The 72089-nt window shown below is 42.4% G+C and overlaps 1 protein-coding gene across 2 annotated transcripts; it reads left to right on the forward strand.

The window, feature by feature from the left end:
* Positions 1-30005: 30005 nt before the first annotated feature.
* LOC147889649 (cysteine-rich receptor-like protein kinase 10) lies at positions 30006-34077 on the forward strand. 2 transcript variants are annotated; one of them, XM_087391170.1, is made up of 8 exons: positions 30006-30217; positions 30329-30993; positions 31369-31503; positions 31580-31755; positions 31913-32123; positions 32259-32487; positions 32761-32908; positions 33629-34077. In XM_087391170.1, exons 1-8 carry the CDS (start codon positions 30210-30212, stop codon positions 34001-34003), a joined length of 1947 nt encoding a protein of 648 aa, XP_087247296.1. In that variant the 5' UTR covers positions 30006-30209; the 3' UTR covers positions 34004-34077. The 2 variants fall into 2 exon arrangements, with proteins under 2 accessions (XP_087247296.1, XP_087247295.1); XM_087391169.1 differs by having other exon boundaries at positions 30006-30993.
* The last annotated feature ends 38012 nt before the right edge of the window (positions 34078-72089 follow it).

Below are 72089 nucleotides of genomic sequence, written 5' to 3' on the forward strand. Positions count from 1 at the left end.
TACTCTAATTATAAAAAGTACCTAGAAGTTAGATACCTTGTAGAATGCAAACACAAATGTGAAGAGAATTACCATGCCCACATGGACACTCGCTACAACCCCCAAAAAGGTCATGCTAGAAACTAAGATATTCATGGATGTACTGAGCCCCTAATTTTTCCCTCTTCTAGAAACTTCTATAATTACACCATCCAAATCCCCCAATTGAGAAGCGATCAAACCATAGAATATCCATGAGATTGGGTTCACCCAGTAATACCATCTCCACTAAACAAAAATTCATTGAATTCATACCACCACAATATAACTTAGAAATCAAATTCCCTGCATAGCTCTCAACAGTATTGCAATTATTTTGCTGGTGTGACTAGTTCCATATTCTAGTGCAACTTTGAACATATCTTAGAGAATGAATTTCCAACATAGCTCTTGACAATATTGCGCCTATCTTCTCAATGGAGCTAGTTCTATATTTCTAGTGCAACTTTGGAGGGGTAAACTTATTGTTCGCAGGAGCAAGAAGGTAGCAAAGAGGTTCCAAAGTTTATAGAAGGCCGATGAAACTATCGCAACAAAGGAATGGTTGGACATGATTGTTGCAACGATCATCATGCCATGTAAAGGTGAAGTACACGAAAGAATAGAACACAAAGATGAGAAATTGAAATAATTTCAACATGGAGTACACTATCAACCCATATATGAGAGTTTGAATTAAGCTATAAGGGATTTCACTACTAGACCCACATGACTGCACACACAAAAGACATGGATGATATATGCAGCATCCGATGAAATAACATGTGAATCCAACTAATGTGTCGATGCAACTAACATGTGAATGTAGAAAAATTGAGAATGTATGTTGTGATCATTTTGGAAGACCACACTAGCCAAAGAAACTACTGCATTACCTCATAGATCAACCACCTAGGGTAGGCCCCCAGTCTTCCATTTCCTCAACCACTACAAGCACAATATGCACAATTATCAGCCTCTAACAAAAGGTCTGTTACAAGACCTTGTTGCCCTCAAGCTTGCCCAATAAATAAGAGAGTGCAGTCTTGAAGCAGCATTAAAAATTTTCTAGCTAATGGTCTATGGGATCAATAGAGATAAGACACAAAATTTTGTATGAAAGGCTAGTTATGCAAGGAGATCATAATCCCCTCCTATGGTTAGCCTCCTTCACCTATAGCGAGAGTCTAAGTAGGTAGTGCACAAACTAGTGGGACACATGAGTACAAAAATGACCAAACGCCCTTGTTGCCTAGAACCCATTGATCTTATTTTCTTCCACCCCCTTGTTGCCCATAACCCATTTTGGCTCCCTTGCCCTCCATTTTCCCCCTCTTGGCTAGGCCCTTCCACTCCTTTACTACCACTAGCCACTTCTTATCACTTGGATAAAGCGTACTATCAAATTTTGGAATAAACACACCCCTTATGTTAGTTTGATAGGGCTACAAATTCTAACCCCTCCTATATTTACAAATCTACAAGTCCAACCAGTTAAATAACCCCTCTTTTTGAATGCATGTGGTACATTAACGCATTGTAGGGTGCACCCCCTGAGTGCTAGGAAATATCCATTGTAAGCCATGCAAATGACATTAGATGGTCATGACACTTTGCACAAGCCTTGAAATCACCTATTTTAAGGCTTGTCCAAAGTGTCATGCCCATAAAATACTAGTTGCATGGGTAGAAGCACATCAATGCATGCTTTCAATCCTCATGCATGATGCATGGTGAAAATCTAGGAAATATCCATTCCAATCCATGCAAATGACATTAGATGGCTATGATACTTTGCATAGGTCATTAAAATCACCTAGTTTAAGGCTTGTGCAAAGTATCTTGCTTATAAAATGTCATTTGCATGGCTAGAAGTTGACATATGCATGTTTTTCAATGCTCGTACATGATGTGTGGTGAGAAACTAGAAAATATCTTATCCAAGACATGCAAATAACATCGAATGGCCATGATTATTTGCGTAGGGATTTAACTCACCTTGTTTGAGTATTATGCAAAGTACCATGCATATTGAATACCATATGCATTGCTAGAAGTACAACAATGTGGTAAAAAGGAGCTACGATAAAAAAAGTCAGCATGCACCCTAAAACAAGGCCTCCTAGCTCCAAGATATTGTAATCCAATACGAGTCACCAATTTTTAAACTTAATCAAGAACTAGAAGTGAGAGAAGTACAAAAATTTTTACGAAATGCAAAAAAAATGGAAAACTTTGTTTTCATCTCGGTATAGGTGCTAGTATATACATTTGCCTATACCAACTCTGATAAACTTTCAAAAAGCTTATCCAAATGCTTCTATTTTTTCTGTGCCTCTCTTGTTTCAACTCTTGCCGGCTTTTTTCCTCTTTCTCATGACCTTGCCACCATCTCCCTACCCTCCCCTACCATCCAAAAGTCGACATATGAGTCCAAAATTAATGAAATAAGTGTTATGTGTCCTGTCTTCCAATAGCTAACTGCAACACTCTTTCTCAACCATGGTCTCCTGAGTATGGCTGGGTAACTCTTGCCTGTATCTTCAATTTCCACTACATAGAAATTAACAGTGGTGGTCAAGCCATTGACAGTGATGGGCAAATCCTCAATGACTCCCAGGGTGGTGAGTCGTTGACCATCTACTACCTTGATTCGAGTGGAGGAACGCCTTGTACATTTCAAATTCAATTTCTTCATGATTCTGGGCACCATGATATTACATGTAGCTCCCCCATCAACACACACACTTTTGACATGGCAATTATCTGTGATGATATCTACTGTATGTGGGTGCCGATCAATTTCTTCAAAGATAGAAGAGACCTCTCGTACCTTTCCCTTTTTCTTGCTCCTCCTTGTTGAGAGCCCTTGCTACAGCTCACGTCTCACCTTAGGGCTTAATGCTATTAGTTGAGGGAGCGTGATGCTCAAAGACCGATGAGCAAGGTCTTGAATGACCGAATAGTCCTCTTGCCCTGAGCCGATGGGAAAATCCGAGGGCGACCACTTTCTCCTGCGAGATCTTTTAGTCTTCTCTGTTGGTGGGTATGCCATCTCAACATCTGAGGGCTCTAAGAAGGACACCTTCTTTCTGGGGTGGCCCGGTCCACGGTTCAGAGAGGGGTCCAAGGTGGTACGACTTCTTTTCCGAAGGTCAAGGCTCTCTATGTTAGAATCCTCAGTGCCTGATTCACTTAGAAGATTCACCCTTGGAATATTGGGACATTCCGTGTGATAATGACCCTTCTGGTGGCACTCGTAGCACACAACATTGGCATGTTCTCTTGGAGGGTGATTGGATTGATTTCTGATGCCCACCATCTCAAGCCGAAGAATTCAGGGCCTTGGCTAGGTCATTGACTCTAGGTTCTTTAGCAAGAGGGGCCTCTTTAGTTGGAGGGGCCGAGGGAGTAGAAAGGAGGGGGGCTCGTGGGCGAGGCTGGGGAAATCTTTTAGGCGGAGGGTGATGATATACACCTTGTTGAGGGTAAGCATCTAAGGGAGGACCATACATTTGAGGTGGAGGTAGTGGATACATCCTTGATGGGGGGTGGGAGTATGCCCCTAGCGTGGACCCCCCACATTGTTGTTGCTAGAGCGGAGGGGTTTGCGGGGGGTCAGGCTGAACTTTATCAAACTTTTGAGCAATCCCATGTGCTAGCACCATAGTTTTTGGATTCTCCCATTTAAGCTTGAGGCGAAATTCATCACTTGCTCCTGCTACAAGGTAGCCCACCACATGTTGAGTCATTCTAGCTCGAAATCTGACATTATCCTCCTATGGCAATTAAATGGTCCGGGAGCACAGCCGCTCGATCCACATATCGACGCACCGTCTCACCTTCTGACTGCTTCAAGTTTGCCACCTACAAGTACACATTCTCCGACTCCTCTTCTTTGTTGCTGAAATACTCAATCATCACTGTTGTTAACCTTGGCCAACTTTGGCGAACGTCGTCGGCCTGCTTCTCATACCACACTTGAGCCAAACCCTCTAGAAATGTGGGAAGAACCAATAGCCATCTATCTTCAGTAAGAAAGTTGAGAGAAACACAACGGCGCTTGAAGGCCACAAGATACTCATTTGGATTCTCTTCAACCCATCCACAGAACACGGGAATGTCAGCCATGCTTGGAAAATGGAAAAGAGAGAGACAAAATGAGGCTTATCTATGAGCAAACAATGGAAAGAGGTAGCTTGAACTGAAAATCAAGTGAAGATACATCCACAAAGCACACATAGGTAGGGTAGGGTGTGACTAGTGTATTGTGAAATACTACACGGGAAGAATCTTCAGTATAGAATAGCTCATAGACAATCTTAAAAGGACCAACCCTCATGATATCACATGCATCTTTACAAGCGAGGGTTTGAGACACGGTGCTGCATGAGGTTGTTCATCAAAGCAAACAAGAATGCCATGACAAATGTCAATAGTTGGAGAGCTTGCACATCACCTTTAGCTTCTTCCAGTTCTTATAATCACCATGCTATTTCTTCAAGGGGTGTGCGGTCTGGCATCCTTCTTTTGAGCAACGTCCTTGAGGACCTTTCTGATGATCTTCCAAAGTCGGTAAACTCGTATCAAATATGCCCAACACTTAGTTTCATGATGACCACATCCTTTGCATTCCTTACAAATGATCACCCTCCTTCATGGCTTGTGGCTTTGTTGGGGCGGTTCTTCCACTCGCGTCATGCGTGATTGAAGTAGAAGCTTCACGTGCCAAGAAATCAGCAACTAGATTTTGAGCTCAAGGGATATGCTGAATTTTTACCTCTTCAAATTGGTTGCAAAGTTCCAATGCTTGTTGATGTCCATTAGGAAAAAAGGGAGCTCATTTTGGGGCCTTTTACGGTTTGGAAAAATAAGCTCTCAACCAATCAATAGAAGGCCAACGTAACGTTGAAAATTCACGAAAATAAGAGAAAATAGAAAAAAGAAACAATACTTTATGTAAGTACAAGCGTGCTACATTAATGAGGAGATTGGTTTTTTATTCGTAGAAGATCTTTGGACAAGAAGATAGAATCTAAACTGACATTTTATCTGACAAGATCCTTCCCGCTTCCACCTTCCTTTGAATTTTCAAATATTGTGCCGCCTTTCGTGCGAAAGGTCTACCATTCTACACCATTGCCTCATTGTGCAACTGCCTTCCTTTTCCAAAACTGCTCCCTTGATCCTGTTTGGCGTAGAGTAAGATGTTTCTCGTCTACTGTCTGTTTGCCCACTTTCTCTTTCTTGAAACTTCAAATTGTTATCTTAGTTACATTACTTTGCTATTGTTACAGATTCAGAAAATCTCCATGGTGAACCAAAACCACGGCCGTTCTTGTGCAAGACGCTCTGTGGATGATAATGCTACGAAGGCAGAATTATACCAAACATCCTTACCCCGTCGACCTGCTTCTTCTATTTCGTCGGTAGAGAATTCAAGTACAGTCAAAACAGAAGGAACTTGGAAAAGGTTTAGTGTTTCGAAAGGAGCATGGGTGCTCATGCAACCTAGCAAAAGAAAAAGACCCCAGACAAAAAACATTTTCTTGGCATCGTGGAAGGGAAGAGTACGAGATTTTAAAATCACCAAAGGGAAGATATCCGTGAAAGAAGTTTTGATTCAGCACGTGTATATGCATAAAGAACTTGTCTTGCGAGACTATCCAAAAAATCTTCCGCAACACAGGCCTAATTGTATATTTTTCTATTCTGGTTTTTTCCTTCATGAGGTGTATGGATTTTTAAGATGAAGCTTTCTCTCTTAACTTATTGACATTCTTGTGTTGTTTTATTTCAGATTTATATCCTTCATCGTATGAGACATGGCAAAACATCGATTGTATTCTGGGATTTATAGATGTTCTGCATGGATCGATAGGAGAACAACAATACCAAGGTCGATGTGCAACAGAGCTAGCTCAGTCGGGTATATTTTTTACTGATCATTTTTATCAGTTGCTGGACAAAGCTAACACACATGGTGTATTAATAAAACAAGACCTTCCGGCGTGGAATTCGGTGGATTGGCCTCACCCACATTCTAGTGTTACAGAGGCATATAGGGCGAAGCTTTTTACAGAAGTACAGAAAGCTCTGAGGCCCAATATTGCCACTAGGATAGTAAAAATTTCTTTGTGCATGCCTCTCACAGTTTTTGTAGACTTGTTTAATACCTTTCCAGTAAAGGTTTCAAAAACAATGCTCACAGTTAAAGCAACAAATTCGGCATGCATGCCACAATTTTTGGATAAAGGTTGGGATAAGAAGACATGTAGTTCAGTGTTTTGTGAGGTGGTCCAACCTTCTATGCAACTGAAGTACATGGTTGCATCACAAAATTTTATTTTCTCTTTTTATTACAAGCGCAGTCGAATGCTAGGTTCAAAGCTTGTCCCAATGGACCAAGATGAAGAGTCGTTTGGTGCACAAAATAAACTTATTGATATTGATGTTATTGAGAATGGTGATGTGGTAGCCAGTATCTCGTTAAGAGAATGTTGCTCCCTAGCTCAATTACGCAGTGACATTCTGTTTGAGACTGAAGGTTCTATCTCAAACGACTTTTTATTTATCTACAAGAACAGAAAGGTACACCATCTGATTTATCCTAGTCTCTATAAGCATTGCTATTAGTTTTATTTACCACTCTAATTCATATTGCTTTTTTGCAGTTACTCAGAAGAAGAGAGAGCTCAGTTAAATGCAAAGACATAGAAAATTTTAAAATTGAGATCACACATACTCCATAAAGAAAGGTTTTGTATTCAATCAAGTAAGATTTTGTACAGAATTGTTTAGCTGAATCTGTAGAACATATTTCTAACATCCATTTTCTATTTATGTACAGTTTCATCCAGAGGCTGCTCTACATTTTCTAGAGGATCTTCTCTCTGCTGCTCCATCCTGTCCGTGCTCCATCCTGTCTCCTCCACTGCCCCAGAAGCCTCTCTTTGCTGCTTCTCCACCTTCTCCTCAACATCAGCAGCAGGTCTTTGCTCCTGTGTCTGCTCCTCCTCAGCACTCTGTGATTGCTCCTGTGGCTTCTGGTCCTCAACATCAGGTGCTTCATATGTGGGATCAAGGTGTATGACACCTTCATGTACTTTAGAGCTTTCACCCAGCTCCACAGTAGCTGCTACAATAGGTCTGGGGGAGGCATAGCTCAAAAACCTCAAAATTGTATGAGCTCTAAAATTATGTACATAGTTGGGGCTGAAGCTATCCTCTTTCATCTGCAATGGCAGAGGATAATTTAGAACACTTTGTATCATGAATTATATTCAAGCTAAATGAAAAGTATTTTTCCTTACCAGATCTGGCTGTTCCTTTTCAAAGTAGCTTGAAAGTATATATTTTGCATTGATCAGCACCCTCCATCCACAACTACTTGAATCATTTTGTTGTGGTGTCTGGACAGTTAGAAAAAAATGTTAGAAACTGTGAGCATCAGCACAAAACAAAATTATTCAATAAGTTCAAAGACATAGCATTTAATAGACTTTTTACCTCTAGACTTAATGGCTCTATTGAATCCAACAGAGAGACATTTGGAGGACAATGATCCAATGCATCTAATAGCCTTCTAATACAACTGCAATATGTATAATTTAGTTAGTATGGTATCAAAATAATAAAGTTTTGAGTTCAAAAAGCACACACAGTACTTACAATTTCAGCTCTCTGTGTGTGTTTTTTAGAGAGTTGAATAGAAAGCACTGCTTCTGCTGGATGTCAATAGACACAAAACTCCAGTGGTCACTGCATAAGGAAAAAAGCATAAGCAAATGAAAGGCTACAAGAGTTCCCAATATTAAAGAAGAATCTTAAAAGAAGTAGTCACCCACATACCTGCTATGATATGGAAGTAGCAAAATGTCAATTACTTCAAAATTGCAGTGTTTGAACCAGCTGGAAATACTCATGGGAGTCTCTTTTGCATCTCTTAATCTAGAAGAAATGGCTGGATCAACAATATGGACTGTATGTTGTACAGAGGGATGAAGCCAGCTTCTCATCATGCTGCATAGGATCAGAACATAATTAGGGTAGGTTATAAAAGAGTTACAAGGAGGATTGATTTGCAAAAAATGTAAAATTTAAAGAGACTTACTAGAGCATTGCAAGAATGAGAGTATCTGAGCAATACTCATTCTTGTTAGCCAATGCTGCTAAGCATTGTTTTGTCAAATCAAAATCATTGACTGAAACTTCATCCTCAATATGTACAACTACATCAGGGCCCAGCTCCTTCAACCTTCTATGTATGTGTAGCTCCTTCTTTCCAGTTTCCACATCTATCACAGATTTTGTTTCTTTTACTTGCTGCTTCAGTGAGTCCTCATAAGCAGCCTTCCCTCTGGTGTTCTTTGAGTGTGTTACCTCAACAACCTTTACCTCATCAACCTTGACCTTCCTTGTGGGTGGAATTAGCAATATATCTCTCATTTTGATGTCCTGCCATTCCACAGGATGAACCAGCTTGTCATATCTCCATCTCACTCTGGACAAAGTGTTGAAATCTTTGGCCATCAAAGTCACCCTGTGAGCATGGGCTGCTACAAGCATTGCATCCTCAAAATATTTCTCCAGGTAATCCTCTGCCATTTCCTGCAAGGAAAGAATGGCAGTTCTATTCCACCTGAACCCAAGGTTCCAACTGTCACAAATTTCTCTCACCAGTCTTTGAAAGGGTGCTTTGGGTATTGCAAAACCTATGGCTTTCTGTTGCCTCCTTATTTCCCTAAGCACACTTGCACCCTTATTCAATCTTTTGGCCTTTTGCTTGAGCAAGCTCATTGGCTTACCCTTCCTGCCATGTGAAGCTCTTCCCTTTGGAGGCACACTAAACTTCTTGGAACCTGTCCCAGCTGCTGTTGCTGCAAGACCTGGTCCTTTGCCAACTTGCCTTGCAGTTGATTTGGTCCTTGCCATCACTCTGAAAAACTGCATACAAAGGATTGGAAAGAGATCAAAGACATGAAGAACATGTTCTAACAAAGAAAAGGCAATCACAGGGGTGGTAGAAGCCAAATAGAGAAATTTGCAATAAAATGCGATATGAGCAGTTTGGAATTTCAAACAGGTCCACATCGCATTTTGCTGCAAATTTTTTAAATGAAATGCTGATGCACTCCTACAGTGATTTCTATGTTTCTCCAACCAAATACAGTATGAATGGAGGTCATCCAAGAAGATCACATGCAAATATCACACTTGAAAATCTGCATTCCTCCAGTGATTTCTCTGTCTTGGTTTGAGCCTATGCATTTCCATACAGGATGTAATTTTTCTATTTTAGGCAAGAAGATTGCAGAGACTAAGGGGAGTCACACAACCAGACATGTTCTCATGAAGAAAAGGCAATCACAGAGGTGGAAGAAGCCAAATACACAAATTTGCAATAAAATGCGATATGAGCAGTTTGGAATTTCAAACAGGTCCACATCGCATTTTGCAGCAAATTTCTGAAATGACATGCTGGTGAACTTCTACAGTGATTTCTTTGTCTCTCCAGCCAAAAACAATATGAATGGAGTTTATGCAAGAAGACTACAGCTATGGAAGTCAAAAAACCAGAACATGTTCTCACAAAGAAGGCAATCACAGGGGTGGAAGAAGCTAAATAGAGAAATTTGCAATAAAATGCGATATGAGCAGTTTGGAATTTCAAACAGGTCCACATCGCATTTTGCTGCAAATTTTCTAAATGACATGCTGGTGCACTCCTGCAGTGATTTCTATGTTTCTCCATTCAAATACAGTATGAATGGAGGTTATGCAAGAAGATCACATGCAAATATCACACTTGAAGATCTGCTTTCCTACAGTGATTTCTTTGTCTTGGTTTGAGTCTATGCATTTCCATACAGTATGTATTTTGATTATTTTAAGCAAAAAGATTGCAGAGACTAAGGGGAGAACCCATTGTTCCTGACCTGGAGTCTATCTGTGGATGTGCTGTGCTGCTGAGGAGTAATTTGTGCTGAGGATGATTCTGTGCTGCTGGACAAGATGCTGATGCTGCAGAGGCAAGAGAGCAGAGACTGGAGGGCAAGAGTTCTAAAACAGGATACCACAAAGAAGTGCAAATAGAATTAAAGAATCACTAAATCCCACACGTGTGGAATCTAGTCGTTTTTCACACGTGTGGATGGGACCCAGATCTCTTGGAGTTTGAAATCTGGCACGTGTGAAAGTACACTTTATTCCTTGGAACTTGTGCCATTCATTATTTCATCATGAATACCACAACCACTTTTCCCTCCCCTGGATTCCAATCTCTCATCCCTGCCACGACTCTCTCCTGATCCTTTCTCTCTGATTCTCTCCTACCCAGTACACTGCATCTAGACTGCAACCTGCCTCAGATCTCCAGGTTACCTAGAGTGCAAGGTTCAAGCTAGAGAAAGAGCAGGAGATTTACCAGTGCAACTCATTCAGCATGGAAAAGGAAAAAAAAGGTCAGAGTTCTAGTTTGGTTTCAATGTTTTTCAACATTTATTTCTTCCATCCATTGGATTTTTTATGTCCCAATGTCTTCACTCAGCTCCATCCTTCTTCCACAATGTGGTAAATCACCCAGAAATTAGATTGTAGGTTGATATGAACAGAACCAAGAAATTTGCAACAAAATGCGAGGAGAGTGGTTTGGAATTCTCTAAACAGCCCATCTCGCATTTTGCTGCAAATTCCTCTTGTGGACTCCTTGCTCATGAAAATTTTCATTCATTCCATTTTTTCTCTTGCATATGAGAGCATAGTGTCCAGGAATCACTGAAATGATCCAAGTGCTTGATTTGACATGCACATGAACAGAACTTGAGAATTTGCAACAAAATGCGAGGAGAGTGGTTTATAGTTCTCTAAACAGCCCATATCGCATTTTGCTGCAAATTCCTGTTGTTGACACATTCTTCATGAATAGTATCACTCATTCCATTATTTCTCTTGTATATGAGATCATAGTGTCCAGGAATCACTGAGATGAACTAAATTCTTGATTTGACATGCACATGACCAGAATTTGAGAATTTGCAACAAAATGCGAGGAGGGTGGTTTACAATTCTCTAAATAGCCCATATCGCATTTTGCTGCAAATTCCTGTGTATTATTTGTTTCTCACTTCTACCTCATTAATTTGCTACCTTTAGCCCTGTGGAGATCTTCTTTGATGATGAGAAATGTTTTTGTTTTGGAACAGCTGGCTCCCAGGCCCCACCTTTCAAGAGGAAGCTGGACTTTTCTGCTGCTATAATAAAACCTCAGCAATCACCAGGTGAGTAATGAGATGTCATGAAGGAATTATCTGGTGATATACAATGCATTCACTGATTGCTTATGTCAGCATATAGAATTCATAGTATATAAGTTTTTGAACAGGAAAAAAGAAGAGGCTGGAGCAGAGTGCTGATTCTTCCAGCAAAAAACAAATGGAACCAGAAGAGGACAGTTCTCCAGATTTGCTCCTATTTGAGTTTCTTCACAAATGCAAGGCTCAGAGTAACTTCCATTTATACCACAGTATTTTCAACATGGAGTTCTCAATGAGCTCTGTACTGGAGCAACACAAAGATTTTCTTTCAGACTATTGGGATGCCTTCAAAGAACTGACAGAGGCAGGAAGAATTGTGGGAGGTGAAAAGGTTTTTGTGCACATTAATCATATTGTCTCCAATGACAGGCTGAGGTACCATGTGAGCAGAAGATTTGACAGCCTGCCTGATCACTTTAAATTCAACTGTACTTTGCACACCAGAAAGTGCAGAGTGCTGGAGGAGAGCATGGCATTTCTCATGTACATTGTCTTCAGTCAGGAGTCTTTGGATGAACAAGGGCAGGAAACAGAAGAAGAAGACACATCTGAAGCTTCTGAAAAGGAGGATGTTTCTTTGGGCTCTGAAATGGCAGAGCAAGAAGAAGATATCAACCTTCAGGATGAGGGGCTGCAAGTGGCTGCTCTTGACCTTGTTCAACTGAGGAATAAAACTCTGAGGGGAGCAGAGCCAGTTGAAGATTTTGATGTTCAAAGCAGCAACTATGCAGTGCCCATGCTTCCAGGTGTGTTGATTGGTGGAAAGGATTATGTTTTCCTCCATGATATAGAGTATATGTTTGATTTGAGGGAGGACTATGCCATTTCCCTTATTGCCCAGGCTTCAAGGCTTGACAAGGAGGTTGGCATAGAGGATGACCAATCACTTCTGGCTTTGGAAACAATGTTTGATCCTGTAGAGGCCCTTTCATTTTGTTTCAAAGAGGCTGAAAAGTTCCAAGAGCCAGATGAAGCTGCCTTCCAGCTCACACAGGAAGCTATGAATCTCCCAGCTCTATACACAGAAAAGACTAGAGAAGAGGCTGTACAAGAAGGGAGAGGGATAAATCTTTGGAAAGATGAACTGCTTGTTGCTGATGAAAATGAGAAGGTACTTCAAATCATATACTTTGACTTCTGCTTAACTTTAGTTTTGTAGGTTGTGTATTGTCTCACTCCAATCCTTTGATATGTTGCAGCTACAAATTGAGGATGACACATTCCTCCAGAGATCAAGTGGAAGCAGGCAGGTTGGGTTTCGCAAAATGTCAGGCCTAGCTCATTATATTCATGATCTAGGCAGTGCCAAGATCTTGATTTACCATAGGCAGTTGAGCACCAATGGAGAAGCCATTGTTTACTTCCTAAAATGTTTGTCCAGGGCTTTAGGTGGACATGCTCTTTCATGGCAAAAGGAAAAGATCATTTTGATAGAGAGGTTGTCTGCCATAGATATATTTGGAGATTATGTGAATAAGCAGGCCTCTAGGGCCGCTTACTTTTTGTCTTACACTTCTTATGCATTAGCATGTGGTGTTAAGGACCCCAAATATCTGGAGGGCTATGGAAAACACCAGCTTGTAAGGTTTCGAGAGCCACCCATGATTGCATCAGGCCACACAATCCAAGAAGAGGAACAGGTGGAGAGAGCTGAAGAAAAGGATAAAGAGACAGTCAACATCAAGCCAATAAAGAAGAAAAAGACTCCAATCAAGATCAAAAAGAGAGTTCCGATGAACAGGCCCTGGGAGAAATAGGATTTAGTCATCGAATATAGCACAAACATTATATTAAATTTGAACTGATTTGTATAAAGTCTTTGATATCTGGTCTGATCTTGTATAAATGATTAATAAGTTGATGATGAAATGATTTGTATATTTACATAGAGTGGTGTCGTTAAATATTAAATGAAGAATATATTGAAATTGTAAACAAATTGTATTAAGTTCAGATCATATGTTTCACATTGAAATTTTTTTCATGCATAACACCAAGAGTCACTTGTTCCACTAAAAAAATTTATATTGAATGAGTTTGAAAACATGTGGACATAACCCCAATATGTTACAAATGAGTCCTATTCATGTTTACTTGTCCATTTATGGTTTCTAAATATCTTCGATTCCCTCCACTGTCTATGTCTCTCTGCTGCAATTGAATTGTCTAGAGCTTGTCTTCGTCTTTGCTTTTGGGCTAGAAGAAAAGCAAGCTTGATTTTGGAGCTAGCAACTTTTCTTTTAGCATGCAGCCTTTGTAGTATGCCTCGGTAAAACCATTGGAAGACTTCCTTCAGACTATTCGCCTTCTGACTCCCTCCATAGTGTTGTGTGTGTCTAAAAAATGCATTACGTGCCATGTAGTGAGACTTCTCCATGCCTTGGGTAGACCAAATAGCTGGGCATCCATACTTTTTGACAAAATAGGGAAGGTGGTTGTATATGATATGCTGTAAGACATAAGAATGCATAGTAAGTAATAAAAAAAAGAGGATCACACTTAAGTAAAAGAAAAAGACAGAACCTTACCATGTAGTGAGTTATATTGCAGGCTGTCCACGCGTCTTTCATTGACTTCCCAAAATGTTTAATTGCCTCCTCAAAGTTCTTGTAATCACTCTTTGTCCATGTTACTTTGTCACAGAACATGAAGAGTTGATCAAGAGACCTCCACACCTCTGCCTTCCTATTTCGTGCTTCCCCATCAGCCTCATGATCTTTCACAGCATTATGGACTTGCTTCCACAATCCATAATTAATCTTTGAAACTGCTCTACCTTGCCTTACTTGCTTAATGTGTTTGGGTCGAGACAAGAATCTTCTTGCCTTAACACCACCAATAGAGGGCTTGATTGGTACCTCCTTGCCATTGGTAGACTTTTTAAAATCCTTTGTGATTTGAACATCTCCTCCATGCAGACCTATATCGGATAACACTTTTTCCAATGCTTGAAGAGCATCCTTTCTATTTTTTTCGGGACGGAGTTTCCAAGCAAATCCAATATATAAAAATACCAATTTCTCAATAATTCGACATAGACCATGCAATGTGCAGATGTGAACATTACATAGTGGAATGTCCAGAATGGCCTTGAAGTCAGGGTCAACTTTATCTCTATTAGGTGCTCTCTTCCACCATTTTGAATCCATTACTTGAGCTGATTCTTTGCAGTAAAGACAAGGAGACTTTGAGTTGCCTCCTTTACTAATGTTATACATGCACTTAAGTGTTTTAAGATCCCCGGCCATGTGCCACTCGACTTGAAAATCACCTTTTCCTGCAACATGGAGATTCTCGCCTTGCACTTGTCTTTTGATTATTGTTGGTATTTCCGTGTGATGAAACACCCAATCTAGTGTTTCATGGTCTTCGGTCTTCACCTGCGAGATTATAGAAAACAAAAGTATTACTATATCAGATTTGAAAACAATGATCAAAATCAAGTATAAAACAGCCCATGATCATACCTGGAACGAGCCTAACCACCATATGTGTTTCTCTGACTGCACACTAAAATACTTCGAACTCGCTTCAGTCAATGATGTATCAATCGCTCCATTCATCAATGTAATAGTAACTCTTTCCATTTTCTTTTCCTTTACAACCTCACACTCATCCAGTTTGATAACAAATTTCAAAATGCCTTTGCACTCCTCAAATGTTATTCCATAAAACTCGACCATTCTTTTTTGAAGTTGTTGCAGATCTAAAAATATATTGTTCCAAGGATCATACACAGTGGTTCCTTTAACACCATGAAATATTTCTTCAATGGATATACTGCCCAATAAATTCATCTATACTTTCATTCAAATGACCTCTTATCCTCCACACGGTTGCTGGATTTGGCAGTAAAACTCGTTTAATCCTTTGATCTTTCAAAGTTGAGGATATCGCATGGAAAATCGAACTATATCCCTTCCTGCTAACTCCACTAACATCAAGAGCCTCTTGGATTATAGTGCCATCAACTTGATTATTGGATACAAAGTCCTCTACAACATTGCGTTTGACTGTTTTGTATTTTTTTTCCTCAATCAAACCTTTTGCTACACCGCAAGAAAGCAATCCTTTCATTTGTTTAACAGGAAGAAGGTTCGGGTCCATATTTTCTTTTGCAGGCTCCAATAATTTCCTGTAATAACAACATTATATGACTATATTATTCAGCACCTCCATTCTTATTTTGCGACAATCAACGAAATAGATATAGTCTGGAAGAGAGCCTTTTTGAGTATACAAAATGATAAATTTCAATCTAACCTTGCTTCCTGAATTCGTCGCTTGCATCCACCAGTCCCAGCCTTCAAATTTGCAATGTTTTTAATCTTCCGGCTACGTTGTCTGTCTCCAAGCACGGTTCTCTTCTTTCTTGCTCTTGTCAATTCTTTTTTACTCTTTGAATGCTCCTCGATTTCATTCTGCAACTGCTGCTCCAATTTTGCACGAATGGCTATCTCCTCCATCTTGGCCCCCTTTTCTTGTAGGTACATCATTTTATACGTTTCCGCAAATGCAGATTGCGCTGAAATATAACCAAGAAGTCCATTTTGTCCATCGCCGGCAAACCTCAGTAATGTGGTGGGATTGACAAATGGAGGTGTAGAGTTTTTTACTTGACATTTTGGATATATGCTTCCGTCGCACCATAAGTCAATATGTTGAAGCCCTTCTCTTCTCATATTTTCCCGCTGTTGAGCATTCAGCACCGTATCCTTTCGTCTTTTTTGTGCTGGAGCATATTGTTCTTCCAAGTCGATGTGAAGATGGTGTAATCGCTTCTTCTGAGATAGTGACTCACTAGTATCGGCCATTTTTTGTGCTCCTGAGGTTGCGAAGTTTGTTTTTCAATCTCATAGTCGTTTTGTAACATGAATCGTGGAAGTGTGGCGGTATCCATGTGAATATTTTGAAAACTTGCAATCACTAAGTTCAGTGATGGACTCTTAATGAAAGACCTGCACACGTCGGCCAAAGAGATGCGGAATCTTTGGTAAACAAAAAAAAATCTAAGAGGATATTTAATACAAAATCGTGTTAGTCAGACAAAAGATTATCTTATTCCTTTTTGAATTGACAGTTCTGTAGTCCTTACTGACAAATCTGAGCCACGTTTCCGTATTTTACTATTTTTGAGGTCTTTTAGGAGAGAAATAAATCAAAAAATAGTGAATTTCTTACAGGGCCCCAAAATGAGTTCCCTTTTTCCCTAATGATAGAACCAAGCCTTTGCTCCGCACCTTCCACCTTCCACTAACTTTTTCACACACTAGTTGAGAATCTCCTTACACCTCAATTTGCTTGATGCGATGTTCTTGTGCCTTTTGTAGCCCAAAAATGAGTGCCGAGTACTCAGGTTGGTTGCAAGTACTTGCAGGTGCAGACTTGCTATAACAATACTCCTCACCACCCAGTGAAGTGAGCTTCACACCCATGCCAGCAGCCTTGGTCGAAGGTTTGTAAGCTCCATCAAATTGAAGGATCCAAGATGTCATCACACCAAGACTAAAATCCAAACATCCCAAGTTTCTTGGTAGTCCAAGATAGGTAGAAGGAGAGGGTGGGGAGAATTCAATACTTGAGCCAAACGTTTAGCACCAAATAAACTTGCAATCCTTTGTTGATAGTTTATCTTTAGACCAGGAAAGAATTACAACTTGAAGCTCAAAATGAGGCACAAAGGTTTGATTAGGTACAAAGGGATTCCTTGGTCGAAACATTACCAACCATAGCCGAGCCCTAGAAACCTTTGTAGTGAGATTGAGAATAAACCATTCAAGATGAGCTTATCCACAGGAATTAATAAGCAGATGTGCCAAATCTCCCCCCAAGCTTGGGGAGCATCCGACCTTTCGAAGAAGGAAACCCTTTTAATTATCTCCAAAGCAGCAAGTAGCTCGATCACCACACAATGAGTAGAATTGAAATCAAAGTCCTCCCAGCGTATCACTAGTTCTTCACCTTGAACCATCCACGGTGTATCATCCCACCCATCGTCTCCTTGAGCAATGCACTGTACAATCAGTTGTTGAAGATCGACATGAAGATCAAGAAAGAGATCTCGCCCATTGGTAGCCGTAAGATGCAGAGGACCAGGTACCAAATCCTTGAAGTCATCGAGAAATGACATAAATATCCACCCTCCTCGTGTGGCGTGCATCCAAGGAGTGAACTTGAAAAATTTCCGAATCTGCGATCTAGTAGGAGATGTGAATAGAGCACATGAAATGAAATACTTTTGCTTTTTACAGCAAGAGGAAACTCCTCGCGGTTAGAGAGTTACAGTTCCAGAGAATTCAATAAATAAGCAAAATCATTACATTTTCATCACTTCCTATTTGTTGGCCCAATGATAAGTCTCCCTAGCCCAGGAAACTATCACGATCTATCCGTGACGCACGTGGGTGTACACAGTAGACACGCAAATTCACGCGCAGGGATTCAGAGGGAGCACAAATGTTACAGTTTTGTAGATGCGACTGGTACGAGCAGAAGATTCGCCAGTCAGAATACATGTAGGAACCGTGAGCAGAAAGCAGGCAGACTGGAAGCACAGAAGCAGGGAGGTTTTGTAGCCGAAGAGACAGGGAAGGCACATAGTTTGGAGGTGCAAAAGTAGAGAACTGCACACGGAAGAGGCCACACCCAGTCATAGGAGTAACAGATTTTACACCACTAGCCGTGGAGATTTCGATCCCAGTAGCCATACCATTTTTGTTACCTAGAAAAGAAATCAAGACAAGAGGCTAGACACTAAGCATGGCGACGCTCAAGGGCCATAGAGAAAAGGAGAACGTGAGGGCGAAACGTTATCATGGGTGGGAAAAAGGGATTAGAAGGAGAGGGAATGAAGAGGGAGACTATGGCACAAGGGAAAAGGGAGAGGGGAAAGAGAAGCATGTACATGATGGGAGGAGGAATGTAAAGATGGAGACATTAAGGGAAGAGGGCCATGCTTTATTTGAAAGGAAGGGGGAAATCAATTACAAGAATGAGCATGTCCCCTCAAGGAATAGCCCCCTCCTTTTATAGCCAAGAGAGGGGGTCTCTCCCAATAAATGCATCCTCCCAGATGCATGGTGTGTGTGGAAGAGTCTCCCATGTGGGCTAGGTGGTTACGCACTCTCAATTGTGTGCAATAATGCTTGGCTACATTTTTCCACATATATCAACTCCCATATCCCAAGTCTATGATACTCCCTTGGTCTCTTCCCAATTTTGTAATACGTTCAAACATCTAGGAGGACAAGTGGAGGGTTGGCACAAGGAATCTTGCCACCTCATCCTACTTTCCCCATTATTTAACTTGCATTCTTGGACCTTCTATACCTCCCCCACATGGGCCTATCCTATATGGAGGGAATAACCCAATACAATATCCATCTCCACCTATTTTATATTACTTCTCCTAATATAGACTTTGGGCCATATCTCACTAAATGCAGGCATGGGACTGCCTAGGTGGAGGGGTGGGACATGGAGAAACCATGCCACCTTACATTTTATAATATTACTACCATGGATTATGTACATTATACCTTATGGGTCATCTTATGTGGAAGGGTGGCACATGGTCATGCCCTGCCACCAACCCTGGGCCCTATGCACATCATATTTTATTATACTATTGCCACACATACAAATACACACACATATTAATGCCTTTTTCCTTAGACAAATTTATCCATAAAAGTGGGCACACCCTTGAGTTCGGTGCCAGCACTCATGATGATACTAATTTTTGGGCACACCATTGGATTATCCTGCACAACCTGGACCATGGAGGTACTAGCCATCTTCCCCATTGTATTTTACTCCACTCATTGGAAATCTCAATCTTGAGATTCCGAGCATTCATTCTCCCAATGTCCCTTCCCCAAACAGAACATACAATTTTTTGATTGATTTAGCCCACGACCTCCACTACCATGTCTGCAACCATCGCCACCACCTCTTGGCATAGTAGATTGTGGATGCTCCTGATTTCCTTGTGTCTGAACATAGGATGCTCCCGAATCTTGCTCCCCAAAAGCTAGCCACTGTGGTTGACCTCTCGTGCGTTGTCCGTGCCCATTATAGTGGCAGCTTGCTATGTTGTTGGTGTTGGTCATGCATATCACACACCATTTCTCATTGAGCATGCACTCCATTGGTAGCTGAGTGCCATTGATTACAATAGTGCATGCACCATAGTCCTTTCAAGGATTTATCGGTCGAGCTGTCATCAGAAGCCCCTAGAGGGACCTTTCCTCTTTTAGAGGATTTTTGGGTCTTCTTTGCCACTTCCGAATCAAACTCCTCACTGCTGGCTTCCTCAGAACTCTCTTCAGAATTATCATTCTTTGAATCTTGATCATTGTCATCTGACTTCTTGACTTTCACCAATTTCTCCTTGGATTTTGCTTTCAAGGACTTGCGATTCTTAGCCACTCGGCCATGCCTCTCCCGCTCACACCACTTGCTCCACAATTGCTGTGAGCCCTGTAGTGACCCAATCCACTATAGCCAATGCTATCTGCAACTCATGGGACAAGCCCAAAATGAAGTATTCATTCAGCACTCCCTAGGTAGGCCATTGCATCAGAGGAACACATTGTAGAAGCAGTTGAAAGTGGGCCACATAATCCTCCACATCTTGATCTCCCTGCTCAATCGCCACAATCCTTCCAGAGTCTGTGGTATCATTTTCTCTTTACAAAACCATCTCAAGAACACAGTGTGGATGAGATCATATGTGGTGAAATGGTCCACTGCATACTCTGCAAGCCACCTTCATGCCTTGCCCACCAAGGTTGATTCAAAGACTACCTCTTGTTGTAGTGGCACCACAAGTGGTGGGTTGTTGACTGCATATACCTTTTTGAATTGACAGACATGAGCATCAGGGTCATCGCTTTTCTTCCCCAAAAACTTTGTGTACTTAACTTGGGCTGCCATCTGTCTGTAGAATCCCGTAGGATAGAATAGATGCATCTTGCAAGAGGTGTGAGAGCACAATCAAAGAAAGATGGTAGATCTCTATTATGATTGTAAGAGAGAGGACTCTCTCTTATAGAGAAGGTAATACCTTCCCTACATAGTGGCAATCAGCCCCTACATCAGTGGGATTGCCTTTGTCTTACATCATCACTTAAGTCACACACTAGACACATCATAGCACTTGATGTGCCTTTACAACACACACAAACACACATGTGACTCCCCTAGATGCACACATGCACCATAGAGCAAGCCCTTGATCATACTTACCCCAACATACCCCCCCTCAAGGGGTTGCCTCTTGCAGTGTCAAGGATACATCTAGTCTCATAGTTTCTCATGCCATCTCACGGTGGTCAAGGATTAATCTATGGCTAGGATCTCATGCTAGCAAGGGTTCCCAAGGGTGTGAGGTTCACAGAAATGCGATAGTCAAAACACATATCACATGGCCTACATCATATGGTGACCAGAGGTGATTTACATAACATATTCTTTTTGGAGTACTACTCCAGGCAGAGAACCTCAAAATTTGACCAAGTGATGATAAACAAAAAAGACAAAGTGCCTAAAAAGCATAGTCCATCTTGTGGAGACTCATCAAATGAAAGTAGATTGGTAGTTTCTGACTTTATAGTTTCTTTCTTTTTGGCTTTACAATACTTTTCATGGTGATTGTTTTTGCCACAATGTTTGCATCGATTGATCTTGAAGCAATCTTTTGAGAGGTGATTAGTCTTCCCACAATGTTTGCAAGGTGAAAACTTGCCCTTTTGAATTTTTATGGCATAGGCTGTGTCATTGCCTTTCCAGAGTTCCATGTGCCTTTCTTCTTCTTGAAGAGCAGTAATAAGACCTTCAAGAGTAGGATTAGGAATACTTTTCAAAGTGGTAACAACATGATCATAATCTTCAGGCATACTTTTGAGCAACACTGCCATTGCATCATCTGTAGTGATTGGAGAGTTGATAGAAGCAAGTTGAGTCATGAGACTCCGCATATGATTGACATGGGCAGCCAAAGGAGTGCCACTAGCCATCTTCAATTCAAAGAAAGCAATCTTAAGTGATAATTTTGAGATGTGAGAGCTAACACCAAAAATAATATCAAGCTTCTGCCAAGCTTCAGAAGGAGACTCTAAATCAGAAATGTGATGAATATAGTCATCTCCTAAGCCAAGAGCAATGATGCCATAGGCTTTCTCCTCTCTAGCAGGATCTCTTGCCGGCTATGTCAAAGTTAAGGATTCTCCAACATTAGAGGCTGTTGAAGAAGAAGTTGAAGCAGGTTTGACAAGCCCCCAGAGGTTTTCCCTCATCAATGCAAACTTAATATTCATCTGCCATGTGTGAAAGCCTTTACCATTGAACTTATCCATATTCAGAAGGTAGCCATGAGAGGGTCTAACCCAAAATGGGCAGTGTCTACTCTCTTACAAGGCTAGAAAGAGTTGAAGAGCTTCAAAATACAAGCATTTAGAGTAGCAAAGGCTTGCAACCAAATTCCATACTACAAATCATAATGGAAATTATGCTTTCACTTGCATGCTTCATAGAGGTGGCTAAATGAAAGTATTCCAAGCAAATCCAGGTATAGAAACTTAAAGCAAAGCTGTAGCCATAGTTGTACTGATGCTATTCAACACTTTAAAACATCAGAAATGCTAAAGTAGCATCTAATGTAGCATCAAACTCACAACATTGTCAAAACTATCCAAAACAGAGATGAACTTGGAGGGTGCAATTCTCATAGCTGATAGCTCTATTCAAGGGGATTTTTATGTAGGAAGAAAGGCCTTATACCAAAGAAGAGCTACCAACAAGGAGGGGCACAATGTTGTGCCAGGTCGCCATAGCCAGGCTTGAGAAGACAGACTGGTTTTTCATTGTTTTCTCCTCCATCTCTTGTCCAAATGAGCTCAGATTTTAGCAACAGCTTGCCCTCAGTGTCTTCCAACACAGGCTCAGAGGAATTTGCAGATAGATAAGTACAAAAGCAGAATTACGCGAAAGTTCATCAAGGAGTGTGAGTGTTGGCGTTGCGCGTACAGACGAAATTTCCCTAAATGCTTGCAGCTGGAAGTTTTCCCATACATGAGGAGTTTGCAACTCAAAGGGTTTGGGCAATGGTCATTTGTAGGCAAAGAACAGAGCTCTCAAAGATTTGGGGAAGAAGGAGGAAAATGGAGAAGATGAGAAACTAGTGGTTTATGCTAGAGATAGCATCTAATGCTAGGCTATAGGCTAGATCTAGAACCTAATGCTCTGATACCATTTGTAGAATCCCGTAGGATAGAATAGATGCATCTTGCAAGAGGTGTGAGAGCACAATGAAAGAAAGATGTTAGATCTCTATTATGATTGTAAGAGAGAGGACTCTCTCTTATATAAAGGGGGAGAAGGTAATACCTTCCCTACATAGTGGCAATCAGCCCCTACATCAGTGGGAATCAATCCCTACATCAGTGGGATTGCCTTTGTCTTACATCATCACTTAGGTCACACACTAGACACATCATAGCACTTGATGTGCCTTTACAACACACACAAACACACATGTGACTCCCCTAGATGCACACATGCACCATAGAGCAAGCCCTTGATCATACTTACACCAACAATGTCTCCCTCTTGCGAGTTGAACCACTAATCCACCCGCTCTCAGTGTCGCTACACCCCCTACTAGGAGGGGTGTCGGGATACGAGGTCCAAATAAATTGTGTGTGGCTGCTGCCAAGACTGCTATGGGTGAGGATAACGACTCAACACTCGGCATCCATCCAACAAGACCCACACACAAACTTGAGAACATACAAGGTGGTTCTTATTTCTCACTCTAAACCCCCCTCCCTGACCCCCCACCCAACCCTTTGGGTATTTTCTACTTCATCATCGAGATTTCTCCTCCTACAATGTATCCATGTCATTGGTGTCAAGGGATTAGGAGGACCTTGTGAACATGTTTGCATGCATGCCTACTATGTGGACAACAAGTGCGGAATCCGCTCCCAGGACCACCGAATGAGGTTGGTCACAACAGTCTCTACTCTTACCTCACCATAAGCAAGGTGTCGCGGCTCTGTTTGCATCTGATGGAGCTTGTCTTGAAATTCCCGAATGTGACATCTCACTGTTCTAATATCCTATTGAACCTCTGCATTAGTGCGTGTTGTTGCCTGAAAACTACCATGCAACATTCCTCCGCAATTGCAATAGGGAAAGGATGACATGGTAACCGAAAACACCCTAAAGAAGATGGACCACTTGCCAAAGTGCAACTTTCCTTGCGTGCGTAGTAAGAATGTGCATCGTGATCGCCAATGTCTAGCATCACTATACCGCACAGACACTACGGGGTATACAAGATGAACACACAGCGTATCATCTATGGAAAACACAGAGAACAAGGAAGAAAATAGATCACCATAACACTACGTAATGCATATCTCTCATATCAAGAATGGAGTCGGAATGCTAGTAATAGCATGCATACAAGACAATGGTTGGAAATTGTTTGAGAACCCTTGGCAGTTGTGTCTAACCTAGCCATGCACATCCCTCACAGTCACTGTTGTTGCTGGTAACCCACATAGTGTTGTAACTCGCATGGTTATGCAATAACAATGTATGTATATATGTATGTATGTATGCATGCATGTATTTATGTATGTATGTATCCAATATTAAAATATTTCCAAAGTGATTGAAGTGATGTTTTGATGTCATGTGAATTTTTTACAAAGCTCATTCAAGGTTGCATGCCTAGTAATACAAACCAATGAAGGCATAGAGAGATCATAACTGTAGACTCACTTTAGTCACTGGGTTTGTCATACATGAGATTAATCACGTGGAGGATGAACTTAGTGTTCCACAACTTAGACCCAATATTGGACCATTCGCAAGATGGATCGATTTTAGGATGAGTTGTTTGAAGGCCTTCAATATTATAGGAACCCATAGGTTGCAAAGTATGTTGCTGAAGGCTCCCACTGTGCTCTATGTCGAGCCCATGTCCTAGAAGCCTTGCGTACATCACAATTTCTTTGGATATCTTGAACTTCATCTCTTGGAATTTCGGCTACTCTAATTTTTTGTATTCACCTATCCTTTTTTATATTGGACTCAACCTCAGAATCACTTTTTTATTATGACTTAAACCAATTCAAAATGTATAAGAGTACATCTTGGATATATATTACCTGGGTCTTTTTTGGAGGCTGACTACCCCTGTAATACATTCAACTTTTCAATATAACTTGAGTTTTCAATAATGAGTTGTCTTTGCATTTATCCATCCTTAAATATGATGCTTGTCTTTTTTCTAAATATCGAAGAATAAAACTTCGATGTATACTACCCAGGCATGGAATGCAAAAGTTTCTAGTTTTGCACACAAAACGTACTCCCAAACTCATGTGACACCCTTGTAGGACTTATTTGTAGACTTGCATCCTTTTGAATGGCCATCCACCATACAAATATCACAAGCACATTGACATACACATCCATGTAATCCAAAATCAAGACTCCTCATGTGATTCAAGGCATCCTTTAAAAATGACATCTAAACATGTGCAATGTAGCGATCCTTGTGCTTACACATAAAATAAGCTTCAAGTTCTCAAATGCCCATTGTCAAATCTTAATCTTTGGGTGTATTTCCTTGAGCAAGAGAACACCGAGCTTTCTTCATAATAAAGATTTTGATTGTAAGTTCTTCAGGAGGAGATATTAAGCTGAGCTTTCTTGTATCAACAAAATAACATTTTAAGTTCTCCAGGAGGACATATTAAGCCTAAGATTTCTTGTATTTATAGAATAACATTTTGTAACACCTTTTTGTATATGTCCCCCTAGAGAAACTTTTAATGGAAATTCAATAAATTAGATCCCTCTCCTTGTTCACAAATCAATGAGCATAAATGTCCCCCCAGAAAAAGTTTAATGAAAAGTCAATTCATTAGATCCATCCTCTTCTTCATGAATCAATGAGGTTAAGCTATGTTATGACAACTAGATTGAATCTCAGGGGGTGCACTACTAAGAAACCCTAGGTATCACGTGCATTCAAAAACTATTAAAAAAACCCCTCAACTAACATTTTTTCCCTAATACGCCTCTTTACTTATGAACTAGCAATTTTTTTCTAAATTTGAATTAAAAAACCCCTCCTGTTATTGTAAATCTGTTAAAATTTTTCCAAAAGTTCAATTAAAATTCCCCTCCTTTTGAATGCATGTGGTATACTAAAATTTTGTGAGGTGAACCCCCCGAGGATTGAATTAACCTAAGTGCATGCAAAAATGAAGGCATGCAAAAAATTAAGGCTTTCCTATCACTTTCCCTAAAAATCTAGGTGGCCTAAAAATTTGGGTCCTTCTAGCTCCTTCTAAACTTGCCTCCTTGCACTCCTTTATCTCCCTTTCTTACATACTTTCCCCTTTTCATGAAACATTCTTTGCCCAATGCTCATTCCATTTCATTCTCCCATGATTGACGCGGAGGTAGTGAGACTCCTATCCGAGAGGACCTCCACCATTCTCTCTCTTACACCCCTCAGGGTAGATCACGGACATCGATGGCTCTACCTACTTAACAGTTGTTCCCTATAGCCCCTTTCAAGGGATCATCACCTTTCGAGGGATCATCACCTGGGTGTACCGATCGTAGGTCCAGAAAGAGTAGTAAGGGTCAACACTGTTGTGGTGGCACGGGAGATGTAGACAAGTCTGCACACTCCCACGACTCTAGGTCTCCCTTATATCATGAGACATAGTTCCAGTATGGTCCCTTGCCCTCTCCACTAATAGGCCGTAGCACCCTAGAGACCACTCACTCCCCTACTCCTCACTGCTCACTCCACCCCTCGCTCTAGCTCTACTACTCCATCCACCACGTATCCTTAGGACTTTGTTTTGCCCAAGGACCTATCTCACAGAGTGAACAACATTGGGGAGGTTATACAGGACAATGACGGGAAGGTGGTCATAAGATACATGAGGAGTTTGGTGAGCACCCACTTCGCCAAAGATATATTCAAACCTTGGAACCAACATGACAATAGAGACAAGGAGGCCATCATATATTCCCTCAAGAGACAATTTCCAAATCCTAAAGGGTATGAGTTTGATCAAAATGCCATGCTTACACACATGGGGGAGCTCCTTAAGTCTCGTAGATACAAATTAAGGGAGGCTGTTAAGGAGGGTGAGCACAAGCCAGGGTGGGTGGACCCGAAAGATTGGAAGAGAGAGAAGAAGGAGCACAAGGAGAATCTAGATGCATTTGAGTCTCAACACAGGGTGGCGAGGATATTCTTGGAGATCGTAGATCGTTCGCACCTCAAGAGTAGTGGTAGACTTGGCAACGAGGCATGGGTGGTAAGTATATATTTCTCTTTTACTGAATTTCTAATATGTTCAATCGTTCAAATGTTTTGTCATTCATATATAACTAATTGAATTGGATCCACAGGAAGGCCTCTAGACAACAAGGAGTATAGAAGGGCATTCACGATTAGAGACAAGGCATGGTTTAAGGAGAAGGAGAAAGAAGGAGTCTACATTGATTGGGAAAGGGTGACGGTGCATCATGTGAGTATATCCTATTCCTCTTCGTTATCATTTTGACTATTACCGTTGTCTTACAGTCGACGCTCTTAGTTTCTCTAACTTGTTTCAATCTTAAGGAGTACGTTTGACCCATTCGGAGATCCGAACGGACAGACTAGATCTAAAGAAGAAGTGGTTAGGCTCATAAAAGAGGAGAGCGAGCAATCAGGTGCACACAAAGAGATCGAGGATGAGGAGGACAAGGAGGGTGCACGCAAAGAGACCGAGGGTGAGGAGGAGGACAAGGAGCAATCGTAGGATAGGGCATTTAGTTGTTTAGTATTTCGGCACTTCTACCCTTTTGTACTGCATTACTTCGGTGGATTTTCCATTTTGGAATTCGAAACTTTTGCTATTTTGTAGCGCATTAGCGCATTACTTCGACAGATTAGCCATTTTGGAGTTTGGCACTTTTGCCATTTTGGAGTTTGGCACTTTTGCCATTTTGTAGCGCATTACTTCGACATATTTGCCATTACTTTGTAAACCTTGTTTGCGAAATTGTCACATGTGCACCTCCTCTTTTGTAACATTTAATCATGATTCTAATGAAAAAACAAATTATGTGGGGCGGCGGGATGGGACTGAAAGAAGCCCCATCCTGCCCCACAAATTTTTTTAAAAACTTTTGTAAAGACATCAATATATACCAGCGCCTGTACCAACATTGTAGTGTCGCTATATATCGATGACTATACCGATGCCCACACCGACACTGGCAGCCATATGTTACTGATGATGACACCGACTCCCACATCGACAATTTCTTTGCGACGTCCACACCGATGGAAATTTTGACACTTTTCACTTGTTTTTAAAAAAATTCTTTGTATTTAGCGTTGGTATCGATGTCGAAAAGCGGCCCGTGACTTGTAGTTCACGACTCAAACACATTATAGTCAAAAAGCAACAATAAATTCTTACATCTAATAATTGGCAATTTAAAAGAAAATGCTCATGGATTGTGTCCTTTTATCATAGGGCATTATAAGTCTAGCATGCCATATCAATAACAGTATGGCAATGCATTGCATTCAATAGATTGCAACAAACACAATCATAATCATCATGGTAATTGACCAAAAAAATGATTCATAAGAGAACTAATATGCAAAAACTCTTTGGGAAAGTTAAAATTGATTACAACGGTTTATTTGAAATAATTGCCACATCAAATTCCTTTATTTTGATAAGCTTAGGAACATCTTACATAATTATGAGAAAATCTCCATATATAGATATATCCATATATAAGTCCATGTAAATATTTGTAAGAGAATCTATAAGTCCACATAAATAACAATCCATAAATATTTGACCATGTATCTTAGTCCATCTATATATATGAATATAGACTAAACCATATATAAACCTATGTATTTATATACATGAATACATAAGGCCATGTGTACATATAGGTCCATCTATATATTTATAATAACATCTGTAAGTGCATATAATTAAGAGTCCATAAATATGTGACCATATTTCTTAGATCAGTTTGTATGAGTCAATGTATAGTCCATGGAAACATCAACATTAATGTATACCAGACCACTTATAAAATACATCTATATATGGACCAAAACCTAAGTCCATGTATATATAAATCCATTTATATTTTAGTGCATCTATAAGTCCATGTAAAAACATGGACTATACGTAATGCAAGTCCATATAAGTCCATGTATATATGACCCCCTATCAGTCCATGTGAACAAGAGTCCATAAATATTTACCATGTATATTAGATCATATGCATTAAACCATATATTATGCTATATGTAAGCCCATTTACAAAACTATTTAAATTATAGCATTTATAAGACCATGTATATATAGGAGTGAGTTTAGGGGAGTTAATTAGGGGGCGGTGTGTGCGAGGCGGGGGCATTAATGAGGGGATTAAAAAAGAGGGACCAACGTGGTGGTAAAAACATTAATTTCTTAGTAGTTCCAACAAGATATGAGGATATGGGAATTATCATGCCTCATCACACTCTGACAAACTTTATTTTCTCGTCAAGCTTTCTCTTACCATTCTACTCTTGGTTTATCCCTTCCTTCCAGCTGTTGTTCTTCCATCCTTGGCTTTGGGATAATGGACTTCTCCCTACTAGAATCCAATGCTCACTTGCAAGCTCTAGCACCAAGCCTCCTTTGTTTTAGCGATGGTCTGACCTCTAGTTGTACTATACCGATGACTATACCGATGCCCACACCGACACTGGCATCTACTTTCAAATGCAACCCATGGCTTTGGGTCTATTGACTAGTAAGAATCTCCATTAGAAGTTGTGGCTACATTTTTTCAAGTAACATGCATGTGCACATCCCACATCTACAAGCCATTAGAAGTTGTGGTAGCCTTGGATATAATCTACCCAATGGTAGTTCTTGGGGTGGAAGTAAGGAAAACATGAGTGTAAATAAGTAGCCTTGAACAATGAGCTTGATTGACTAGCACATTGAGAGTATTAAGGCGATTGTTTAGAGCCTGTTTAGAGTCTACACCAAATGTCTCTCATAAGGACTAGGGTTGAGGAGAAGAGAGCCTACAAATTGGTTGGTTGGATTGCTACTCAATAGAAAACCAACCTATTACAATTGTTGACTTTTTAGTCATATTGCAAGTGAATATTCTATCAAAATTTTAAACTTACCATTTAATTGCCATTGGAGAGGCAAAGGGGGGGGGAATTGCCATTGATTCAGAGGAAACTACTTATTTAAGCTCCCCCCACCCCAAAAATAAAAACCTACCCATGAAATTGTAAAGGCAAGAGGGTGAAACGAGAGAAGTGTGGTGGTGACTTAGGTAAAGGGCGAAAGGGAAAGGTGGAAAAATTGACATTTTTTTCTAAGGGGTAGGTACAAACTTTTGGGCAATCAAACTTTTTTTCTAAGGGTACGTACAAACTTTTTGAAATGTGGTAGTGACTCGTACACCAAATGGTCCAAAAAGGGGTACAAACTTTTTGAAATGTGGTGGTAATGGTCCAAAAAGGGGGTACAAACTTTTTGAAATGTGGTGGTGAGCCTGGGCGACTAAACTAATCAAAAGATGTTTTCAATTTAGCAAAATTCATCCCATCCATGATCCACATCCACCCATCTAGCTATCGATTTTGTTGCCTTCAATTGCTTGAACATTGCAATTCATCAGCTTCAATTGCTTCAATGGCTTCAATTCCTAGCAGCTTCAATTGCTTCAATGATTTCGATTCCTAGCATTGCTTGAACCTTGCAATTGCAAATTCATCACTTCAGCTAACTGTCGAAAATGATCACGTTCGTTAATGGCTTCGCCTTGCTTCTTCTCTTTCCCTTGCCTTGCATCTCCTCTGCTGTTGCTCAGATTCCCACCACTAACCTACGTTACTTCTTTTGCAATGGCTACAGCTTTCACAACAATAGCCTTTTCCAACAGAACTTGCGTACCGTCCTCGGCAGCCTGCACAACCAATCTTCCTTTTCCCTCTACAACGTCACGTCTTCCGGCACCGGTGTCAACCGAGTTTATGGAATGTTTCAATGTCGCGGCGACCTTAGCTTGCCTGACTGCTCTGACTGTTTATCGCACCTTGTGAGCACTGATATCCCAGAGAATTGTCCGAGTGGAATGGGCTTGCGGATCTGGTTAGATGGATGCTACTTACGGTATGAGAACTTCACTTTAATCTCAGATGTGCCCGATTTTACTTTGGTTTGGCACCTTCCGACCTCCGAGAACAATACCGATGAGACATTCAGACAGAATCGGGACTCCGTGTTGAACACGGTTATACAGGCAGCTCCTATCAATAATGGCTACAATTCCTCGTCCGCAGGGACGAATGTTTCTAATAGAGTGTATGCTCTTGCCCAGTGTTATGGTTATCTTTCCCAATCGGACTGTGCTCAATGTCTCGGCCGTGTTATCGGTGATGCTAAGCGTCTAATGAATCTCAATAACGGAGGGGAACTGACCTATGCGAGTTGTTACTCTCGTTATGAAGTCTATGATTTCATCGTACCTCCACCTCCACCTCCACCTCCACCTCCTCCACCTCCACTTCCACAACAAGGTATCATTTGAACCTTTTTTACGCACTCTTGCTGTCTTGAGCGCTGGTATTTCTGAAGGCCTAGTCGTATGTTTGCTGCTTCAAACGAACATGGGTGATTTGTCTTGTCATTAATGTGCACCTTTAACTTGAGATTAGGTCGGCTTCACAAATGAGCACATTAGGCTCAAAGGCAGTAGAGCGCTTGACAACTATTGCATCACGCTTGGAATGTCTATACAGATCGTAGGATAGAAAAGTGAAGTCTGGCTGATAGCCTTTCTTCACATGCGAAGGGAATATTGGAGTTTGTGGACCGTACCACCAAGAGTAGAGAGTCGAAGACTAATATTTTCTTTCGTGCCTTGCTTTTCCATCAATGTGGAGAGGTATCAGATCATAAAAAAGGAAACGAAACTTTAGTAGTGATTGGAGCTGTATTGGGTTGTTTGATGGCTATCTTCTTTGTGGCATTGACATGTCTAATTTGGATACGACGTCGGATACATTCGAAGAAGAGTCAGAGAAGAGGTATGTACCGTTTGTTCAAACGTAGGGTTGATATGCTGCTAAATTCCATGAACATTCTAACACTTTGACCTGACAGCCCACCAGACCGTGGGAGATAACCCACAAAACGAAGAAGCTGGTATAGTGCAGGAAATAGAAGCTGGCCTCCATAGAGGGCCTCGCTTATTTTCTTTCCACGAACTGAACAGAGCCACAAATGACTTTCATCATGTAAACAAACTTGGAGAGGGGGGGTTTGGCCCTGTTTACAAGGTAATGATGTGAATAAATCTTTGCAACGTTGCGTTAGAGTTTTCTGTTGGTGGATACTTTAGGCAGTACGGTTAAGCACTAGTAATTTCATCTATGCGCAAGCTCTTTCATCAGTTCCCTCTCAAATTCTCAATCATTAGCTTTGATCTGTCTGTAGGGAACATTGGAAGATGGGACAGATGTTGCGATAAAGAAGCTTTCATCTACAAGCCGCCAGGGAACACGACAGTTCTTAAATGAGGTCAGGCTCATTAGCACAGTACAGCATCGCAATCTCGTACAACTGTTGGGATGCTGTGCTGAGGGATCTGAGAGGCTACTTGTATACGAGTACTTGCCAAGGAAAAGTTTGGATAAACATCTGTTCGGTGAGACAGACTTACAAACTGCTGCAATGTTAAGCTAGTTCAGGTGCCTTGCATTAACAATCAGGTTCATATACATAGTTTTTTTTTAATGGACGAAAATAACTCATTTGTTTCGGTTATGTTGGGAAAGCTCAGGCTCTTCTATGATTCTGGATTGGAATACTCGGCGAGAGATCCTTGTGGGCACAGCCAAAGGGCTTGCGTATTTGCATGAGGGCTCTAAAGTCCGCATAGTGCACAGAGACATCAAAGCTAGCAACATCCTCTTAGATAATGAGATGAACCCAAAGATTGCAGATTTCGGTTTGGCAAGGCTATTGGGCGAAGATATTTCGCATGTCACCACAGGAGTTGGAGGGACAATGTGAGTTATTAGTATGGAGTGATGTATATGTGCAAATTAGAATTTTTATTTGTGTGATTAGCAACGAATGATGTATATGTACAAATTAGCATTCTTATTTGTGTGATATGAAACTATGCAACTATATGCCATTAACTTGTTTTCATATGGACTTGAACGGGCTCCCTTACACCTGTATGCCATACATGGACACTCAACAGCTAGCATTCATATTTGTATGATGTGAAACCATGCCACTTTTTGCCACTAACAGGTTTTCATATGGTGTTGAAGGGGCTATGTTGCACCTGAGTATGCCGTACATGGAAAATTAACAGACAAGGCAGACACTTTCAGCTTTGGCCTACTTGCCCTTGAAATTGTGAGTGGACGCAAAAACACTGATCCCCAGCTTCCAGAAGAGCAACTCCTCCTCCAATGGGTAAGCATACATGTAAACCTTCTTTTCCATATGACATGTATATGGCTACATATCTTATTGCCCTTATGTCATGCCCCTAAATTTATCTTATGATTTGGCTAGAGACCTTCTTCTCAAAAGCTTTCAGTTCTCCTTCAAAGGATACAACCCATATGCCCTTCATATTTAGTGGTAGTAATATTAAAATGTGTCTTTGAACTTCTACAAAGTTTCGTATACCCTCTCCTTTGTTATTATGCCCCTCAACCCTATTGGTTTTGGTGCTAGGAATTAATGGTTTAAAAAGACCTTCACTTTGTTTCATCTCGACACCCAAGTGGTTAAATTCACTTAAATTAATGTTGATTCTCTACTTGGTATTTATTTAAGGATGTTTCTCCTTTTGGGTTCTCTTATGTGAGAAGCAAGAATGAAGCAAGGGGGAGGGAAGGCGGCCGGGGTGGGGGGGAGAGGGCGAGGAGGCACAAAATATCATTTTGTTTATAGAATAAGCTCTATAGGCTGTTGTAGTAGGGGTTGATAGTGGATTTGGTTAAGAACAAGTATAGTATTTGCATTTATTAACATTAGAATCTTAATTAGGTTATGTTGAACTCACTTTTCCTTTCCATATTGTAATTTGAAATGACCAAAGCCCAAACCAATCCTAAATGTGTTCTCTTCTAATCTTGGCAAGTTTTGCACTACATAAAGCCTCTAAAAGTTGGGATTTGTGTACAGGTGTGGACAATATATCAAGCACAACAACAATTAGAGTTGGTGGACCCTAAACTAGGGAATAACTTCTCTATAAATGAGATTATTCGCATGGTGCATGTGGCACTCTTGTGTGTGCAGATGCATGCAGGGCTACGACCATCCATGTCACATGTTGTTCATTTACTCACAAGTCAATTTGATATTCTAGACATTCCCACCACACCAGCCTTTATTGCAACTAGTAGATCTTTGCAAGCACATCGTACCACTGAGAGACCTGCTCAAATGTATGTGCCACCAACATCATCAAAATCCTCCCCACATAAAACTTTAGAAGCTCCTCTTCTTCGCACCCCTAAAGATGAAACCCCCATTAGCGTGGTGGAACCTCGATGATGGTTAATTGTAACTCACATCACATAGAAGCATAATACCATTTCTTCAAAGTTGGAAATATATAATATATTTATTTCCCCCTGTATTCCTTACAAGAGAGAGAGAGAGAGAGAGAGAGAGAGAGAGAGAGAGAGAGAGAGAGGCAAATTGCATTTTCTTATGTATTTCCTCTCCATGACATAACTAGCAAATTACTCATCAAAGGAAAATACGTATGTGTGTGTGTGTGTGTGTGTGTGTGTGTGTGTGTGTGTGTGTGAGAGAGAGAGAGAGAGAGAGAGCTTATTCAAGTCTTTGAAAGGCCGTAGGTTTTACGAGACTAAAAGAAACCTGATATAATGAGCTAAAAGGCAAGAGCCTCTAATTGGGAATGAGCATCATCAACCACAATGAATACATCACAATATAACGTATCAGATATAACACATCAAAGAAATCTAGGCTCGTGATGCTGAATAAGGTGCAATGACATGAAACCTGCGATAAGGTCCTATTAGTCTTTTGTGTGTGTGACTCACTATGGCCTCCTAGCAATAGCTCTATCTAACAAGGTCCACTATAACCCCTATCAGCCATGCCCTCAATCTAGTTAGTGCACATGGAGTGAAGATCTCCAAGCATGACCTGTGCATCAACCTACTATCAAGTTTGTCATGTCATTGGCTTTGGATCTCATCCTCATTGATCACCCTTGATCTACTGGTCCATAACATCTTTCTAGGAAAGCTCCGTGACCATGCTCTATGTAGAGTCTAATTGTGTGCCCCAACCACCTACATATCTTGAGAAAGCGCTCTCTATGCTGATGGCCTCACATATGAAAGTAGCCATTAGGGGAGAATTGGGGTCTCCAAAGGGCCTCATAAGGAATGGATTAAGAAATGGATTAGTCCTAATGAAAGGGCCAAGGTAGGTCCCAAAAAGTCCTAACCCCCCCTCACCTAGGTGGGTTAAGCCCACAAGTGACCCCACCTCTTACACAACTCCTACTCCTAGGTGGGAACCAAAAAATTCAAAATTCAAAATTCGAGTTTTGAATTCCCTCCCTCCTCTCTCCTCCCTCCCTCCCTCCCCCTCCTCCCTCCCCCTCCCTCACTCCCCCTCCTCACTCCCTCCTCCCCCTCCCTCCTCCTCCCCCTCCCTCCCTCCCTCCCTCCTCCCCCTCCCCTCTCCTCCCCTCCCCCTCCTCACTCCCTCCTCCCCCTTCCTCCTCCTCCCCCTCTCTCCCTCCCACCTACACGCCTGCTCCTTCTGCCCTCCCCCTCCCTCCCTTCTCCATGCCTGCTCCTCCTGCCCTCCCCCTACCTCCTCCTCCACTGTTGCTCGTCCTCCCCCCTCCCTCCTGCTCCGCCCTCCTCCCTCCCTCCTCCTCCATGCCTACTCCTCCTCACCCTCCACACTTGCTAGTCTACCCCCCTTTCCTCCTCTTCAATGGTCCTCCATCCCCCATCCCTCCTCCTCCTCTCCCTCCCTCTTCCTACGTGCTGCTCCTTTAAGCCTACATCTCCACACCTTCTCCTTCTCTACACTCCTTTAGTCATGGCACCATTTGAGGATGTCTCCAACAAGTACCAGGTTCACTTAGAGTTGGAGGCTGAATATGCCAGCACATGTGGTCTAGGATTGAGGGGACCTTCCAAAATCCAGAGTCTTCATTCGCAAGGAAAGAAGCATCTCGACCTTTGGGTAGAAGGATCCTTGTATCCTTTAAATCCTACCAACCAAAAGAGCCCTCCTTTCCATACAATGCATGAGCTAGTTCGATTTGTTGGAAATGGACATGCGGGGTTGCTTGGTTATTGCAATCGGTTAAACAATGCTTAGTCAATGGCTATACAAGCAAGCGAGATGCGCAGAGCCCAAGCAAAGATGCTAGAACATTTAGGAAATACCACCATTGTTGCAATGCATAACTCTATGCAGGATCTTCTAAGGGAGAACCTTGATCTTCATGATAAAGCCAAAGCATTGGACTTGGAGTGACATAAATTAGAATAGTCACTCTATAAGCTAGTTGCTCAAGTCCAAAAAAGGCTTGCAAAGATCTATATACAATCAAGTTCAACGAGCCGTAGAGAAGGAACGAGAGAAGGTAGAAGAACGAGTGTAAAAGATAAAAGAAACACCTTTGGGATTGAAGGAGAGGAAAAGAAGGTACTTACCTAACATGGATGCATTGGCACCCACTGGTGGTGCTAGAAAGAGGAGAGTCCGAGCTACAAGGTTGGTTATCAAATGTTCCAATGAGATTACACTCTTTTGTGCTACATTGTTTGTGACTAAGTTTTTATTGTGTTCTTCTTTAGCAACTTCATGGAAGATGTGATGAGAACAATGGACGGGGATGATATTGATTGTTCATATGCTCTAGCTAGTTTATTGAACCCATAAGGTGTGTTGTACATAATCCATGGTAGTAATAATATAAAATGATAAGGTGGCATGGGTCCTCCATGTACCACCCCTCCACCTAGGCAGTCCCACGCTTGCATTTAGTGAGATATGGCCCAAGGACCATGGGAGAAATATAAAATAGGTGGAGATGGATATTATATTGGATTATTCCCTCCATGTAGGATAGGCCCATGTGGGGGGGGGTGTAGAAAGTCCAAGAATGCAAGTTAAATAATGGGAAAGTAGGATGAGGTGGCAAGATTCCTTGTGCCAACCCTCCACTTGTCCTCCTAGATGTTTGAACGTATTATAAAATTAGGAAGAGACCAAGGGAGTATCTTAGACTTAAGATATGGGGGTCGATTTATGTGGAAAAATGAGGCAAAGGGTTATCGCACACAATTGAGAGTGTGTAACTGCCTAGCCCACATGGGAGACTCTTCCACACACACCATGCATGTGGGAGGATGCATTTATTGGGAGAGACCCCCTCTCTTGGTTATAAAAGGAGGGGGCTATTCCTTGATGGGACACACTCATTCTTGTAAAGCCACCTAGCTAGTACTTTGATTTCCCCTCCCCATCCTTCCTTTCAAATAAAGCATGACTCTCTTCCCTTGATGTCTCCATCTCTACATTCCACCTCCCATCATGTAGATGCTCCTCTTCCCCCTCTCCCTTCCCCCTTGTGGCATAGTCCCTCTCTTCATTCCCACCCCTCTTAATCCTTTTTCCCCACCTATGTTAATGCTTCTTCCCTCATGTTCCCTTTTCCTCTATGGCCCTCGAGTGTCGCCATGCCTCGTGTCTAGCATCATGCCTCGAATTCTTTTCTAGTTAATACTACGCTACCCACCCATGCAAAATATCTCATTTCCATCACTCTAAAACCCTTTCTGTACCTCCAAGTCTCCCAAAGCCTCTAGTAAATAGTACATGCCCTCCCTACAATGCTGCTGATGCTCCTTACAAGATCTCCCCTCCCGTGTGGTCGATCGCCCCCTTTTTTCATAACTCCTACAATTAGTCTTGACTCTAGTGTATGGCTATGCGACTAGGCTTCGAATTTATTGTGACCCTGATAACAAGGGAGGAGGGTTTATGACACATGTCTTCCCAATTTAAGATAACTTGGTTCTTATCATGTTTTCTTGTTGGATGATGGCAGGTATTCAGATTCTCCTCTTTAGTAAGATACTTGTCAAGACTGCACCGGCATTATAATTTTTGTTTACACTTTGTATGAACAACCATGTAATAAATAAGTTTTTATTCACCCTTATCTGAGCTTTGTTGTTAAAAGGTTTTTTATTTTAAACACACACACACACACACATGCACGCATGCACATGCAGCACAAGCACACACATTATACTTTTGATTAGTAAATGTATCTCTCTCTCTCTCTCTCTCTCACACACACACACGTGACACAACACACATGTATACTTTCCCAACTATGAGTTATTCTTGTATGTTCCCCTCATGAAATCTCCCCTTTACACTCTCTTTTTAGCCACCCCACACAGCAAGCACAGTAATCCTCTCATACCTCCTCTAATCCCTTCTCAACCCATGCATACATTCTCTCCTTACTCCATTTGTGACTTAAAATTTTTTAATTATTGAATAATCCATATGGTTGTCTATATTCCTAAGTAAATTGATAAAAAACCAAGGAAAATAGGCATTACCTATCTACCCAAACGTAACTATGATGTTCTTACACCTAGTTTATTTGGATGGTGGCAGGTAAGTGGACCCTGACCTTTGAACCTAGACTACATGAGGGTCCAACATCTTTTTTCAATATTTTGTTTATCAGACTCAATATTGTTACAAACTATTAATTTTTGTGGAAACTTTTGCAAACTCTAGTTGCATTTTTCTACTTTGATGTCTGAAATATTTTTTTCTTATATGTTCCCCTTTTTTAACTTTTTATCCAATTGATGGAGTTAATAGTATGGCTCAATTATTGATGGGAATTTTTAATCTAAATACACACACACAAACATACACACCTATTGTAGTGGATAAAAGTTTCCTCTGACATGGCACTCACCATGCCTTCCTGCTAGAATATGCCACAATTTTTTGCTATCATTATTTCTTAGGTTTATGTTGCATAACTATGGAGTAGAGTCTATTCTTTGCAAATAAAATGCATTATCATAGCATACTTGAATGATCCAGTATGGTTTGACCCATTAGATCTTCAACTTCCTTGGGTGAAGGCCTTATTGCGACTCAAATATGAGCACTACATCTACCTCCGCTCCTCCCTCCCTCTTTCTCCCTCCCTCCCTCTCTCCCTCCCTCCCTCCCCTCTTCCGTCGCTCCTCCCTCCCTCCTTCGCTCCTCCCTCCCTCCTTTCCTCCCTCTCATCCCCCTCCACTTCCCTCTTCCTCCTGGAGGCCGCGGTCTCCAAGGCTTCTCTCCTTCTCTCTAAACTTTCTCTCTCTCTCTCTCTCTAGTTCCTCTCTCTCTTTCTTTCTTTCTCTCTCTTCAAATTTTTAAAAAAAAATCTAGATAAATAATTAATCAAAAAAATTTACAAGTACCTGGAAAAAGTTTGTAAGTTTGCTCTTTCTTGCTTTCTTGCTCTTCCTTCCTTGCTTTCTTGCTCATCCTTGCTTTCTTGCTTTCTTGCTTCAATGAATGAAATGAGGGGAGAATGAATGAAGAAGGAAGACTATATATAAGAAAAATTAGGTTTTCCTCCTCCTCTCCTATTGGCTTTCCATTCCTCCCCTCTCTCCTATTGGCTTTTCATTCCTCCCCTCTCCCATTGGCTCCCATTACTCCCCCTCTCCCATTGGACCCCCATCCCTCATCCCAATCTTCCATTGGCCCTCCCCCCATCCATTTCTTCTTCCTCCCCCATTGCCACCACTCCCATCCCACATTTCCACCACGTCCCATACTCCTCCCATTTCCCAAAATCGCATATTTCCCCATCTCACCCTCCTCTTTTTCATCCCCTATTAACTCCCCTCACTCATTTCACTCCCTTATTATCCTACTCCCCTATTACCTCCCCCTCTCCCATTCCATTCTTCCCTCCCCACTCTCACTTCCACTTCCCATTACTCACTTGCCATTTGAAAATTATTAATATATTATTATACTATTTTTTATACTTATTATCATACACCCCTATTACTTCCCCTCTCCCATTCTACTCCTCCCTCCTCACTCCCACTTCCACTTCCCATTACTCACTTGCTATACACATTTGCAAACTATTAATATATTATTATATGATTTTTTATACTATTTGCAAACTTACATGTGGGCAAAATCACAGGTGTCAAAGCGATCCTATTGTGGTCATACAACAACTATGCTTCTATTCAAGGGTGTATTTATCCTCATCAACAAGCTTATTTCAGCTTTTATTTTGACACAATACTCAAGGTATGAAGTGCATAATTTGTGCACTAGGTGTTTACTTTGTTGTATCAAAATTGTTTGCCACACACACACACATATACACAAGAATTTTCTAATATTATCGCATCTACATTTCTTCGATGGGCAAAAAACTTTGTACACGCCTTAATCTAGGTCGTATTGACTTGCATACAAAGTGGTGCACCCATCCCATAAGTACTTGTTTAGATAACACACCTGCAAACGTATTTTATGACGATTGTGCATAACACTAGGAACAAAATGGTGTATAATGTGAGATCGACTATGCAAAGCATATCCAATGGACACAAGACTTTGCACGTTCCTCAACCTAGGCAGTATTGACTTGTGTGCAAAGTGGCATCCCCATCCGATAAGTACTTGTTTGAAAAATACACTAGGATCGTGTTTTTTGACGGTTCTACATGACACTAAGGCAAAAACGGTATTTAATACTCAATCTACCATGTAAAGCATATCCAATGGGCACAATACTTTGCACATGCCTCAAAAGTGGTGGTATGGTGTTCCATGCAAAGTGCAACACCCATTCAATAAGTACTTGGTATGATAATACACCTAAGAGTGTGTTCTTTGACGGATGTGCATAACACTAGGGGGGAAGCAGTGTATAATGTGTGATTCCCCCATGCAAATCATAACCGATAGACACAATACTATGCACGCACAACAACCTAGTTGAAATTGACTTTCTTGCAAAGTGGCTCCCCCATCTGACAAGTACTTTTTAGAATATCACACCTAGGACCATGTTTTTTATTGGTTGTTGTCCATGACACTAAGGTAAAAACGTTGTTTTATCTTAATCGACAATGCAACACATATCCGATTGTCACAATACTTTGCACACATCTCAAACTAGGTATTATTGACTTACATGCAAAGTGGCGTGCCCATCCCATAGGTACTTAGTCGAATAACACATCTAGGACCGTGTTTTTTGACGGTTGTGCATGACACTAAGGTCAAAACGGTGTTTAATGCTTGTTCGACAATGCAAAGCATATCCGATGGGCATAATACTTTGCATGAGTCTCAACAATTGTGGTATTGAATTGCATGCAAAGTGGTACACCCATCTAATAAGCAGTTGGTCAGACAACACACCTAAAAGCGTGTTTTTTTATGGTTGTGCATGACATTGAGGCACAAACGGAGTTTAATACGTGATATACCATGCAAAGTACATCCGATGGACACAATACTTTGCACCCACCTCAACCTAGGTGTTATTGAGTTGCATGAAAAGTGGCATGTCAGTTAGATAAGTACATGATTCGATAACACACCTAGGATCGTGTTTTTTTACAAATGTTCTTGACACTAAGGCAAAAACGGTGTTTTAAGCTTGATCGACAATGCAAAGCATATCCGATGGGCACAAAACTTTGTACACACCTTCAAATAGGTGGAATTGACTTACGTGCGAAATGGCACGCCCATCCCATAAGTGCTTGATCGGATAACATACCTAGCAGCGTGTTTTTTTACGGATGTGCATGACACTAGAGTAAAAATAGTATTTAATGCTCGATCGACCATGCAAAGGATATCCGATGGGCACAACACTTTTCCTACACCTCAACCTTAGTGGTATTGAAATTTTCTCAAAGAGGCACACCCATCCGATTAGATAACACACCTAAGGGCATGTTTTTTTGCAGATGTGCATATCACTATGTACTTCGTCGAATAACACATCTAGGACCACGTTTTTTGACGGTTGTGCATGACACTAAAATCAAAACGGTGTTTAATGCTTGTTGGACACATCTAATAAGCAGTTGGTTGGATAACACCGTGTTTTTTTATGGTTGTGCATGACATTGAGGCACAAACGGAGTTTAATACGTGATATACCATGCAAAGTACATCCGATGGACACAATACTTTGCACCCACCTCAACCTAGGTGTTATTGAGTTGCATGAAAAGTGGCATGTCGGTTAGATAAGTACATGATCCGATAACACACCTAGGACCGTGTTTTTTTACAAATGTGCTTGACACTAAGGCAAAAACGGTGTTTTATGCTTGATCCACAATGCAAAGCATATCCGATGGGCACAATACTTTGCACACACCTTGAACTAGGTGGAATTGAATTACATGCAAAGTGGCATTCCCATCGCATAAGTACTTGATTAGATTAGACACTTAGCAGCGTGTTTTTTTACAGATGTGCATGACACTAAGGAAAAAATGGTATTTAATGCTCCATCGACCATGCAAAGCATATCCGATGGGCACAATACTTTTCCTATGCCTTAACCTAGGTGGTATTGAAATGTTCTCAAAGAGGCACACCCATCCGATAAGTACTTGGTCAGATAACATACCTAAGGGCATGTTTTTTTGCGGATGTCCATATCACTATGGGAAAAACATCGTATAATACGTGATCAACCATGCAAAGCATATCCCATGCTAACAATACTTTGCACGCACCTTAACCTAGTTGAAAGAGACTGGCGTGCAAAGTGGAGTCCCCATCCGATAAGTACTTGTTTGAATAACACACCTAGGACCGTGTTTTTTTATGGTTGTGCATGACACTAAGGCAAAAACGATGTTTTATGCTTAATCCACAATGTAAAGCATATCCGATGGGCACAATACTTTGCACACACCTTCAACTAGGTGGAATTGACTTACATGAAAAGTGGCATTCCCATCGCATAAGTACTTAATCAGATAACACACCTAGCAGCGTGTTTTTTTATGGTTGTGCATGACACTAAGGCAAAAATGGTATTCAATGCTCAATCGACCATGCAAAGGATATCCAATTGGCACAATACCTTTCCTAGACCTTAACCTAGGTGGTATTGAAATGTTCTCAAAGGGGCACACCCATCCGATAAGTACTTGGTCAGATAACATACCTAAGGGCGTGTTTTTTTATGGATGTGCATATCACTACAGGAAAAACATTGTATAATGCGTGATCGACCATGCAAAGCATATCCGATGGTGAAAATACTTTGAACGCACCTCAAACTAGTTGAAAAGTACTTGCATACAAAGTGGAGCCACCATCCAATTAGTACTTGTTTGAATAACACACCTAGGACCGTGTTTTTTTATGGTTGTGCATGACACTAAGGCAAAAACGGTGTTTTATGCTTGATCGACAATGCAAAGCATATCCGATGGGCACAATACTTTGCACACACCTTCAACTAGGTGGAATTGACTTACATGCAAAGTGGAATTCCCATCACATAAGTACTTGATCGGATAACACACCTAGCAGCGTGTTTTTTTACGGTTGTGCATGACACTAAGGCAAAAATGGTATTCAATGCTCGATCGACCATGCAAAGCATATCCGATGGGCACAAAAATTTTCCTACACCTCAGCCTAGGCGGTATTGAAATGTTCTCAAAGAGGCACACCCATCCGATAAGTACTTGGTCAGATAACACACCTAAGGGCGTGTTTTTTTGCAGATGTGTATATCACTAGGGGAAAAACAGTGTATAATGCGTGATTGGCCATGTAAAGCATATCCGATGGTCACAATACTTTGCACGCACCTCAACCTAGTTAAAATGATACTTGCATGCAAAGTGGATCCCCCATCTAATAAGTACTTGTTTGAAGAAACACACCTAGGACCGTGGCTTTTTATGGTTGTGCATTATACTAAGGCAAAAACGGTGTTTTATGCTTGATCCACAATGCAAAGCATATCCGATGGGCACAATACTTTGCACACACCTTCAACTAGGTGGAATTGAATTACATGCAAAGTGGCATTCCCATCGCATAAGTACTTAATTGAATTCACATGCAAAGTGGAGCCCCCATCCGATAAGTACTTGTTTGAATAACACATGTAGGACCGTGTTTTTTTATGGTTGTGCATGACACTAAGGGAAAAATGGTGTTTTATGCTTGATCGACAATGCAAAACATATCCGATGGCCACAATACTTTGCACACGCCTTCAATGACTTACATGAAAAGTGGCATGCCCATCCCATAAGTGCTTGATCAGATAGTATACCTAGCAGCGTGTTTTTTTACAGATGTGCATGACACTAGAGCAAAAATAGTATTTAATGCTTGATCGACCATGCAAAGGATATCCGATGGGCACAACACTTTTCCTATGCCTCAACCTAGGTGGTATTGAAATGTTCTCAAAGAGGCAAACCCATCCGATAAGTACTTGGTCAAATAACACACCTAAGGGCGTGTTTTTTTGCGGATGTGCATATCACTAGGGGAAAAATGGTGTATAATGCGTGATCGGCAATGCAAAGCATATCTGATGGTCACAATACTTTGCAGCACCTCAACCTAGTTGAAAGATACTTGCGTGCAAAGTGGAGCCCCCATCTGATAAGTACTTGTTTGAATAGCACACCTAGGATCGTGTTTTTTTATGGTTGTGCATTACACTAAGGCAAAAACGGTGTTTTATGCTTGATCCACAATGCAAAGCATATCCGATGGGCACAATACTTTGCACACACCTTCAACTAGGTGGACTTGAATTACATGCAAAGTGGCATTCCCATCGCATAAGTACTTGATCGGATAACACACCTACCAGCGTGTGTTTTTACGAATGTGCATGACACTAAGGCAAAAATGGTATTTAATGCTCGATCGACCATGCAAAGCATATCCGATGGGCACAATACTTTTCCTATGCCTTAAACTAGGTGGTATTGAAATGTTCTCAAAGAGGCACACCCATCCGATAAGTACTTGGTCGAATAACATACCTAAGGGCGTGTTTTTTTTGGATGTGCATATCACTACGGGAAAAACGTTGTATAATGCGTGATTGACCATGCAAAGCATATCTGATGGTGACAATACTTTGCATGCACCTCAACCTCATTAAAAGAGACTTGCGTGCAAAGTGGAGCCCCCATCCGATAAGTACTTGTTTGAATAACACACTAGGACCGTGTTTTTTTATGGTTGTGCATGACACCAAGGCAAAATTGTGTTTTATGCTTGATCGACAATGCAAAGCATATCAGATGGGCACAATACTTTGCACACACCTTCAACTAGGTGGAATTTACTTACATGCAAAGTGGCATTCCCATCACATAAGTACTTGATCGGATAACACACCTAGCAGTGTGTTTTTTTACGGATGTGCATGACACTAAGGCAAAAATGGTATTTAATGCTCGATCGACCATGCAAAGCATATCCGATGGGCATAATACTTTTCCTATGCCTTAACCTAGGTGGTATTGAAATTTTCTCAAAGAGGCACACCCATCCGATAAGTACTTGGTCAAATAATGTACCTAAGGGCGTGTTTTTTGTGGATGTGCCTATCACTACCAGAAAAACGTTGTATAATGCGTAATAGACCATGCAGAGAATATCCTATGGTGACAATACTTTGCACGCATCTCAACCTAGTGTAAACGGACTTGCTTGCAAAGTGGAGCCCCCATTCGATAAGTACTTGTTTGATTAACACACATAGGACCGTGTTTTTTTATGGTTGTGCATGACACTAAGACAAAAATGGTGTTTTATGCTTGATCGACAATGCAAAGCATATCTGATGGGCAAATACTTTTCATACACCTTCAACTAGGTGGAATTGACTTATATGCAAAGTGGCATACCCATCGCATAAGTACTTGATCAGATAACACACCTAACAGCGTGTTTTTTTACGGTTGTGCATGACACTAAGGCAAAAATGGTATTTAATGCTCGATCGACCATGTAAAGGATATCCGATGGGCAAAATACTTTTCCTACGCCTTAACCTAGGTGGTATTGAAATGTTCTCAAAGAGGCACACCCATGCGATAAGTACTTGGTCAGATAACATACCTAAGGGCGTGTTTTTTTACGGATATGCATATCACTACCGAAAAAATGTTGTATAATGCGTAATCGACCACACAGAGCATATCCGATGGTGAAAATCCTTTGCACGCATCTCAACCTAGTTGAAACGGACTTATGTGCAAAGTGGAGCCCCCATCCGATAAGTACTTGTTTGATTAACACACCTAGGATCGTGTTTTTTTATGGTTGTGCATGACACTAAGGCAAAAACGGTGTTTTATGCTTGATAGACAATGCAAAGCATATCCGATGGGCACAATACTTTGCACACACATTCAACTAAGTGGAATTGACTTACATCCAAAGTGGCATTCCCATCGCATAAGTACTTGATCGGATAACACACCTAGTAGCGTGTTTTTTTACGAATGTGCATGACACTAAGGCAAAAATGGTATTTAATGCTCGATCGACCATGCAAAGGATATTCGATGGGCACATCACTTTTCCTACGCCTTAGCCTAGGTGGTATTGAAATGTTGTCAAAGGGGTACACCCATCTGATAAGTACTTGGTCAGATAACATACCTAAGGGCGTGTTTTTTTGCGGATCTGCATATTACTACAGGAAAAACGGTGTACAATGTGTGATCGACCATGCAAAGCATATCCAATGGTTACAATACTTTGGACGCACCTCAACCTAGTTGAAAGATACTTGCATGCAAAGTGGATCCCCCATCCGATAAGTACTTGTTTGAATAACACACCTAAGATCATGTTTTTTTATGGTTGTGCATTACACTAGAGCCAAAATGGTGTTTCATGCTTCATCCACAATGCAAAGCATATCTGATGGGAATAATACTTTGCACATACCTTAAACTAGGTGGAATTGACTTACATGTAAAGTGGCATGCCCATCCCCTAAGTACTTGATCAAAGAATATACCTAGCAGCGTGTTTTGTTACAGATGTGCATGACACCAAGGCAAAAATGGTATTTAATGCTCGATCAACCATGCAAAGCATATCCGATGGGTACAATACTTTTCCTACACCTCAACCTAGGTGGAATTGACATGTTTTCAAATATGCACATCCATCCGATAAGTACTTGGTCAGATAACACACCTAAGGGCGTGTTTTTTTGCGGATGTGAATATCACTAGGGAAAAAACGGTGTATAATGCGTGATCGGCCATGCACAGCATATCCGATGGTCACAATACTTTTAATGAACCTCAACCTAGTTGAAACCGACTTGCGTGCAAAGTGGAGCCCCCATCTGAGAAGTACTTGTTTGAATAACACACTTAGGACCGTGTTTTTTTATGGTTGTGCATGACACTAAAGCAAAAATGGTGTTTTATGCTTGATCGACAATGCAAAGCATATCCGATGGGCACAATACTTTGCACACACATTCAACTAGGTGGAATTGACCTACATGCAAAGTGGCATGCCCATCCCATAAGTACTTGATTAGATAACATACCTAGCATCGTGTTTTTTTCGGATGTGCATGACACTACAGCAAAAATAGTATTTAATGCTCGATCGACCATGCAAAGGATATCCGATGGGCACAATACTTTTCCTATGCCTCAACCTAGGTGGTATTGACATGTTCTCAAAGAGGCACACCCATTAGATAAGTACTTGGTTGGATAACACACCTAAGGACGTGTTCTTTTACGGAAGTGCACATCACTAGGGAAAAACAGTGTATAATGCGTGATCGACCATGCAAAGCATATCTGATGGTCACAATACTTTGCACACACCTCAACCTAGTTGAAATGGACTTGCATGCAAAGTGGAGCCCCCATCTGAGAAGTACTTGTTTGAATAACACACCTAGGACCGTGGTTTTTTATGGTTGTGCATGACACTAAGGCAAAAACGGTGTTTTATGCTTGATCAACAATGCAAAGCATATCCAATGGGTACAATACTTTGCAAACAACTTAAACTAGGTGGAATTAACTTACATGCAAAGTGGCATGCCCATCCCATAAGTACTTGATCGGATAACATAACTAGCAGCGTGTTTTTTTACGGATGTGCATGACACTAAGGCAAAAATGGTATTTAATGCTCGACCGACCATGCAAAGCATATCCAATGGGCACAATACTTTTCCTACACCTCAAACTTGGTGGTATTGACTTGTTTTCAAAGAGGCACACCCATCCGATAAGTACTTGGTCAGATAACACACCTAAGGGCATGTTTTTTTATGGATGTGCATATCATTAGGGGGAAAATGGTGTATAATGCGTGATCGACCATGCAAAGCATATCTGACTTGTGTGCAAAGTGGAGCCCCGATCGGATAAGTACTTGTTTGAATAACACACCTAGGACCATGTTTTTTATGGTTGTGTATGACACTGAGGCACAAATGGTGTTTAATGCGTGATATACCATGCAAAGCATAGACGATGGGCACAATACTTTGCACGCACCTCAACGTAGGTGTTATTGAGTTGCATGCAAAGTGGCATGTCCATCTGATGAGTACTTGATCGGATAACTTCTCCCACCAATAAATTAAGTATTAATTAAAAATTATAATAAATGAGTAGATTATTAAAAAGAGACTAATATTTATGTAATTGTTGCTACTGCAGCTTGCTTGCAAAGGACTCTCACAAAGGAGATGACTATAGATTTTGATCTAGGGATGGATGTGATTTTATGTAGCAAAAGAGATGTAGTTGCATTTGCTACAATCCATGATAGTGATCCCAATTCAGTTTGCCACTTTTGAAGACTTGGCAAAGATAAGGTGGCAGTTACTATATCTAAGATTCTTAGCGCACATGTTGAGCTAAAGTATAAATGTGGAGATATGGAAACACTTGGAGATGTTATGCCCTACAATACATCCAACAAATCATTTATAGCATGGGACAAAGATGAGACTTATGCAACAGACATTATCAATAATACAAAGTGCACCACCTTGGATTTTACTATAGGGGACATTTTACAAATGAGATCATTTGCAAATAAGATTGTAGTAGAAGGTGAAGTATTGGGATTTAAACAAGTGGAGCAATGGTCATTTGCATAGATGAGGATTCTAAAAGTCACTGATGATGATATGGTTGATAACATAACATCCTTATGTGATCCCTACTATGAGGTAGGCAAGAATATGAGATGGAGCATGCAATTTTTAAACATGAGAAAGAGGTACGTGATTTTTAATAATAAAGACAAGGTATACTACAATATCAAAGGACCTAAAAGGCGTGCCCATATGCTAGGCTCTATCACTTCAAATGTGGATGATTTCAATGTACTCAATTATAAAAGTGACATCTTATCTGGAGTGGATGAGTTCATTGGTTTCGAGAAACAAAATGATTTTAGAAGCGAAGCCTTATCTGGGGTGGATGAATTCTTGCACAGTGAGAAGGGCAAAGGTTTCAATAGCGATGTCTTGTCAAGTGTGGATGAGTTCATGCATATTAACAAACCTGGTGTCAATCAAGCTTGTGGATTTGTGAAAGCCATGCAAGATGTCCTAATGAGTGATGTTCTCTCAGGACTGGAAGAGTTTCAAGGTTCTCAATACTCTCGTAGAATATTGAATTCATTGAATGGTCCTAAGAGTATGTTAAAAACGAGGATGAGATCAACAGAGGATTATTCAATATTTAACTTTGATTGTGATATTGCCAAGGATGCAACGACCAATCATGGATGCTTGGTTACAAACAAATGTGAAGAGAAGAAGTGCATAAATACAAATAACAACGTGCATGAGGAACGAAAACGGTCATACATATGCATGAAGAGAAAGTGAATCCAAGCAGATCCACAAAAGCAACCAAAGAGGAAGAGAGTAATGAAGGAGGAGAACATGTTAAATGCATTGGGATATCTATGTTGCAAGCGAAGATGTATGCGCTTCATTGATCTTGCAGACATCAGGGAATGTAGAGGACATGTGTGGCAAAGAAGAGGAAGCGAAAGAAATGAATACCTTCTCACAAGTCTCTCTTGCTTTCTTCAGAATGGCAATAAAAGGCTAAGTTCAAGACAAAAGGTAACACCTCTCGTAAATGGAAAAAAGATTTGCAATAAGGCATATCACAATGTTATTGGATTATCCCATGGTACATATTGGGATTTAGTCACCAAGGCAAAGGGCGGCAACAAATTTAACATTCATGGTAATAGAGGAAGGTCCAAATCAAGAATCTCAACTGTCAGGGCAGCAGCAATTTTGCAAGACTTCATACATGAAAATGCTTTACCTCAACCCCATATATCTACCAAACTCCCTAACAGTGATGTGATCACTGAAATGCACCTTCCAATGGGCTTGACAAAGCTCGAAGTATTTGAATCTATTGCAGAAAAGTAAGGCAAAGAGGGGATGCCATAGCTTCTTCTCATACTTTGTATACTCTTTGGAAGAAGAACTTTGGATATGTTAAAGTCCCAAGGAGGCAAAAAATGTCAAAGTGCAATGTCTGTGATGATTTAAAGCGAGCGGATTGAGAGTGCAACATGTCCAAATCAAAGGGAATTATACAAAAAAAACCGAATATCTCATCATGACCTTATTCGACATTCCAGACAAAAATATGCATTTTGGAAGGAGCAAGCTATTTGGCATCCCGATGACTACATGTGCCTTATTGTAGGTGGCATGGATCAGAATACAACAACATTGCCTCATTTTGTTACCACTCCACCTAAATTACAGGGAAAGCTCTTTCTAAAGACACATCTATGTGGAGTCTTAGTGCATGGAATTAAGTTGTTTGCAGATATATGGATTGATTCCTTGCATCTACATGATAGCAATCAAATTGTAACATCTATTATGAAGGCAATTCGCAATGTACATGCAGAAAAAGGTCACCTACCACCTACTTTGAGAATACAAGTTGATAATTGCTGGTGAGAAAATAAGAATGTACTCATGTTTGCATTCTGCTCCATGCTAGTTGCTCATCAAATCTTCAATGAGGTTGAATGTGGATTTTTGTATGTTGGGCATACACATGAGGATATCGATCAGGTTTTTAGCACAGTCTCAAGAGAGCTTAAATGCAAGGATGTGGAGACAATAGATGACTTGGTAAGAAGATGTGGCAGGCAAGTTGGTGGTCATAAGGAAAGTATAGTATGTGAGAGGCTCGAAAGAACATATGATTGGAAGAGCTTCATTCTACCTTTCATACAAACGGGTGGTGATGCATTGACAGGTCATACCAATCCACACTACTTTCGCTTTTTTTTTTAAAGATGAAAAACCCATAATGCAATGGCAACAATATTCTCATGATACAAAATGGGAACCTGAAGAACCTTACAGTCTCTTAACTTCAATTCCCAGCAAGGAAAGGTATCCAACATGGGCTCCTATACAAGAATTCAATGAGAGGTCTAACTGTGAAATAGAAGGATTAAAAGCATTTATTACATACAAAGAGGAAATGCTCCAGAGATATCCTGATTCGAAGCCTACTTGGAGAGAACACACTACCATTGTAATTAACAAGACACGAAATTTAATAAAGGACCTTGAGAGAATGCGAGGCTCAAAGGATGTCAAGGAAGAATGCAATATGTTTTGGCCAAATGTTCATAACGATTTTTGCGCCCAGCTCCAGTCTTTGAAAATGAATTTGTATGATTACTCCCACGTCCATATTGTGGACTGAAGAAGAGAGAGTTTATGCCACAAGTAGATATAGAGGTCGATTGTTTTGTTGTGGTTCGGCCATCGGATGATGAATATGAGAATGTGAAGTTTTGGGTTGCAAAAGTAGTTGATGTACAAAGAGATGACCAAGGGAGAGCTACAACATTTATAGTGGTATGGTATGAGCGAAAGGGCAGGAAGGAGAATATGGATAACAACAAGTTATATACTAATTGTATAATGAAGGAGTGGGTCCAAAATGATGAAGCGGTCTCTCAAGTTTTGACGGAGACAATCATAGTGTCTTGGCATTCAAGGGCAAAGAAATCAAAGAAGCACATGGGATATGAGGTAGAAGGAAAAATAAAAATACCACAACAAAGTATTTTGCATATACACTAATTTTTAAGGATGCTCGCCATGGAGGAAGTAGAAGGAGACAGTGCAAATGAAGAATGTCCATGATTAAAGCTTTGTATTGAAGTCCATTGAAGGATTTTATTTGGGTACTAGGCAAGAAGCCAATTCAAGACAATTATAATCAGAGTCATCACCTCCTATGTCAAATAAGAGCCAAAATATGCACTGGATATCACCCAAGGGTCAAGGCTTGGCAAGACAATAGGGAGTTAATGCAGATGGCACCTGGCAAGGGACTGTCACATTGAGCAATAAGACAATGGGGAGTCAATGCACCCAAGGGGCAAGGCTTGGCAAGACAAGTGGAGTTAAATTTGCAAATGGCACCTGGCAAGGGGCTGTCGTGACATTGAGCAATAAGACAATGGGGAGTCAAATTATGCAGATGGCACGAATTGAGGCTCTTTAAGAGCAACAATTTAAATTGTAAACATATGTTCAATCTATATCATTTTGGATACAAAGACTGTAGCTGAGAGCAACGTCTCTCAATGTAAACATATAATGATAGCTATAATTGCTATTATAATTCTTTGGTTCAATACAAAACTTGGGTCTTATGGCATCATGTCTTTTTTCTATTTATTAAAAGTTTTAAAAATTTTGTGCATATTGTGAGTGACAATGTTATTTACATGAAATATTTAAGTCTCCTTTCATGGATTTATAAATTTATCATGTCAAGGAAAAATATTAAAAATAATTAAATTAACAAATAACTTAGGTATAGCTAGAATTTCTAAAATAGGATTATTTCAAATTCTTGCATGTTGGTGCAAAAGTATAGATTGAAAAAACAAGATTTTTATGTGAATATGATAGTGCCACAAAGTGAACTTTTGATTTGGGAAGAATATTTTCAAAAAGTAAAATTTTGATTTGGGAAGGATATTTTCACAAAGTAAACTTTTCATTTGGGAAGGGTTTTTGGGCTTCATCCAAAAACAACAAAAAAAGTCCAAAATTAATGAAATAGGGTAACGTTTAGGGTTTATAGCTTTGTATCTAAGGTTAAGAGTTTAGAATATAGAAAGTACTAAGTTGTATGGTTTACAATTTACAATTTAGGGTTTAGGGCTTAGGATTTATAGCTTTGTATCTAAGGTAGTTTAGAATAAAGGAAGTAAGTTGTATGTACGATTTAGATTTTAGGGTTTAGCATCTTAATAGGTAAAGACTTTAGAATATAGAATATGGGTTGAATGATTAAGGTTCTAGGTTCAAGGGTTTAGGTTTAGAATTTAGGATGTAGGGTGTAGGGTCAAGGATAATTTCATAGAGTAAAAAAATAAGTAAAATCTGCATTCTAAATCATGCGAAAGAATGGTTTGATACTTTGCACAAGCCTTAAGTTTAACCTTTGTACAAAGTATCATACCCATCGAAAATAAGTACATAGGCTAAGAAGCACATTCTTGAGACTCTTGCATGTCATATGCATGCTAAGAAATGAGAAAGATGCATTTCAGACCATATACTAAATGATATCATTTGGGTATGATAATTTACAGACTCAGCCCTACACTAACGTAGTGTAAATCTTATGCAAAGTATCATTATATCCATTAGAGATAGACACATAGTCTAAAAGCAAACTATTTTTGAACACTCATGCATGATGCATAGCCCTAAACTGAGAAAATATTAAGGCCTCTGTACATACCAATTAATTTATGATGTACTTGTATTCTTCAATTGTTTGAAAGAATATTGTTTTATTCGCAAATTAATTTTTAAATATGTTAAAAATTTTTAAATAAAAATATTTTTTTAATAATTATAATTACTTTTTTATTTTATATAAATAATAATAATTTTAAAAATAATATCTTATAAATATATCATATTTATATAATAGTATAGACTATACTACGTTTTAATATATTTTTATATAATTTTTTATATATTATATTATAAATAAATAATGATAAAGAGTTTTTGAAATCTAAATTGAAAAAGCCTTTCTAAGTTGTTGAGGACCCAATAGGTTAGGGAGTTTTTAAAAAATATTGTAAAATTTGAAAAAGCTCAAAGAATTGGAGTTGTTGCGCATGCAATAGCTTGGAAGAGTTTTTTAGGAAATTCAAAGGATTGGAGTTGTTGTGTACGCAATAGCTTAGGAGAGTTTTTTGGGAAATTTAAAATTCTTTAAAAGAGAAAAGGAGTTGTTGCGTATGCAATAGGTTAATAGAAAATTTTAAGTTTGCAAAGTTTTTTTAAAAATCTTAAAAAGTTTTAAAAATTAGCCATGCAAGCCTCTCCTACATCCACCAAAAAAAGCCGACTAGGATATGAGAGAGGGTCTAACATCTTCATTATATACCAAGTACCATAGGTGAATAATCCCATGCTTATGGGATAATCATGTACATGTGTCCATTGCGCATCAAGGGCCTTCTTGCCCCCTTAATTTTTCCATACTACCAAGATACCATGAGGGGGTTAGGACCACACCAAGGCCAATATTGCTAACACCCCCTCATGGGCCTAACCCATGAATCGAATCAAATCAAGAATAGCGAGTCACCAACAAATGTTGTCCACCCACACAAGGCCCAAACAGCCAGCCCACATAAAGAGACCTCCGATCAAGTAATGACAGCTGCCACTGACGCAGGACATCAATTCCATGCGCCAATCGCCATCAATTTGTGTGCCATCATCAATTCACATGCCGCATTTGCACACAACAGCCGTAATAGTCCAGAACACATAGGGTCACCACTCCCTATGTATAGTTTCTTTCAATGCAACCGCTGCACCACCATGTATATTCACGCCACAGTCTGTAGGCAGTTTGCCTGCTCTGATACCATATGTTGGCTGCCACATGGTAGCCCAAGGAAGCACCGAGTGTGGGGGTCCCAATCCCCATCCCATAGCCATGCAAGCCTCTCCCACATCCACCAAAAAGAGCCAGCTAGGATGTGAGAGAGGGGCTAAAACATCTTCATTATATACCAAGTACCACAGGTGAATCCCTTGCTTATGGGATAATCATGTATGCATGTCCATTGCACATCAAGGGCCTCCTTGCCCCCTTAATTTTTCCATACTACCAAGGTACCATGAGGGGGTTAGGACAACACCTAGGCAAATATTGCTAACCCTCCCCCCCCCCCCCATGGGCCTAACCCATGAATTAAATCAAATCAAGTACTGCCAGTCACCAACAAATGCTGTGTCCACCCACACATGAGGTCACCCACACAAAGAGCCCTCAAATCAAGTAACTGCAACTCCCACTGACACACGCAATCAATTCCATGTGATAGCCACCATCAATTCATGTGTTGCCACCATCAATTCGCGTGCTGCATCTGCACACAATAGTCACAATAGTCATAAACATGTAGGGTCGCCACTCTGTATGTGTAGTTGCTTTCAATGCAGCTATTGCGCTGCCACGTACATCCATGCCACAGTCCATAGGAAGTCGGCCTGCTCTAATACCATATGTTGGCTGCTGCCACATGGCAGCCCAAGGAAGCATCGAGTGTGGGGGTCCCGATCCCCATCCCATAGCCACGCAAGCCTCTCCCACATCCACCAAAAAGATCCGGTTAGGATGTGAGAGAGGGGCTGACATGAAGACAAGGGATCAGTAGTAATAGGAGGAGGTGTAGAACTGACAACCAAGGTAGCTGGCTCAGAAGAAAAATTAGTTCAAGATAAAAAACTAGTTTAGAATCAAGGATGGACTTAGTAGAAGAAGTGGGTGTCAAAGTCAGAGTAGTCTTAGCAATTTCCATGCTCAACGAAAAAGAGCTGGCATTATTTTATTGGGCTGAAGCAATTGCTACAACAATCTACATAATGAACAGGACTCCCACTGTAGCAATACATGGCATGACACTAGAGGAGAGGTACACTGGTAGTAAACCAAATATTTCTCATTTGACAGTTTTTGGTTGCATTGCCTATGTTCATGTGCCATATGAGTTGAGATCCCAATTGGATCCAAAAGCTGAGAAGTGCATCTTTATTGGATATTCTCTACAACAGAAAGGGTATAGATGCTATAATCCTTCTACTCGTAAGTTTACAGTGAGCAGAGATGTTTTTTATGAGATGAGCAGCTGGTATAAACTAGTAAATGTGATTGATGATGTAGATGCACAAAATGGTAATGCTGCACAGAAGTCACAGTAGTAATCACAAAATATTAGTGGACCTATAGTGTCCTCTAGCAGTGGTTCACATACTTCACCATGGACAGGCAGATTGAGATTACGAGAATCTCCTCAAAGCAATGCAGATATGGTATGCAAGTATCACGAAAAGGAAAAGAGAAAGTAGATCAGCCCATGGTTGATGTAAATGCAAGTCATTCTTATGTGGATGGTGAATCCAGTGGCTCAGAATAGAGCCTTGATGATGAGTTGGGTATTCATTCTATTGTTACACCTGGAGTAAGGAAGACAAGGGATGTTTTAAGAGCACCTAGTAGTGAGCCTATTTTGCACAGGTCTATCAGAGTCAAGTATCATGTGGATAGGCTGAAATATGATGCATTTACAGCCATTCACTATGCCTATATGGTCAAAGTGATACAAGAACCATAACCACTTCTTTTGAGCAAGCCATGGGAAAAGAAAAATGGGAGAAAGCCATGGATGAAGAAATGGATGCCTTGGAAGCAAATGCTACATGGGAATTGGTGCATTTGCCTAAAGACAAGAATGCAATTGGCTACAAGTGGGTTTATAAGGTGAAGCACAATGCAGATGGTTCTGAGCAGATACAAGGCAAGATTAGTTGTCAAGGGGTATGCACAGACATATGGCATTGATTATGAAGAAACATTTAGTTCGGTTGCAAGGATGGCAACTGTAAGAGCAGTCATTGCTATGGCTACATCAAAGGGATGGTCTTTACATCAAATGGATATAAAGAATGCCTTCTTGCATGGTGATTTGTAAGAAGAGGTCTATATGGAGCAACCACCAGGTTATGTGCATGTTGTTCATCCTGAGTTTGTTTGCAGGTTGAAGAAAGCCTTGTATGGCTTAAAGCAAGCACCCAGAGCATGGTCTGACAAGATAGGACAGTATCTTGTCATTATTGTTTTTCAGATTTCCACAACAGATTTCTCACTTTGTGAGAAAAACAAAGAAAGGTATTATGCTGCTTGTCATTTATGTTGATGATTTGATCATCACAGGTGATAGTGATGAAGATATCCTTCATGTGAAAATGCTATTGAAGCATAAGTTTGAGATGAATGATTTGGGAGAGCTACGTTACTTCTTGGGCATTGAGGTGATTAGATCCACAAGTGGGATATGGATTTTGCAGAGGCAGTATGGATTGGACATGCTGTCCAAATATGGGATGACAAGCTGTAAGCCTATTTCAATTCCTTTGGAGTAGAATGTGAAGCTGAGTTCAAATGCAAGTGAGCTTCTGGAAGACCCTACTATGTATAGACACATAGTAGAAAGTTTGATTTATATGACTATTACTAGGCCAGATTTGAGCTATGCTGTTGGGTTGGTAAGTCAGTTTATGCAGGCTCCAAGGAAATCACATTTGTATGCAGCTAGATGCATACTGAGGTATGTGAAGTCCACATTGCAGTATGGACTATTTTATGAGACTGGGGTTCAGATACAGTTGCATGGATACACTGATGCTGATTGGGCTGGTAGTATTTTTGATAGACGATCTACCAGTGGATATGTGTTTTCTTTTGGGAGTGCTACAGTCACTTGGAGTAGCAAGAAACAGCCTACAGTTGCCTTGTCGAGGACATAGGCTGAATAGAGGGGTGTAGCAATGGCTACATGTGAGGCAGCTTGGTTGCATAAGCTGCTTTATGATATGCATCAGTCTATAGATGGGCCAGTCGTCATTTATTATGACAACATGAGCAGTATACACTTGGCAAATAACTCAATCTATCATGCTAGAACAAAGCACATTGAGGTGCATTACCACTATGTGTGGGAGAAGGTTCTAGTAGGTTTTATTGATCTAGTTTATTGCAGCACAGAGGATCAGGTAGTTGACATATTCACGAAGGCATTGGGCATAGAGAAGCTGTGCGAGTTCAGAGACCTGCTTGGTGTGCAGGAATTAGGATTGAGCTCGAGGGGGAGTGTTGAGAAATTGAGCTCCACTCGTGATATTCCAGGGTGACCATTGTGCATTTATGTCACCGACTTGTTAGCTGCAGATGCAGTTGGTACACCACCCATGAATAATAGCTGGATGACAGCTATCTTTATGTACTCTAGTTAGTGGCTTAGTTAGTATGCCACCTAGGTTAGCTGAGTTTGGTTTGAGACCCACATATAGGGTTTATCTATTACTTTTGTACAAAAAGAGAGAGAGCTCTTTTGGCTTTCACGACTAAGAAGAGAAAAACTGTTTTCAGCCTCCACCTTTGTGTGTATTCCCCCATTGTGTATGTGAGAAAGCTGCAAGTGAGGCTCCTTACCTCTCTCCCACTCTCTTCACAGATGTGGCATATGCAATAGGTAGGAAGCACTTTACATGTTGCATAATTTGAAAAAATTTGTTGATTCATGCAACAGGTTGAGATGAGAGAACTAAGAAAAATGAAGAATAAGAGTGGCTTATACTTATGCTAAAAAGCCTAAAAAAGCTACCCTAACCCTAATTTTATAACCCACTTCCTCATAAAATCTCAACCTTCCTCATTTTCTCATTCACCCTGCTTTTTTCAAATCCTCCTCCCTCCATCGGACGACTCTTCTCCTCTTGAGTTATTCCCTCCTCTCCTTATCCATTCTTCTTCCTCTCTCCCTCTCCCTCTCCCTCTCTCCTCCACTCGGCTGCCCCTCCCTTCTGTCCCTCTCTTCCTCTCTCTTGCTTAGCTATCCCTCCCTAATCTTTCCCTCTTCCTCTCCCTCTCTAACTCTACTCATTCATTGCCCTCCCTCCTCTCCCTCTCTCCCTCTGCCCGGCCGCTGCCCTCCCTCCTCTCTACCTCTCTCCCCTCTGTTCGGCCTGTCACTGCCCTCCCTCCTCTCTCTTGCTCCTGTGGTGGTAGGAGAACTTTTCTTGGTGGAAATTCAGAGTACTATTGAGATTAGATATGTGGATCCCGGTGTGACTATCAACATGTCAAAATTTAAGGATTGGTCAGAAGAGGAGTTATGATCCTTTGTGAAGGTGATGGATAGTGACCTGGGTGCTTGGCTGGTGTGGCTGAAGTAGAGGGGGGCTCTTTGATAGGATCTGAGGTCTCAAGGATAGATGTAGTTTGTGACTTATAGGGGGACAACAATAAACAACCACATTTGAAGCTTGATGGTCTAGGTAATCTAGATTTGTGCCTAGGATATGATGACTCAAGTATGTTGTTGGGTTGCAGACCTAGCCAAAGAGAGGACTGGTTGAAAAAGACCCTAAGACCTTGGTGTCTAAAGGGCTTCATTCTGCTCACCTATCATGAGAGGATGGTTGGAGGATGCTAGTAGCTGAAGAGATCAAGTTTAGAGCTAAGTTTGTGATTGAAGGTGGTGGTGCCATCAAGTGCTGCCAAATATGGGCCTATGTACCAAATTGTTGTGTGAAAGAAAAATCGAGCCTGTCAAGGTAGGAGCTACTCTAGTTAAAAATTCAAAGAAAGACTATGATGACACCAAAGTGTTCTAAATGGCTATGGCACAAGAGCTACTGGAGGATCTTCATTGATGAATTGGGATCAGGCCAATATGGGTTGGTGAGAGGGGGGTTTGGAATAGAATTTGTCACCTCCTCCCTTGTAAGCCCCCATATGAGGAGTGCAATAGGAGGGGGTGGACCATAGATTAGTAATATGTAGTGTTGCCATATATGCAACACATGGGCTATCATGTGGGCAATAGAGAGAAAGAACAAGGACCTAGCAGGGGAGATCCACCATGGAGGGAAGATTTGGCAAAGGAACATGTAGATGCATCCATATATGAAGAGGATAGAAATGCATAGGTTAGCAAGATATGGAGACTAGGGGCATGGAATTGAGGCTTTATATGGGTCAGCCTACTTGGGCAAAATTTTGTAAAGACCAACATGTATAAATATCTCTCAATGAAATGAAGCTCCCACTCTTTGGGGTTGTGTCCAGTTTAATTTAGTGTTCATGTGCCTGTTCTCCTTGGGTCCATGCTCCCTCAATGTGATAGCATGCTCGAACCTTGAAATATCCCATCCCTCCCCCTTCCTCCTCCTCTTCCTCCTCCTCCTCCTCCTCCTCCTCCTCTCTTCCTCTCTCCTCCTACCTCTTCCTCCTCCACCACCCTTCTCCTTCCCCCTCCTCCTCCTCCCTTCACCTCCTCCTTGCTTCCTTAATCCTCTTTCTCAACCCTTCACCCCTTGAAGTCTGTGAGGGAGACTAGCTCTCCAATCCTCACCCTGGACTCCTCTTGAACCCTACAACCCTCTTTGAACCCTGGAACTCCTAGTTAGCTCTCTCAACCTTATCCCCCTTTTGATCCTTGAAACACTTCCTAAACCCTAAACTCCCATGGAGGCAAGATCCTTGATCCATCATTGTGATATAGAACCTATGCGAGTATGAGAGCTATTTTCCATGATTCAAACTATACTGTTAAGGGCAAAAGCAGCAACAGCAAAGAGGAACTAGGGGGGGAGTCCTTAGATTATTATCATTAATACATTGTATCTAGTTTATAGTGAGATATGAAAAGACGGAAGTTCTAGGACCAGGCGGAGAACTGAAGAGGCACGGCAACCGTCACGGCAACCGTCACAGCAACCGTGAAGGAGTTATGTGTGCCGGTTAGATAAAAGAGAAGAGAGCGATCATTCAGGGGGCTCATTGATGAGGATCGGAGCAAGGATCAGTGTGATCAGAAGAGGAACATTGTTATGTATCAGAGAGTACGGTGTTGTACTGCTCTGAGAAGTGTAATACAGATATTCTATTGCATCTACCTTATTGTTTTATCATGAATGATTCTGTCGATCACTGTTCTACTCTATGAATTTTCATACGCAGTTCTGAAGTACGATTACGCATGTAAATCTGTCGCAGTAGTGCGTTTCGAGTTAGTCTTCAGAGTAGAGAGGGCTAACACTTTGGCGACCACGGAAGATTTCCATGTTCGTCGCGGTGGATACCCCGGAGAGGTTGGATGCTCCCCATCTGTAATACTCTGATTCCTCGGTGCGTAGACTAGCGCATGAATGACGCTGGGAGTGAGCCAGGGGGAACATCGCGCTCTCCGGCACGGCCTCGGGAGCCTGCAACTCCAGTATCGGCACGTACAACCCGCGAGGAATGGCATGACAGATATGTGGCTCAACGTGATCTTCTCTTCGGCTTCTTCACGGATAGTGAGAGTAGTAGCCGCTCTGACACACTTCCGCTGATCCCAGGAGAGGAAGGTCCAGTCGTTTCCGGTGTTCAGGAGGAAGGCGAATCCTCCGGACGCAGTAGTCCGTTCGATTTAACAAGTACTCCTCCGGAAGACGAAGCGTCACCGTTGCGGAATTCCCCACCACCGAGTCCCAGGAGACGGAGGGGTGGTGTGCCTGCAGGAAGCGGAGCCCCAGGTCCGTCACCAGATCCCGGTAGGGGAGGTGGAGGCGGTGGAGGCGGAGGCGGGGGTGGAGTTTTGGCGGTAAGTAGCGCGGCTATTCCACCACTGGTACCCAGGATGACGGTGAAGTACCCCAAGTTTTCGGGACGGGATAAGGAGGATGCGGATGCACATATACTGTCATTTGAGATGGCATGGATGGTGAATACGGCTCCACCAGTGCAGGCGACAGATCTTATGAAGATGGCGACTTTCATCCCGACACTGCAGAAGCAGGTGGCAGTATGGATCGCGCAATATGGAGCTACCCATTTCGCCACGTTTGATCTACTTGGGGATGCTTTTTTGCTCCGGTTTCGGGAGGAGAAGACCCGTGTTCATGTCTTGGCCAAACTGGGGAAACTGGAATAGAAGAACCAAGAAGTGGAGGCGTATGCGGCCAGGTTTCGATCGTTGATCCGCCGCCTCGATGCAGCAACTACCCCGGCAGTCCCCATCCAAAATGCTTACTTCATGGAGGGGCTAAATAAAGGATTGAAAAGGTCCCTGGCATCGTTGGATCTGGAAGCTCTTTCATTGGAAGAAGTCGTCCAAGCTGCGGTGAGGGCGGAACAAGTTCTGTTTACTTCCAAGGGAAGGAAAGGAAAAGTGAAGTATGAGGAGGCTGAGGGAGACTCCGATACCGATAATGAGGAGGAGTCGGATCAGTCGGATGAGGAGGAGGACAAACGTTCCATGAGGCGGAAGGCTGGAAAAGCGGCAGGGAAGTTATTTCCGAAAGGATCTGCTGCCGGAGCCAAAAGCCGGGATAGTGGAATAGGGTCCTCTTCAAAAGTTCGCAAGGATACTTGGTGTAATCGGTGCCGGAATGCAGGACACTTAGCAGAGGAATGCGGTTTGAATGAGCGGTGGTGTGCGATTTGCCAAACAGCGACGCATACCACGGAGATCTGCCGCTATAACGCACGAATAGCCCTGACACCAGCAGTGGCAGCGGTAGTTGCGGCACCAGCCGCAGCACCAGCCGCGGTACCAGCCGCACCGGCGAAAAGACCTTGGCGGCCGAGAACGGCTGGAACAGGTGCAGATGAACCAGCAGGGGAACGGACGTTCCTATGTTTTTATTGCAATCAACCCGGACATCGAAAGGTAGATTGCGAATTATTTAAGCGCCACAAGGCGGAAAGGGAAGCAACCCGGGGATCCGGAGAAGGCAAGTCTGCACCAGCAGTGAATGCGGTTCTGATTATCGAATGCGATGATGCCAGTCAGCAACAGGATAGCAAGGAGCCTAGTCCGAAGTCCGAAGAAGTACCGGAAGTACCGGCGGGTGTCCCTGTTGAAGGCAAAGTGGGAGGAAGTGCGAGCGGAGATGTGCTCGTGGTCACACGATCCCAGGAAAAGGTGCGGGAATACAAGGCCCAGCAAGAGAAGGGGAGACCTACGGCGTTGGACTGGCAGGTACAACAAAAGATGCGGTCGACGGTCAGTGAATGGGTCCAGAAAACCCCAACGGTGTTACCTAGGCCGAGCGCGGACAAGGCAGTCTCGGTGACGGAGAATGGTGCGAAGGTGGCAAGGCGCCTGCAAAGAGAGCAGCCAGAAGCGACTTGTCTACCTACCAGTCAGAAGGACAGCCTGATGACCGGCGAGGAGGGTGTTGAACCATATGATTTATGGCAGGATTTGCGGAAACAGCAAATACACATGACAATGGAGCAATTGTTAGCATTGGTACCCAATTTCCGGAGTTCTCTCATCAAACAATTGACGGAACCAGTCAGGGCGATGGAGTCAGAGATGGAAGCGGTAACAATGGAAGTGTCGTCAGACGGATCTGCAAAGCCTGAAGCGGAAGTACAGCCTCCTGTTTTTGACGAAGCGGTCCCGGTAATTTCCGTAACACTGGAGAACAGCCGTGTGGGAGGGGTGTTGCTGGACGGAGGGTCTGGGGTCAACATCCTGTCCGAACAAATGCTGGTGCCATTGGGTATCACAAAATGGGAATCAGCACCCTTCGCCGTTCGGATGGCAGACCAACGGAGAGTGCAGCCGTTAGGATTGCTCCGTGGATTGAAAATGGAGGTTTGCGGCGTGAAGTTCGAAATCGCTGCGGTGATTCTCCGGATGGAGGATATTAGCGGGTCATACCCGTTATTGCTCGGAAGACCGTGGTTGCGGCAGGCCCGTGTGAAACAAGACTGGCAATCAGACCGCATCACCATTCGGAAAGGAAAAAAGAAGCTGAAGCTCTCGGTACATACCAAACAAGGGCTGAGGACACCATTCCGACCGACGATGGCGGAAGGTATCCATATGATGGACGGAATGGGGGTCGAAGAGGAGGATGACTACTTCAGTAGGAATACGGAGCTGGTAAGCTTGTTCGAGGTCGATGTGGTTGCCGTTTTAAAGCAATATCAGCATCAGATTCCCTCGGCTACGCAGGAGTCATCCAGTTCCACGAAAGAACCAGTCGAAGGGAGTCTACCGGAAGGCACAGGAGACATGCCGGACGAAGCAGGAGTGGCGGAGGCGGAAAGAGTTTTCGAGCAGGAACTCCGTCGCTCGCGGAGGGTCAAAGAAGATGAGCTGCTGGATCTTAACCTCGGGATGGAGGAGGAGCCAAAGAACGTCCGTGTCAGTGCGAAGCTCGATAAAGGATTTCGGGGAAAATTGGAGACATTGCTGAAATCCTTCAAAGACGTGTTCGCCTGGGACTACACAGATTTGCTCGGCATCGATCCCAAATTCTATCAGCACAGGATCAATCTGCAGAAGGATGCGATACCGGTTCGACAACAACGGTATAGAATGAACCCGAACTATGCCCAGAGGGTGAAGGAGGAGCTGGACAGGCTGCTAAAGGTCGGGTTTATCTATCCGGTTGACCGTGCAACGTGGCTTTCGCCAATAGTGATTGTTCCGAAAAAGAATTTGAAGTTGCAGGTCTGTGTTGACTACAGAAAGCTTAACGCGGCGACAATCACGGATCTGTTTCCCTTGCCGTTTAATGATACTATGCTGGATACAGTGGCAGGTCACGAGATGTATTCTTTTCTGGATGGCTTCAGTGGGTATAACCAGGTGCAGATGGCACCAGAAGATCGAGAGAAAACAGCCTTCATCACGGAGTGGGGAGCATTTGTTTTCCTGGTGATGGCATTTGGGCTAAAGAATGCTCCGGCAACATTTCAACGCATGGTCCAAGAAATATTTGATGATTATTTACTAATCTTTATGCACGTATTTCTGGACGATTTCAGTGTTTTCGGGAGTCGCAAGCAGCACCTTGAGCATATGAAGAAATGCTTAACCCGGTGTAGGGAGGCACGGTTGTGTCTGAACCCTATGAAATGTGCATTCGCCGTGGGCAGCGGTATGCTGCTGGGTTGCATTATCTCGGCGGAAGGCATTGCGGTAGATCCGGCGAAGGTCGAAGCGATTCGGCAGGCCAAGGTTCCTGGCAACGGTAAGCAGCTCGGGAGATTCCTAGGGCAGGTTAAATGGCACAGCCGAATGCTGCGGTATCTGGCGGATGTGGCGACACCACTGTATGACCAACTCAACAAAGTACCGGTCGTCTGGTCTCCTGCTTGTGACTTAGCTTTTCGACGGCTCAAACTGATGTTGGCGACAGCACCGGTGGTTCAGCCGCCAGATTGGACGAAGATGTTTCATGTCTTCGTGGATGCCTCGGACGTGGCTATTGGTAGTGTCCTCATGCAGGAAGCGACAAGCAAGTGGTTCCGACCGGTGTATTATGCAAGTCGCAGGTTGTCAAAAGCCGAACGGAATTACTCTACGACGGAGCGGGAAGCATTGGGGATGATTTATTCCGTAACAAAGTTTCGTCACTACCTGTTGGGGAATCGGTTCACGTTTCATGTGGATCATTCCGCCTTGTTGTATTTGGTACACAAGCCCGAGCTCACTGGAAAGTTGGCCCGGTGGATGCTGCTTTTACAGGAGTTCGACTTCACGGTGGTCCATCGACCAGGAAGTACACATGCCGTAGCGGATTACCTTTCACGGTTGGAATCTGGCGAAGACCCGATGGGTGTGGAAGACGATTTTCCGGATGCCCAGCTGTTCGAACTGGAGGCGGTGGTACCGGCAGCTCCAAAGACGTGGTACGATGACATGTTTCACTTTGTCGACACGGGCCAGATGCGCGACGGAATGTCGCGAGACCAGCGGAAACGGCTCGCGCTCAAGAGCAGAGACTTCCGGATCATTGCTGACCAATTGTATAAGCAGGGGCTAGATGGTGTGTTGCGACGGTGTGTGTACCCACATGAGCAGGAGGTCATCCTGGAAGAGGCTCACCAAGGAATCAGCGGTGGACACTTCGCAGGAGAAGTAACCGGACGGAAGGTACTCCAAGGAGGTCTGTGGTGGCCAACATTAATGGGGGATGCACATAGGTTCGTCAAAAGATGCGATGTGTGCCAGAGGTTGGGCCAGCCATCAGGTCGGGACCGGATGCCGCATAATCCCATACTGGCCCTCGAACCGTTCATGAAGTGGGGGCTAGACTTTGTAGGTCCGTTTTCGCCGCCGGCGAGGAGGACAGGTAACCGGTATATCCTGGTGGCGACGGATTACTGTACCAAATGGGTGGAGGCCAGAGCACTGAAGGATAATTCGGCAAAGGCTGTGGCCAGATTCCTTTATGAAGCCATTATGACACGGTACGGATGTCCGGTTGAGCTCGTCACGGATCAAGGTGGGCATTTCCTTAATGCGGTGTTACGGGAACTGGTTACCCGGCACCTAATCATTCATAAGGAGTCCACAGTGTATTACCCTCAGGCAAACGGACAGGCGGAGTCCTCGAATAAGGTGTTGCTAGTCATTCTGAAAAAGCTGGTCAATGAAAATCGGACAGATTGGGATGAAAAACTTTACTCCGCATTATGGGCGTTCCGGACTTCCTATAAGGTTGCGACGGGGTTCACGCCATTCAAGTTGGTTTACGGAGTTGAAGCAGTGGTCCCCATGGAATTCCTAGTACCGAGTCTGCGGATTGCAGCGGCAGAGAAATTGGGCTGGGACGAGTCCATAGACCGGAGGATTGAACAGCTGGATCGGCTGGGTGAGGAGCGGTTCAACAGTGCGTATCTTGCACAGGTAGTCCAGGACAGACGGAAGGTCTGGGTGGACCGTCATTCAAAGAAGAAGACCTTCAAACGGAGAGATGCCGTGATATTGTTTAACACTCGGATGGGTCCGCATCCGGGTAAGCTGAAGTTACGGTGGGGAGGTCCGTATTGGGTGGTGGAGCGTTATGGTGACGCCACGTTCCGATTAGGAACACTACAGGGGGAGCTGTTGCAGAAGCCGGTAAATGGATTTCGTCTCCGACCATATACAGGGCCCATGCCACCTTACCCATTTCCGGAGATACCATCTGTGAAGATCATTTCAAATGCATTTGTAGCCATTTCGGTGGAGAAACCGATGATGGGGGCTATTAGTACGCACGTGTGGTATCACTCACTTTATTCCGAGAAACGGTGGGAGCAAAGCTTCGTGTTGCGGAGCGAGGACGCCGCCATGCAATCTACTGAATCTTCGAAGTGGGGCTTTTATCAGGATGATGGGACACTTGATCGTTGCATGCAAACAAGGAGTTCACCAGGGCATCCAAAAGGCAATTTGGAAGCAAAAGGGGGCTTATTTCCGACTCTTTGTTTTCCAGAACTCTTCTCCCTCGCATCCCAGCTTCTCGCCGCTATGGTGGTCTTCCATCTGATCAATCCGTTACCTGTTGGGGATGAGGCTGTGCAGTCTTGGCTGACACGAACTCGTCTGGTGGAGTTCGCGGGTTTGCCATGGGCTACGACACCAGTTCATCCATTGGCGCAGGATATCTTGGCGCAGCTTGCACGCAGGTGCAAGGTCGTGGTGTATGGAAAGACTTTCACCTTGTGCAAGGAGCTGGTAGTGGCCCGGTTGCACTTGCCGGTGGATGGTCCATGCAAAGTCACGAAGCTTACCAGCAGTGCCATGGAGGCAGCTCTCGGCGCAGGTTGCAAGGGGGAGTACAACATGAAGAAGCTGGATGCTTCGCAGAAGACATGCTACAAGTTTATTGCGGAGGCACTCTGGCAGAAGGTGAAAGCAGAGCTACTGGGACAGGCCCAGTTTACCTATTTCCAGAGGGCGGAGCAAGGGAAACCGGTTCCCTGGGCGAAGCTGATGGCGGACAGAATTCTGGAGGTGGCCAAGAAGCTCTTGAAGCCCACGGCAACATCCCGGATGGGGCAAGTCTTATTTCTTTTGTTCGGACCAGATGCGGAACCGGTAGTCCCAGGGTCGTATGTGGAGGTGGAGGAGTCCACAGACGATGCTTCGGACAAGGAGTCCAAGGAGGTGGAACCAGCAAGATCAACAACGGAGGGAGCTCTGATGCCAAGGAACCAGGTGACTCCGGTAGTACCTGCGGTGGAGGTTACGGCGGTAGTACCTGCGGTGGTGGTTCCGACAGAAGTTCCACAGGGCAGCCAGAGGAGTAGGCCAGCGGTCTCATCAACATCGAGCCGCATGGCCAGTTTATTGAAAAGAAAGTTGGCTCTTGTGCCGGAAGGAGCAATGTTGAAGAAAACCCGCCCGGAAGCGGAGGCCTTGCAAGGGGAAAGCTCAGTCCACACTCGGGAGGACAGTTTGGGGAGACAGGCATGTCAGGAGGAAACCCGTGTAGTCCCAAGGGGGAGTGGTGAGCTGCAGCTATCTCCGCCGGTGGAGACATATGATCTGGTCACGGCACGACGGTTGGCGGAGCGCTTGCTCCAATGTTTTCAGAAGGGGCAGCTGGAGGAGAATGAGGCGAGGTTGCGCCAGGAAAATGCCAGGCTGCTCGAACGCAATCAACAGCTGCAGGAGCAGTTGTTACAATTCCAACAGATGGATGCACGGCGACAGCAGGATATGGAGGAAGCAAGGACGGCGATTGTCGCCCAAACTCAAGAACACCTGCGGCTGACGGAACAATTGACGGAGAAGGCTACAACTGCGACCGCCAGGGTGCAGTTGTTGGAAGCGGAAGTGATGGGGTACCGGCAACCCTCTAGCTCTACACGCATGCTGGACGAGGCACTTTTGTTGGATTTATCGGAAGCCTTCGTCGCAGAGATGCAGGGTATTTTTCTTGATCATCAACGTCAATTGCGAGTAGAGCTGGAGCGGGCTTGCAGGCCTCTCGATCGACGGTTGGCCCGGAGGGATGAGGATGATCCGGCGGGAGGGGGTGCAGGAACAGCATTTTTACCACCAGTACCGGCTCGGGGGGGTCACTCATCATATGTAACCCTATCACGTGAGTTCAACAGAAGGATATTTTTTATTTCTAAAATTTACAGAAATAAATATACATAAGGGACTATTTAAAATAGTTTTCAGAAAAATTTACAGATTTGTATAGAAAAGGGGTACATTTTATTAATGAAAATTTTACAGATAAGGGATTTTAGAAATAGGCCTTGAACGCACGTGGTATAGAGGGTTTATACATAGTGACCCCCCCGAGAGTACCGGTGACGAAAACTGCGGCACAACTGGAGGGTGGAAGTTCTACATCGGCAAATACTCTCGGGAAGCAGACAGCGGCGGGACCGGTGGATTCTTCCGAAGGCTATGTCAAACGGATCGCCGAACTGGAAGAAGCCCTCCGAAGAGCGAAGGCCAGAGGAAAAAGACCCGAAATCGCACAGGTTCCCGCAATGAAGCCACGACCCCAAGCGGACGCAACAGCCGCTTTTGTGGCAGCTTTTTCGGAGCCAGCGGACGGGGAATCCTTTGACGCAAGGCACTTTTTGCAGCTGAAAGAACACGTCGCGGTGGTGCAACAGCAGTGTGACGATGCCAGATCTCAGCTGTTGGCACTCAAGCTCGCCCGAAAAGAAGAGCACCATCTACATGAAGTTGAGGTGAAGAGCCTCATGGCAGATCTGCTGAAGATCAGAGCTACTATGGCAGAACAATCAACAGGTGCCCAAACCAAGGAATTGGGGTGGGTAATGAAACGACTGGATGGTGTGGCGAAGAAAGCAGATCGCAGTATGCGGGTAACCAATCTCGAACTCGCTCTATCTGAGAAGACCCGACTGCATGAAGAGGAGCTACAACAGCTGCGAAGAACGAGTCATGTTGAGAGAGCAGCTATGTTGGTCGACCTGCGGACAGCATGCCGCTATATTCATCGGATGGCGGCAGTAGCTCAGCAGGCGGGGGCGGCGGCACCACCTTTCTATGGACAGCTCCAAATTTTTGTGGATGCCCATGCTCTCAACCCGCAGCAGCTACCTTTACTTCGACCGGCGCAAGCGGCTCCGGCAGTACAAGTACCGGCGCCGGCGGCTCCAGCAGTTCCAGCGGCAGCAGCGGCGGTGGCGGACGATGACGGTGGCGACGTCGAGGATGAACCGTAGCGGAGAACCGGTGGGTTCGGATGCGGATCCGGAATCCGATTCACCGGGAGTGCCAAGTGTTAAGGGCAAAAGCAGCAACAGCAAAGAGGAACTAGGGGGGGAGTCCTTAGATTATTATCATTAATACGTTGTATCTAGTTTATAGTGAGATATGAAAAGACGGAAGTTCTAGGACCAGGCGGAGAACTAAAGAGTCACGGCAACCGTCACGGCAACCGTGAAGGAGTTATGTGTGCCGGTTAGATAAAAGAGAAGAGAGCGATCATTCAGGGGGCTCATTGATGAGGATCGGAGCAAGGATCAGTGTGATCAGAAGAGGAACATTGTTATGTATCAGAGAGTACGGTGTTGTACTGCTCGGAGAAGTGTAATACAGATATTCTATTGCATCTACCTTATTGTTTTATCATGAATGATTCTGTCGATCATTGTTCTACTCTATGAATTTTCATACGCAGTTCTGAAGTACGATTACGCATGTAAATCTGTCGCAGTAGTGCGTTTCGAGTTAGTCTTCAGAGTAGAGAGGGCTAACATATACCTCTCATCAGATTACCACCCAAGGATCTATGCTACACTTGTGAACACCTATGCTATAATAAGAAATGACACGATTGTAGGTGACCAACACTCTCGGAACCTAGACATGGGAGAGACAGTGACAACAAACCCACCTAATGAATCCAAAAGCAACGAGCCTAAAGTGCAAGTTTGCATAATTTAAGGGTTGGAAGAATGATGACTCAAATAACCATGTGGTGCAGTTTGAATTTTGATTGCGGGAAATTGGCCTCAACAATATGTTCATTGATCTAAAATAGTTACAGTAGTTTGTGGGTACCCTGAGCAGAAGGGATATGAGGCAGCTCAACCCATATGGCCTAGAATAGTTTGCAAATTATGAGGAAATGAAGACAGCTTTCCTACATTGGTTCTGTGAGAAAAAAATACCAAATGGTATCCACAAGAAGTTGCAATCTCTCTATCAAAAGAAACTAATGGTGGAATTCTATGCATAATAGTTCTAGAACCTCAATGGGCAGTTAGAGGTGGTGGAAGGACCCATAATCGATACATTGGAAGAGTACTCTTGCAAGGGATTATGGAAAGAAATCTGTAGCACACTTAGTGGAATTGAGATGCGCGACCAGAATGGCTTTAATGACTTGGTTGAAGCTGCCAAAAGAGCAAAATGAAGGTGCCAATTGTTTAAAAGCAAATCCAAGGATGATGACTTGGATAATGGGTGACATTTAGAGATTTATAAATGTGACAATGACATAGATGATGGCACAAAATTAGAGAGCGATGAATTCAAAAGTGATTCAAAATATGAGGATAGTAAGTCAAAGAAGAAGAAGAAGTTGTGCAAAAAGGAGTCAAAGAAATCCAAAAAGGAAAAGAAGAAAGCAAAGAGAAAAACCAACGAGATGGAGAAATTATTGGAAGAAAAACTTAAGAGTTTAGGTGCAACTAAGCTAGCATCCCAGTTAAGGTGTACGATTTGCACAAAAAACCACCCAATGGAGGTTTGCTCTAGTACAACCCAAATGCATGAATGAATCCAATGCAACAGTAGATACCTCACCCACTGGCAATAGGAGCCAACCAAGTAACGATTGAACCAGCACATTGGTGCAAAATGTGGCCCAAATCTAGTAGAGAAACAATTGGAATCAGAGAGGTAATGGGAATTCACAAACAGTGTGTGGTTAGCAGAATTCTAGAATAGAAAAGGATTGCAAGTATTGTTTGGAGCTCTAGCACCAGAAAAACTTGGATTTCCCATTGTGGTGCAAACATAGAACAAAGCACGAATTGGAAATTACACATTGTACACCAAGGCACTGATCGCCTCAACAAGAGCAGCCACCGACACATGAATGCAGTGTTGATCAAAGAATGGGGTGACACATTAGTATGATGGACCAAGTCCCCATATCACCTATATGAGTTGCAGCAATGTGATTTCTCGACATACATGAAGTAGGGAAAATTGGAATATATCAAGCTAGAGAAGATTAATGTGTATGGAGTGACATGGCCTAAGTGTCCGGTTTGAGAAGCTAAACTGAAAGAATTACCAAAGAAGGAAAAGAACTTGAAGTGGAAGAAATAGGAGGAGGTGCAAATGACAACATTGAAGTAGATTGAGAAGATGCAAGCTTGCGGCAAGAAATAAGAGGAAGGGTGACCAGTTACATGGGTAGTACCGTGCTGAAGAATATAAAGATAAGACCTATGGTTCATATTCATGATAAAACTCTCATATTGGAAAGTTTTTAAGAAGGGTTGTGCTAACAACATTGAAGAAGGCAAAAATGAAGATCCCAATAGAGCACCTATTACAAATGGTGCCCGAAGTCAAGAAATGGATGGTGGTAGATCTATTGTGTCATCACAAAGAATACAAAACCCCAGGAGTT

This window comes from Dipteris shenzhenensis, chromosome 20 (assembly GCF_047967505.1).
Source record: "Dipteris shenzhenensis isolate YYH24624 ecotype China chromosome 20, Dip_SZ_1.0, whole genome shotgun sequence".
NCBI classification, from domain to species: domain Eukaryota; kingdom Viridiplantae; phylum Streptophyta; class Polypodiopsida; order Gleicheniales; family Dipteridaceae; genus Dipteris; species Dipteris shenzhenensis.

Excerpts from the sequence above, each read along its gene's own strand:
- LOC147889649 (XM_087391169.1), top strand. The coding sequence starts at position 30,210 with ATGATCACGTTCGTTAATGGCTTCGCCTTGCTTCTTCTCTTTCCCTTG. Across the intron at positions 31,504-31,579 it reads GAAGAAGAGTCAGAGAAGAG|CCCACCAGACCGTGGGAGAT; the intron begins GTATGTACCGTT and ends TTGACCTGACAG. Across the intron at positions 31,756-31,912 it reads GGTTTGGCCCTGTTTACAAG|GGAACATTGGAAGATGGGAC; the intron begins GTAATGATGTGA and ends ATCTGTCTGTAG.